At 37.3% G+C, this 51,279-nt stretch overlaps 1 protein-coding gene across 1 annotated transcript; it reads left to right on the top strand.

The window, feature by feature from the left end:
• Positions 1-5,700: 5,700 nt before the first annotated feature.
• LOC136885732 (uncharacterized) lies at positions 5,701-27,080 on the top strand. The gene is made up of 4 exons (XM_067158467.2): positions 5,701-5,927; positions 14,725-14,814; positions 18,831-18,956; positions 23,510-27,080. The coding sequence occupies exons 1-3, from the start codon at positions 5,832-5,834 to the stop codon at positions 18,954-18,956; spliced, it is 312 nt and encodes a 103-aa protein (XP_067014568.2). The 5' UTR covers positions 5,701-5,831; the 3' UTR covers positions 23,510-27,080.
• The last annotated feature ends 24,199 nt before the right edge of the window (positions 27,081-51,279 follow it).

Genomic DNA, 51,279 nt, shown 5'->3' with positions numbered 1-51,279 from the left:
ACCAACGGGGTACGGTACCCAAAGAGAACTCCCAAACCCGCTGTTATTCAACATAGCAGCAGAAGACATCACTCGAATAACGATGGACTCTCCCGAGACCACTCTATTAATGTACGCTGACGATATGGATCTGGGATCGTATTCAAAGACGGGACTTCAAAAGACAATGTTAAAGTTCGAAGCATGGGCATCAGAGAATAAATTTGAAATCAACCAGGAAAAGACAGTCCAGATGGTACCGGTACTCAGAAAAGGTGGCAAGTTAGCCTCAGATAACACTATAACGCTAAAAGATAATCCTTTGGAAACAGTCAAGAAATTCAAATGCTTAGGCATCACATACCGTATCAAACGACCATGACTTCCTTCAATTACCACATCTCAGACGGAACGACAGCAGCAATCAAGGCCATCCACATCACTCAACACAGCGATGGCAGTATTTAAGATCACAATAACTCCGAATGTCACATACGGAATTTAAATAATCTGGGACAACCTGATAATTAGCAACCTGGAGAAGACAGAAAAAGTCAAAGCAAGATTTCTCAAGGAGGCCCTAGGAGTGAGTAAATCAGCTCCTTACAGGCTCGTCTACGTTCTGGCCCCGGAAACATACTTCATAGAAGATCTGTGAATGAACCTACGCGTGCCATCTACCAAACCATTCCAAGCACTACAGGAGAAACTTCGAAGGAAACACGCCGATATAGACTTTGATTTCTACGCCAGTGACGCTGTGATCGATCGAAACGGGACCAAAGAACTACAAGAACAAAGACATGTTATAATAATTTATTTAATGCGCACAATGTGCAAAGAATTGATATACAAAATATTAATCTTCGTTACAAAATTTTACCATTGACTCCGATCGCTGTTTACAACTTAAAACATGGTACCTAGTACAGTGTGCACCACATCTTGAACATACACAGTTCAAACCTGGTTCATGATAATGCTTTATATTACATAGTTTATAATGGAACCCATGAACGGAGATCCTTGTCAGCAAATGTCGCAGTTCATATCCACCTTGAACCCACTCGCGATTTAGCATGGCATCGGTAGAGTAGAAATCTTCCCAGTTGGCAGCCTTCTTCGATCGTAGGTCTCGAAGCAGATGTATATAAGATGTTGTTGCTGGAAGTATCAATTGTAGCCTTAGCTCTTCCACATAAAATCCCTCTGCATAGCTCATACACGAGTCGGGAAGGAGAATATTTGGAGAGACACAGAGCCCGTTTCAAGTAGGTCGCCTTCATCTTCTCGATTTTATCTGTTTCATACTCAAATGTTCCCAAATTTTTTCCAAGCCATATGTTGCTACAGGGCTGATTTTTAGATGAAAGAGTTTTATGGCTGTTTCTAAAGACGAGTTTCTCAGATGCTTAATGTCAGATATTACTTTCATAGATGCATTTAGACGGTCCATGAGATGGAGGGTGAAAACATTACCTTGGGTTTGAAAAATTACACCCAAGTATTTAAAATGCTTTACGGACTTAAGTTCTTGGTCTTCATAAAAGAAGGTTCCATGAGGCCCCCCTCTTCTAAACGTCATGGACACTGTTTTTTCTACATTCAGTTTGAGCTCATTTTTATTTATCCAACCTACTATTTGGTTGAATGATTCCTGGAGTTCCTTCTCTGACGTTGATGTTAAGACCATGTCATCAGCGTACATTAATAGTTTGACGTTTTCCTGGTTTACCAAATCCACTATGTCTGCTGTCGCAATGATGAATAGTAGTGGACTTAATGGGTCTCCCTGTAATACACCGGTTGTTTGTTCCAAAATTATGGATTTGGTAATACCATCATCTACTTCTATTGAATTGTTGAGCAGTAGGTTCCTAATCAGCGGTATAAGGTAGTTCGTACTACCAATGATACTCTCCAATTTTTCTAACCGTATGGTTCTGCTTTCGAATAATCTATAAAGATGGCATGCAATTTACCCCCTGGCTTCTTTAAGGCTTCTTCTATGTCAGTCTGGAGACAGCGGATAGCTAAAGTTGTTGATTTTCCTTTTCTAAATCCAAATTGCGACTCCGGTATGTTATTTTCCATCAGTTTTATAAGACGTTTACCTACTAGTGAAGTTAAAGTAGAGTACATTCTAATGCTATTCCTCTATATGAGTTGGGATCTGCGGTGTCACCTTTGCCTTTATATAGCATTTTAATAATAGATTTTCTCCAGTTGTCTGGTATCCTACCTTGGCGCAAGTATTCATGAATGATGGATTCACCCAAATTTGGGAGAGCAGCTTTAAGATGTTCATTGAAAATGTGATCTGGGCTACATGCCTTGTTATCTTTAGATGCTGTAATAGTTGATACAACCTCATTAATTGAAAATTCGTCAATTTCAGGGATTATTTGAAAAACTGGCACGAAATAATTAGTAGGTCGTGTGTCTCTCTCTTGAAGCACTCCACTCAAGTGCTTTTCCCAAACTTCCATTGGTAAGTTCCTGGAGAACTTCGGTTGTCTAGGCTTCAGGGCGAGGTAAGGATTTAGACTGGCACGTTCTGTAAGTTTCTTTTCTTCTTCCTCTCTATAACGATTTTTGGCTTCTTTTAGTAGTAGTTTGTATGCTCTCCTTTTACTGGCATATATTTCAAGAAATTTTTTTGTTTTCTCTCTTCTGGCTCTATGTAATGCTTCCAGTACATCTCTACGACATGTTATAACCTGATAACCAGATACGCGAGACATGGCTTCCACCACAAAATATGTGCAAAGGCAAAATACCATAACCCGAGTTTCCACACTGTACAATGACGTAGCTTACGTGATCGCTACCACATCCTAAAGTGTAAAAAGAAACAACAACAACAACAACAACAACAACAACAACAACAACAACAACAACAACAACAACAACAACAACAACAACAACAACAACAACAACAACAACAACAACAACAACAACAACAACAACAACAACAACAACAACAACAACAACAACAACAACAACAACAACAACAACAACAACAACAACAAACAGCTCTCTGAATACTCATTCGAGTATTCTAAGATGTGCACTCCGTGCAATTAGACGCCAGAAACCATTGACCAGTAGTCGCTGAATGTTTTGTATTATACCTGCTCTGGTATATTGCTTCTCAATGGACGATCTGTAATTTGTGTTGTAGAAAGGTTGTCAGGCGAGAATGTTGTTGCGGTAATAAATTTGCTGCTCACGTAAGTATTTTCGTAGTGGCGAAGCGTCCTAGTATCCACTGGTACCACTGGTAACAGTTTGAAAATATAAAAGTCGAATATTCTTTAATATTAATATTTTTGTTTCTTCACCTGGACGTGTCGTGAGAATTCTATTGCAGCAGTTTGCCACCGTCAAAGCTGAGCGAGAGGCTGTTACCACTCCATGCAGTGGTTACGCTTTGAATCTCTTCTAACAGCTAGGCGAGTTGTACTGTGCCAAGCAAGGCCCGTTTCCCCTCGACACTGTGATGTATCATAGTACGTTCTCCGGTCATGTTACCACAGTGGAAAGTGGAAACAAACGCTTATAACGTCGGTGCTGACGTGTTTCGTCAGTTCGTTCCGCCGCGCTCAACAGTGCATTGTTATATTATTGTGTTATTGTTTTCTGTTACAATACGATGTGACTTCTCTCGTTAAAGTGTGAATTTATACTTAATTTATGTTAGGTAAGGATAGCCTATACATCTGCACAACGTATTGAACATTAAAATGAGTGCTGTCGCTTCCACCTCAAAAATAAGGGAGTTGGCGGGCCCAGAATGTTCATGTATAATAGAAAGCTTAATGAACACACCATTTTCATTAAGGACTTTTGAAGAAAAGAAAAACATAATTAAAAGAGGTAGACCCACGCCTTCTCTTAAAAATTTGTTGAAGGAATCAAAAAGAACAGTACGATATTTTCATGACTCATGGTACATAAATCAGGACTGGTTATGTGGTTGTGCAAAAATGAATAAACTGTACTGTTGGCCATGTATTCTATTTTCCTCAGAAAATAATGCTTGGAATAAGGATGGTGTGGACAATTTAGATAGTTTCAGAGTTTTAAAGAGACGCCATGAGGTGTCTCAAGCACACATCAACGCTGTTGCCGATATGATTCAGTTCGGAAGGTCCAGAATAGAGTTCTGTTCGAGTACAGCTTACCGAAAGAAAATTGACGAGCATAATAAGCTAGTAAAAAATAACAGATATATTGTCAGCACTTTAATAGATACTGTGTGTTTTCTTTCAAGGCAAGGATTACCTTTCAGAGGTCATGGAGAAACTGAAGAATCCGATAACAGAGGTAATTACAGGGAGTTACTAGCATTAATTGCTAAGAAAGATGACGTATTTCGGCACCACTTAGAAACATCTACAGTTTTCTCTGGACTTTCATCTGATATACAGAACGATGTTATTGAAGCCATAGCTGCTTTTATGACCAGTGAAATAAAAGACGAGGTTAAGAAAGCAAACTTTATTTCTGTTATTTTGGATGAAAGTACAGATGTTTCTAACAGAGCACAACTCTCAACTGTATTTAGATATGTTAGTCCTGAATGCGAAATTCAAGAGAGATTTTTGAGATTCAGTGATGTAAGTGCTGACCGTTCTGCTGTTTCTCTCTCTAAACATCTCTTTGGAGTGTTACAAGAATTTCATTGTGGTGAAAAGTTAGTAGCAGAAACATTTGATGGTGCAGCAGTGATGGCAGGACAGCACAGTCAGTTGCAGAAGTTAGTCAGGGATAAATATGACCAGACTATATTTGTTCACTGCTATGGTCATAGGCTCAGCTTGGTATTACAGCAAACTGTTAACCAAATCAAGGAATGCAAAGCATTTTTTCAGACTTTGTCTGGATTAGCAGGGTTTTTTTTATCATCCCCTAGAAGGGCCGCTGCTCTTGACAAAGTAGTACAGAGACGATTACCAACAGTAGCACCCACCCAATGGATACATGCTGGTAGGCTCGTTGAAGTTGTGTCCTCTCTCTATACAGATCTCCTTGAATTCTTTGGAGAAATGAAAGATAATGCAGACAAATGGGATGGTGGAACGAGAATTCAAGGTAAGGGTTACTATGTTACCCTGCAAGACTTTGATTTCTATTTCCTATTAAATTTATTTGCTGAAGTGCTTCCTCAATCTGATGTTCTATATCAGATCCTTCAGAAGAAAATATGTGATATTGCCTTCTGCTCCAAAGAAATCCAGCAATTTAAAGCATTTTTGCAGACAACCAGAAATAATTTTGAAAATATGTGGTCAAAGTTGCAAGACAATGAAGGGAGAAAAGATTACCCTCAAAAGCGCCAGAGAATTGATTTTATAGGAACTAAGAAAACCTCATATCTCCAATTGTATTTGGAAATAATTGACATCATATCCATGCAACTATCAGATAGATTTTCTGAGATTAACAAGCTAGAGTTCCTTCAGTTAATTGATATTGACCAGTTTAACAATTTCGCGAAGAAATTCCCGAACAGTGCCTATCAGTCATTAGTGAAGACGTATGGACGAAATTTTGACTGCATGAAACTTAAAAGTGAACTGTCTGTCCTCTACACAAAGTCAGACCTTATGAAAAATAATGCATATGACCTCTACCAATATTTGCACACCAGTGGTCTTAAAAAAGCATATCCAGAAACAACGAAATTGATTAACCTCATTCTCACCATCCCGGCAACTAGCGCTTCTACTGAAACAAGCTTCTCGGCCTTAAAAAGGATACATACCTTCCAAAGAAATTCACAAGTACAGGACAGGCTCTCTGCACTTTCTTTGATTGCGATTGAGAAGAAATTTCTGAATAACTTAATGAAGAGGCCAAATTTCTACGATGCTGTGATAGATATTTTCGATGCCACTACATGCCATCGTATCGATCTGAAGTACCTGATAGGGAATCCTGAGGTAAGCCTTGAAGCTCTGTTAGAAATTAATTTTAAACTTTATATTCATGAATGCATGAGTAGCCTGCCATACATTTTTCATGATGTGAAATATTTCCAATTAGTGCTTGATCGAGATTGCTAGTTTTAATTATGTTGATGCTCACTAGTGTTCAATATATTATGTGCCATTTCATCATTTTCAAATGATGTTATTTTACACAAAGGTAATATCATTAATCAAGTCTTTCACTTTTATGAATGGACAACTGTACTGCTCATAAAAATGCTGTGGTGTGAGCGACAGTATACTCTCAGAAGGAGTGTGGTAACACTTTTCAAAACATCACGCGTTGCCACTGGTATTTCGATCATTTTTCAGCAACTGAATAATTTCCAGCTGGAGTTTTGCTATGGATGTCGTGTATTTAAATAATTTTCACATACAGATTTTGGCCCCAATTAAAAAAGTGTAAAATACCCTGTTTGTATTTTTTTTCCCTTAGTCATAGTCTGTAATTCAGACCCATTGTTTAACCCCAGATTTCCACAGAAGAAATCGTTTTATCAGCTTATAATACAATATAACAAGTTACTGTATGCCAGGATTATAGATCACAAATATTATATTTCTGTTCAGTCTCTAAATCCTAACCGCTAGACACATGACATATAGGGTAAATTTAAAACCTGTGAGAACAAAACAATGTTATTCTGGTGTCAGAACTTTTCCCGTTTTAAACTAAAGATGTCGCCGTTCCTCAGAGATAGTGCCGATTTTCACACACACTCGACTATCTATGGTAATGGTCGGGCAGTATTGGTGCAGATGTTAAAACACCCACATATATCTCCAACACCACAATTAGATGCCAGAAACCATTGGGCAGCAGTTGCTGAATGTTGGATGGTGGTGGTGGTGATTACTAACACTAATCAGAGGGAAGAAATGGAAGGGGTAAGACACTTCAAGAAAAGTGAAGGTATAGGGCAATGAAAGACAAAAGCCATGTAGAGAGTGAAAAATGAAAAACTTCTTAGAATTCATAAACCTAAAACATCACGGTCAGAAAAGAACAAGAGTTGACCAAGGGATGCCGGTTAGGACAGATGAAAGTGAGACTCCTAGCACGAGTAAGTGGAAGCAATGTGAGGACTCAGCTAAGGGCACGTGGTAGTCAACCCATGCTCCCAAGTTACGACCACTTGGGGCTCGTTGTAGTTGCCTCTTACAAAAGGCAGGGGATACCATGGGTGTTATTCTACTGCTCCTGCTCATGGGTGGGGGTGAATGCTGGAAGAACAGTGTTTTAGTCCTAGTGTACACAAGTAACAGCTGAAAAATCATGAAATGTGAGACCGCTCCATTGACTTACAGATGTCATGAATTCTGAAAATTATTTTTCAGCAAATCTGTCTATAATGAACCTCTGCAAGCTCAAATGTTTAGTTCACTACAACTGAAAATCTTCTTCCAGGCTGAATTAAGAAAACAACTAACATAAAAGTTGATTATCTTAAATTTTCTATGGAAATAAGAAGTATGTAACTGTAGAAAAAAAATCTGTTGATGACAGACTGTACATTGTTCAATAAGAAAAGAATAATTTTCATGCACTTTATTCATGGCTATTGAGCCCTGAATAAGCCGTTTGTTTTTGGCTGCTTACTGTACACTATTTTAATTAAAATATTCAGTAAATCCTCATCTAGGGCATGTGCCTTCTCTACACTAGATTCTACATTATTCACTGTTTTTAAAGCCCTTAAAACATTCTTTGTACCCTCGTTGCCTTCCATTTTACCCAGCACTCATCAATCCACATGTGCTTAGAAGATAAAAGAGGAAGATACAGGCAGAAACATTCAATGAAAGGTTCTCCTTCCTTGCCCAGTTATCCAAATGTGTTCAGTGTGGTCAATACATTGACAAGGGCAAAATTATGGCACAGAGGACTGAGCAGCAATGCTCTCCTCTGGATCTTCTTAATGGGTGCACTGCCATGCCATTTTTACCACCTGACTAACATAACCTAGATATATGCTAGTTACATAACAATATTAATATATATTTGAGTCATTGGGTACTCCATATTAAAATGTAAATATTGTAAAAATTACAATTTAAATGATGAATCTTCATTATTTTCAGCATAATTGCATCAATTACAATGGAGTTTAAATGTTTAGCTTGACAATCACTTAATGTTATGCGCGAGCGGTGTCTGGATTGGTGTGGAATCTCGTGGGAGCACTCGATTCCACATGACGTCACAACCCTGTAGGGCACTCTACAGTAACAGAGTGGTAAGCCCCGATGTTACACGATTACGAACGAGCAGTAAAACACTAGAAGTTCAAAATACTCTGTTATTTCTTGTTCGAGATGATAACAATAAAGTAGTTCAATTGTGCAGTTAATGTTTACCTATCTGATATTACTGTTAATGCCCTGAGGGGAATAAATTGAAGTTTTATCGTATTCAATTTTTACGTTGTATTCTCCGCCTAACTACTGATTCCTGTCATTTGGCTAGGAAAATTTTCATGGGAGAACACTGGAGAAAGTCTGCCTTAGTCCCAATAAGAGCTTGTCTTTGGTTTTGAGATTAGTAGGGTGGATTTTTCACATTGCCTCCTGGATCTCAATCTCTTCTTAATTTTAGCGAAAGAAGAAAATAGAGGTGTTTTTTTTTTTCAGTAAACAAAGTTTATGCAGAAAATACATCATTTTGGAATGCAATATATTGTATAACTTTCCACTTATAAAGCTTGAGTGCATTGTAGGGGTAAATTTTAAAGACTTGATTTGTGAGATATCCAGGGGCCTCAGAAGGAACATGTATTATGCACCGCAAGAAATAAATTTCATAATAAATCCGTATTGTTGGACTTAGACCTTATTTCTTGATGTGTAATGCAGGATAATGAGATAAGACGGGGATATGCTGTCGGAATTTCACTGAAATTAAGTATGTACTAACTTGAAGATTTAGGTAAATATCTTAGGTCCAATATTATTCTGGTCGAGCGTTGGTGGTAGAGTCCTGGCTCAGTCTACTGGCATTTGAAGCTACTCGAATATGCCAACCTTGTTTCAGTTGACTTACATCATGTTAAACAACTGTGCAAGTACAGACTTCTGGCTTCTCGGCATTTCTGAAAACCATAAAAATAATGAGTGGAATGTAAATCCAATAACTTTATTATTAATAAGCTACACTCGGGTATGAGATAAGCAAGCACTTATGATGCCTAAATTATTTTATTTTCTTAATGAAAGTTTTATTGAGCCCCTAGTCAATACCATATTTTTTTTTACTACAAGTAGTTTTGGCCAATGTAAACTGCTATCTTCAGCTATTCAGCTATTCATCACAAGATAGTTTAACATTTTCACTCCTGTAGATGCTGTAAGGCCTATGTGCAGGACCATATCTGAGTTAAGCTGTTTAAGGTTGCACAATGTAAACGTTATAAGATATTAGCCATTAATAAATTATCCATAAATATACAAGAAGAGGTCCGATACGAAGTCAAACGCAAACTATCTTCTATTCTGAATCAACAACAAACCATTAAATCCAACACAGAACATATACCTAAAGTCCACAAACTAAAGAAAAAAGTCAAACACAATGACTTAATAACAACAAAAGCCGAAAAAGCGAACACTACCGTAATCATGGACAAAAGTGACTATATCAGTAAAGCACAAATGTCTCTTAACAGAGAACAACTTCATAACCTCTAGAAAAGATCCAACTAGTAAACTACAAAGAGACCTAAAAACCATAATTAAGAATATTTTGTTTTTGTTTAATGACCTTGATAAATCCAAAATGATTGTTATGAATCCAAAACTTCACACAGCAAAAGCACTACCCAAGATCCATAAAGCCGACATCCCCATAAAACCCATTATCAATTTCAGAAATAGTCTGACCTATGAGGTACCTCGCTTCATTCATAAATTCCTCAAATCACACTGTTGTTTCCAAGCTAATACATCAGTAAAGATCTCCATAGAATTTTGCAAGAAAATTAAACACTTTGATTTATCCAAACACCACACTCTTCATTCATTTGATATTACCAGCATGTATGCTAATGTGCCCGTTAACAACACCATACAATTGATCACTTATGAATCTTTCCAAATTCAGCAAATTAAGTAAGGCAAAATAGATTAATTTATTCGGATTCTAAAGTTTACATCGAATAACAATTTCTTCACTTTCAGTAATGTCATTTACCAACAGATAGGTCTTCCCATGGGGTCACCAGCTACAGGGATCCTTGCGGATATTTGCATTGATCATTTAGAACATTCTCACATCACTGATAAGATTAATGGCATTCAACACTGGACACGCTTTGCAGATGACACGTTTGTTATTTTAGACTCACATGTTACTCACAGCAACACAGTATTTGCATTTCGTAACTCCAGTGACCCACATATAAATTTCACCATAGAGTCGGAAAACAATAAAGTCCTCAATTACCTAGAGTTAACCATGCGCAACTGCAACAACACTTTATCCTTTAATATATACAGGAAAACCACCCACACCATCAGTACCAACCTACAAACGTCTGTGCACACAGACATACATAACAAAGCAGCTTACAATAGCATGGTACACAGAGCACTAACTGTTCCTTTATCTCACAAGAATTACAAAAAAGAAATTGATACTATTTACAATATTGCTGAACATAATGGTTTCAGCAGAACCTTCATCAGCAGAATCATCAATAGATATAAAAGCAGACCTAAGACTACTCTAGGAAAAGATTCTGTTCCAGAAGAAAAGTTTTCCACTTTCACTTTCAATAATAGTATTTACCAAATTTCTAATATTAAAAAACCCATCAAAATAGCGTTTAGAACCTCCCACACCAACTTCAAACTCATTCTCAATCCACACACTGTCAACAACAACAATAATAACATTAATAATAAATATTTGAACTCTGGAGTTTACAAATTAGAATGCCAATCGTATAATGTAGGTCAACTAAGCTGCAATTTTATCATGAGATACGTCGAACATTGCAATGGTCTCAAATATAATCATTTTTCAGCTATGACTGAACATCATAAAGCATCCAGCCACAAATACACATCAATAGATAAAGATCTTAAGATCTTGCATTATGAGCAAAAAGGTACCTTGCTCAATGTTCTTGAGAGCATTCACATCGATCTAGACCAATTTATGAACCCCTCTCACAATTTAAATGAAATGAACAAAAAAAGAAGATTCTACTTGAAACGTTCAGTCCATATATTTGTCAGAATTTCTATAATAAAAACAAACCCCGCCTCCATCTCTTTAACTCACCACCATTCCCCCTTGCCACCCCGCACCATCTTCCCACCAGCCCTGCACCTCTCTTCCCCCTCTGCTCCTCCCATCCTCGCAAACACAGCTGAGCCAACTCAATCATACGAATGAGACTGTTGACTTTGAGAAGGCCAGACCGATTTGAGAGGACAACAACCTTTTAAGTACCGTAAGTTTAAAGTTTTCTTCACACCCATTTACACTTTTTACTTATCAGCCCAAGTTTCTCACACAACCTCGTTTTTTCCATTACAGATTGGAACTTCATTGTTGGTTTCCACTATGATCACAGACCATGCACCTGTTACTTCTCTAACACAGCTTCTCAATTTTGCCGCTCCCTCCCAACCATTTAAAATAAGGCAAACACACCTAGTCAATGTTGGAAACAATCTTTGAGAACAGGACCGCTAAATTGAGAAGAAATTGAGAATGCTAAAATTTTAAATTCATCGGCATTTTTCCATCACTTATCACATTCATTATAACTGGCACATTGTCTCCTCTCAAACTTGGTTTCTTAAGCTTTTTTGCTCCCTTCCTAGCCATTCATCGTGATGGTGTTTCTACAAAGACAGACTGTCAGCCTGAATTTTCAACACAGTGGTTTTGTCCTGTTTTTGAATTGTCATCAAACTAAAAACCTCACTACAAGCACTTTTTGTTCATTTCTGTCTGTATCATTTATTTTCTTTTCTTCTTAAGCTAGCACACTTTTTGGACTCAATTATGTTTTATACACTATTAACCTCTTTTCACTGAATTTGTCTCAGCGATTTACTTATTGCTCCTTCTAGTGACGTATATATTGTTATTGTTTTTATTCCCGTCATATCTCCTTTTCATTTGTTCCTTCATTATGTTTATACCACATTTCTAGCTTGTATTATGTACATTACTTTAACCCCTCACCCTCATTTCACTGAAGATGGCTCAAACAAGTAAAAACATGTTTTAATTTTATTGCTCCATCTAATAATGAAATTATGTTTTGTATTGAACTAGGAGGATACATTTATTTTTCTTCCCTTTGTAAAGCAATGTAAACGTTGTTTCGAATTTAGCATTAAATTCGTACGAAGTCATAGTTCGTGTTGAAAACTATACATGGCATATAAATGAACAGTCCCTCACCCTGACTACCTAAACAGAGAGTATATTCCAATGCTTTCTTTCTTTTTTTTCTTTGAGTAAACACGGACCTAAGCCAGTCATGGTATTCTTGTGAGGGTGTGTAGTGAAGTACGTTATTGTGTTGCAATAACGTAACGAGTTACAAAAACAGTATACAAAGTGAGTAAATTGAAGACATACTACTGAACGATGATTCTGGTGATGAACTTATTCCTGATTTCAGTGATAGCGAAAGCAATTCCGATGGTGATATACTAGACTCTGGGCAAAGTGGAATTCAGCACATTCAAATAACCGATATGCATCTATCTTATTGCCCACTTGCAATCAAGTTGACTGGCCAGGTAGGATTAAATGTTGACATCGAAAATAGCATCAAAATTATGTCTTTCGTCAATTTATTTGTAAATGACGATTTCCTTGAATATGTATGTTATCGGACAAACCTTTAAATGGAACAAGTTTTTAATGCCGCACTGCGTCCATTCACTAAGTAGGCCTATTCTATTTTTCAGACGTGGAAACCGATATACGTAAATGAGATGAAAACTTTTTATAACTAATGTTTATAACCGGAATAATTAAAAAAACATCTGAAAATGTACTGAACAGAGGGCACTATCTTTGGCTAACTGATTTTTTTGAAAACCATGGCCCGAACCTGGTTCAAAGACATGTTGTCATTCTTGCACTTTAACGACAGCAGCCATTATGAGGGGAATTCTGATAGGCTATACAAAATTAGGCCAAATCTCGCAAGGTTCAGCGACCAGTTTTTGTACAATAATATTTAATGTAAAATAGTGCACTATAGAGATGAGAGGATTTAAAAAGGCTGTGCTGGAGGTTTAAATCAGCCACTGAGGAGCTGGTAGTAAATGTGTTAAGGAAGGACCTAGTGTAATTCAAATTTAATGACTTAATACAAACATTAAATGAAATAAGTTTCATAATGATAGGTCCGTATTGAACTGTGATTACAATAGAGTAAATTAATGTATTATTTGGGTCCACCTTTTCAATACAAAATGTAAATAGTTTAAATTACATAAATGAATAGGGACTAGTTTCGACCTAGTACTAGGTCATCGTCAGCCTAAAGCAAAACTAAAACACAAAACATCGAAGAAATTAAACAATGTAAAGACACGTACGGTCTCGTAAAAGTACATACCATGTGAAATATTGTGCGGCACTATGTTAAAAAATAACTCTCTGAAAGAGATGCATAATAAGTCCAGTGCATATTAAGAAGATGTTATAGAAAGGAATTCTTGAATTGCTGGAATATGCTGTTTCCTTTAAGATGCAGGTATCCAATTGAAGAACCAATGAGCCGAAGTTACGTCGTTTATTTATGAATAAAGTCTAGTGCACCGTATAGCATTAAAAAGTCCAGTGCGCACTAAAAAGATGTTAAAGAAAGAATTCTTGAGTTGCTGGATATGGAGATTAGAATATGCTGGCTCCTTTAAGATAATGGTATCCAATTGAAGAACCACTGAGCCGAAGTCACGTTGTTTATTTACGATTAAAGACCAGTGCACCATGTAGCATTAAAAAGTTGATAGGGATGGAAATTTTTCAGTTGTTGGTCAAGGAATTCAACATATGCTGGCTTCTTAAATTTGCTGCTGTATATTTGTAGAACAACTGAGATGGAGTTACGTCGTTTTTTAAGATATTCATAGACGTAAAAACACATGGATGCTGGAAAGGCTCTTCAGTTTTTGGAACTTGAAAGAAGGTAATTGTTGAGCGTAGAGGCTTAGGAATCCAGAGATGCGCTATATTATGATAAAAAATAGAGATCCATAAAAAGGTCCCGAGTGCTGTATAAAAGTGACAAGTTATAAAATAAAATATAATCTTAAAAAACTATGACCAGAAATTACTCACCCCAGGGAATAACAAGATAAGTAAAAAATCAGTTGTGTACATATGTGTTTTTGCGACCATATTTGTGGTTATAGCTTTTTAAAATTCAGTTCTATTTGATATTTTTAATAAGACATGCAATTTTAATGACACTTTGTCCTTCCTTAAACTGTCTTAATATGAATACCTGAAAATGGCCATTTACATTGGCTGAATCTAGTCCTAGTAAAAAAAAAAGAAAAAAGGCTTTGATTAGGTGGTCAATAACACTTTCATTTAGAAAATAAGTCGTATCCATCAATATGAGCCTAATAATGATATGCATTGCTTATATGCCTAAATGATATCAAGTGTGTGTAGTCTTAACATTTTTTGGAAAGTTTAATGATTGTTTTATAAAGGATTGTATTTTCTTTCCGTTTGGATGTTTCATTCCTTTTCATTTTCTTCTAGCTCAAGACTTGCTTGGAAATTATGGAAGAGCCTCATTTCATTAAATGTGAACCTGAATGGTCAGCAGAAACAGAAGAAATCCTCAACTCGGTGAGTGACACCTCAGTTCCATACTAAAGTTGACTTCCTCTAGTTCGGCCAGCTCGAGACTGGACCCTAGGCAATAAATACCAATATTCAGCTTAAGTGAAATACAGTAGGCCTACATAAATAAAGAACTAGTTATAAGGCAAGTAGTATCAATGTGTCTTTACCAAGTTTGCTCACCCGAAATGAGTTGATGTTGTCTCTATGATATCTCCATACACTATTGAAGTTTCACTTCCGATGAGAGACAAACACTCATGGTGGAAAATTAAATGCAGAAAAACATACTATAGAAACTACGAATTTAATTTGTAAAGGTACACTAACACTTCTTATAACAATCACAGATTTTCATAAACAAAATGTAACTATCAACCACCTGATGTAACTGGAAAGTAGAGAGACAGGTGGTGATGTATTCCTGTCTGAGCAGGGTGCGAAAAAATGAATGGAAGAATGACTCAAGGACAGGTGCCGGCTGAACTAACTGAAGCTGAACTAGATGGAGTCTACTGTATTAACTTAGCAGACAGTGCCATAGCTGGAAACTAATTTTTAGTGTGGTTACACATGATGTCTGTTGAACACACTTCAAATATGGTCATACGAAGCATCTCCTCTCACCAACTTAATTCAGTATCTCTTCATTCGTGATTTGATCTATTCATCTCATGTACAGCATTCTTCTGTAATACCACATTTCAAAAGCTTCTATTCTTTTTCTTTCTGAACTGGCTATTGTCTGTGTTTCATTTACATACAATGCCACGCTCCAGACAAAAGTCTTCAGGAATATCTTTCTAATTTCTGTGACAATGTTCAAAGTGAGCAAATTTTTTGTCTTAAGAAAGCTCTTCCTTGCTTGTGCTAGTCTGCATTTTACGTCCTCCTTACTTCTTCCATCGTTAGTTATTTTATTACCCAAGTGACAATATTCATCTACTTCCTTAGGACTTCATTTCCTAATCTAATATTTCCTGCATCATCTGACTTTGTTTGACTGCACTCCATTACTTTTGTTTTGGTCTTATTTATTTTCATCTTGTACTCATTACCCAAATCTCTGTTCATACCATTCAGCAATTTCCCCAAATCTTCTGCAGTCTCAGATAAAATAACAATATCGTTAGCAAATCTCAGCGTTTTGATTTCTTCTCCTTGAATTGTGATTCCCATTCCAATCAGTACAAAATGTTATATCGTCATTCAGTCAGCTGTGCTCATAGGAATGATTTTTCAATGTCTGGTACATTTGAAAGTACTTGTTGGGATGATTCGTAGGTTCTTTGGATATTATGTCTACCACCCTTCACTTTCCTGTCTGAACATTTGGCACAATTTTTATTTTCTTGTCCCCTTGGGCACTGGTACTATGTGGCTTCCCATTGATATGAAAAATGACCATCAGAATCACTAGTCATTTAACTAATTAACTTTGGTATGCATGTTGCCATGTTGCTGCAGAACATAAACATTATTCCATACAGATGTATTTCTAAAGATAACACTTCTAAAACAAAACTGTTATTAGATGTCTGAAATATACAGTACAAAAGAATAGTTATGCTGTATACAAGGTGAAACATCTGTCAATTTCCCACAGATTTATGAGAAGTTTCATCTTAAAGTTAGATCAGGTCAGATCCGACATTGGACCTGGATTGCATATTAATAGTGTTGGACTAAGTTGGACAGGCGACCACAAGGGTCAAGGAAACTATGAAGCCACATTCTGAGATGGGAAAGTGTAACACTAACTTTAATTGCAGTTCCCTCAATTTTTTTTTTTTCTTAGGTACATATAGCATGTAATCTATTTTATTTAGAACTGTTATATTTTCCATGCTCATTAACAACTAAATTATGGCACTGTAACTCCACTATTTTCAATGTAGCTTCTTTCTACATCTCCAGACTTTTTTCCTATAATCTAGGGTCATCATTAATATTGATTTAGTCCAGTTTAATGTCTAGGCATCTACTTTTCCAAGCAGCGTGCTCAACAGGAAGTCACCTTTAAAAAAAAATATTGTTATATATTTGTACAGAGGGGTGTATTAACTATTGCCTATCTGCCATTTGGAGGTGAAATCAGAGCTCAGAGAATGCAGTAAAATTAATGTAACACAGGACCATAGGCGCAAAGATCCACAGGGTTGATGCCCCGAACAGATAGCTTTTTCGTAAAACACGGGACCATGACACAGTGGTGTTTGTTTTGCCTATATGAGATCTATCAAGGAAAATGAAAACCTATAACCTGTTTCCAGTCATTGACCAGGTCAGGGATGTTATGAATGCAGCCCCATCTTGCGGCGAGGATAGGAATTGTGCCGGCTGCTGAAGCCTGTCCACTCCTCTGGGGCAATGATTAATGACTGACAGATGAAATGGAATGATACTCGAGAGTGTTGCTGGAATGAAAGATGGCAGGGAAAACCGGAGTACCCGGAGTAAAACCTGCCCTGCCTCCGCTTTGTCCAGCACAATTATCACAATGAGTGAGCAGGATTTGAACCACGGAACCCAGTGCTGAGAGACCGATACGCTGCTGCCTGAGCCATGGAGGCTTCAATATATGAAGTCTATCAATATCTGTAATAATAAACCTGAAAAAACTGTATTAGTAACATGAAAAATTGTGAAATTGTTGGTACTGACTAAGTGCCTCTGCAGTTTGAGTCACGAAGATATCAGTTTGCATTCAGGAGATACTGAATTTGAACCCCACAGTCGGCAGCCCTGAAATGGTTTTCTTTGGTTTCCCATTTTCACACCAGGCAAATGCTGGGGTATACCTTAATTAAAGCCACTGTTGCTTCCTTCTCATTCCTAGTCCTTTCCTCTCTCATTTTCACCATAAGACTTATCTGTGTCCGTGCAACGTAAGCAGATTGTAAAAAAAAAAAAAAGGAAATTGTTGACAGCATAGTGTAAATTTCTGAAATGACTCAATGTCTTATTTTAATTTGTAAATGGCGAGGGAGGTTGAAACACTCAGAAGAATGGCCAACTCCAATCAGACAAATCTTTCCTTGTCATACAGAACGTTGGCTAATGTGGAAATCTCTCAATATATTGTGCTCAGGTGTTACAAGATGCAAATGTAACATATTGAAGTGGGGTTTTTGTGTATGAGATTGTGGTTCTCCACAGACAGCACCTCACTTTCTTCAATGCATACTGTGTCTAACTTCATGTACTGTGGAAGACCTCATGCAAGCAACACCCGAGTCCCTGAAAGTGGCTAATTATTGGTCAGCAACCATATCAGTTTGTTCCTCTGCCATGTTCTGTGGTCTTCTTAGTCCCTTCTATTATGGTTCGTAATTTCTAAAGACAGCCTTCACATTAAGGAACCAATGTAGCATCTACTTTTCCAAGCACCATACTGGACAGGAAGTCACCTATATAGTTCATATCTATCACATTGTGACTTTTTTTTTAAATGTTGTTATATATTTGTCTTTTGGTGGTTCAGTTTGTATTTATTAGTGCTTCTGATACAATTAATAAATGGTGATTCAAGCTTATTGCAGATTGGAACAAGATAAAAGAATGAGTCAAAAGAAATCAAACAGGCCCAAGACATCCTAGGCAGATCTTAAATGAGCTGAGACAGCTGACATTCTGTCTGGAGGTAGATATTCTCAAAAACACTCAGAAAGATGCAATTAACTTGATGAAAGTTGGGAATAGTGTTGTTTGATGATAGTCACAATGGGAGAGCCTAGGCAAAAGCAAGTCTTTCTAAACCTAAATATTGTACATTCACTTATTTCTAACACCCATCCAACACCCATACTACATATTCTATACCCGACAGACTTGCGACTGCAGCTCCAACACAGACCCCAGCCATCCTATTTTCTGTGTTGTCTCAGAAAGACGTTGTGAGTGGAGGGTTCAGCGAAACAGTGTGACTGGATTTCCCTTTGCCAATAAAGTCGTACAAATTATAGTTGTGTTGCTAATATTTTTAACCAGCTTATGTGTCATAATTTCTTTTCTAATTTCAGGAGAGGGATGATTATTTTCCATGCAATAGCCTCAGGAGGGTCAAGACAGGAACAGAGTCTTCATGTGATCCTGAGTTAAATGCTAAAGAAGAAAACAGGGACTTATTCACTGAATATGAAAATTAGGTAATTATTTCTTTGAGTCAATAGACACAGAACTTAAGAGAATGTAAAAGGAGTCCAGTGAAGTGTGATGTTATTCTGTTTCTCAAAAGACATGGCCATCTTCATCTCAAATGTTCAGTTTAGTTCAAGGCCATCCTATGATTCATGTCCCTCCATATGCAAAGCTGTACGATTATTGCAGCTTTTGCCATACTTCAATCTTTGGGATGTCCTTGCTCACAAATTCTTGGAGTTAAACATTTGTTTGTTTTACCTTAACTGTTTAATGTTCATGCTTCACTCCAGATGATTAGCAAGGACAAACATAAAATAAAAGATTGTTCATTTTTTTTAATACATAAGTGATTCCTAGCAATTTGTCGCTTTGTAAACAGTGTTTCTCAGTCTGGCAATTTTCATATTGTACCTGGCAAGCTGAGAAGTTTACTCTCTGGAGAGCTGTCCGTGTGAGCTCAAGTTGTCAAGATCAGTTTTGGCTTGGTTCAGTGGTAGTTTCTGACATAAGTCAGCCTCATGTCAGTAGATCTATTGACAGATGAAAGAACTCCTGCAGGGAAGAATTCCAGCACCTCACAAAATAATAAAAGCAGTTGGTGGGATGAAATTCATACCTGCGGTGTACAGTTAGCGAGCCTGACTTTTACCCGAAGGCCCCGGGTTCAACTCCCGGCCAGGTCAAGAATATTTACCTGGTCTGAGGGCTGGTTTGAGCTCCACTCAGCCTGCGTGATTACAGTGTCTGATGATAAGATGGCAACCCCGGTCTAGAGAACCAAAAATAATGGCCAAGAAGTTTCGTCATGCTCACGACATGACACCTCATAATCTGCAGGCCCTTCGGCTAAGCAACAGTTGCTTGGTAGGCCATGGCCTTTTAGGACTGTTGCACCATGTGGTTTGGTTTGTTTTTAAGATGTAAAAAAAGCTATATTATCCCTTAAATGCACAGCATTGCATATGTGCAAAGGAGAATTTACTTATCTGTTATATGTGCTTTACAATTTTGCAAGTGCGCATTTACTTCCACCTTGAAGATGAAATCACTAGGAGTCGCTATTATATTTTAAAAAATGAACAATCTTTTGTTTTATGATTGTTTTTGCTAATCAGCTGGAGTGAAGTGTAAACTTTAAACTGTTAAGGTTGTAAGCACACAGGAGCTGATACCTAAATTAAAAAAATAAATATGTATTCTAATAGTCTTGATATAGTTTTAAATTGTGTTATATATAAATGTTATGAGTTTAGGATTTCATGTTCTTATGTTCACTTGTGATGCAGTTGTAAGGCAGTGGTTTAATTATGGATGTCTTATATATGTGTCTTCATGTTTATTTAGTATCATTCAGTTTCAATGATGAAAAAGGAAATTCCATCATCATCTTCATTTCCCGTTTCCAGCTCCCTGGGTCGGGTTGTGAATCAAGGACCTTCATTGCTGCCTGTCTCTCCACCACTCTTCTCCTTTTTTAAGTACATCTTCTGGTTTTCTTCCCGTCTTCTCCATGCACTCTCACACTGAATCTGTCCACCTCTTTCAGGGTCTTCCTCGCAGTCTCTTTCCTGTTAACTTCTCTGAAAAACCTTTTTTCTTGGCACTATCTCTTCTCTCATTCACATTATATTCCCATACTACTTTAGCTTTGTTGTTTCTGTCCTGTCTTGAAGTTTCAAGATTCCTGTCCTTTTCCTTGTCTCTTCATTTCTAATTCTATCCTTTCTGGTCTTGCCCTTGATACCTCTTAGGAATTTCATCTCCGCTGCCTGTATTCTACTCTCCTCTCGTTTTGTTGTCCACAATCCAACTGCATAGGTTAGTATGTGTTCATAATAGGTTAAATATAATACTTTCTTACATTTCTTCAGGACATCCTGGTTCCACAAAATACCCCTTAAACTCTGGTAGATGCTGTTTGCTTGTTGTATTCTTTACCCAATTTCCTCGGTTGTCTTTCCATCTTCTGTGATCATTTTTGAAATGCTATTTATTCAGGGCGTCGACCTAAGAAAATCTTTTGCCCCTACTTTGCACCATATGTTATGAACCTGCGTTCATTTGGAAACTGCGGAAGTGTAAAGTGTTGAATGTGAGGAAAGGAATATTAAGGACGACACAAACTCCCAGTCCCCAGGCCAGGGATATGAATCATGTACAAAAAAAAAATCCCTGACCCGGCTGGGAATTGAACCCGGGGCTGAGGGGTGACAGGCGGACACGTTGTTCCCTATACCGCTAGGCCAGACTTCTGTGATCACACTTCCCAAGTACTTGAAACTTTTCACCACTTCCAGAATTTTACCATTCAGTTTTATCTTTCCTCTTCCTTCCTTCCTTCCCCTTGTAATCACTATTGTTTTACTTTTCTCTGTGCTTACTTTCATCCCAAATTTTTCTATTTCTTGATTCCGTACATCTACTTGTTTTTGCACTTCCATTTCATCATCACCCCTTATCACTATGTCATCTGCAAACAACATGGCTTTTGTTGCCTGTTGCCAATCTCTGTTTCATGTTCTTATACATTTCATCCATGACTATGATGAATAGTATGGGGGATAGTACACTTCCCTGTCGGAGACCAGTTTCAGCTTTAAATCATTTTGTTCTACATATACTAGTCATCACACTACCACCACAATTTTTGTACATAGCTTTTATAATTTGCACTTCCACTCTGTTAACTTGTTTTTTCCTTAATGTGGCCCATGCCAACTGTCTGGGCACACTGTCATAAGCTTTTTCAATGTCAATAAATGTCATCACTATGTCTTTTCCAAACTCCCATCTTTTCTCCATCATATGTCTTAATGTAAAGATCATGTCAAACGTTGATCTGTCTTTCCTAAAACCATACTGTTCTCCTTCCACTTCTCCTTCTAGCTTTCTTCTTAGTCCTCCTTCCAATACTCCTTCAAAAATCTTAGCTACATGGGCAATAACGGTGATCCCTCTGTAGTTATTGCGTTCCTTTTTATCACCTTTTTTAAATATCAAGATAATTAAACCCTTTCCCCACTCTTCTGGGATCTCTTTCTTCCTTCAGATTATTTTAAATAATCTGTACAGCCACTGTTGCCCTATTGGTCCTGTTGCTTTGATCATTTCCATAGTTACCCCATCCACTCCTGCTGCTTTACTGTTCTTCACCTTTTGTATGGCTTCCTCTATTTCTCAAATCGATATCTCTTTTTCTTAATCTTCTACTTTCCCCATTGTTTCTTCTTGTTCCTTAACGTCTACCTATTCACTGTATTTAATATTTAGCAATTCTGAGAAGTATTCTATTCTTCCCATCTTTTTGGTATGTCTTCTCTTTACGTCAATATCTGCCCTATTTCAGTTTTTAAAAATTTTGTATCTTCCCTATTTTGTAACTATTCTTCACCAAACCATACAATCTCTTTTTACTCCCCTTTATATCTTCTTGTAAAGTTTCTGTGAAACTTTCCCAGCTCTTCCGTTTCCCTTCTTGTACTATTTTATTACATACCTTCTTGGTTTCTTTATATTTCTGTCAATTCTCTGTACTAGCTCTGTACTATTGCTGCCTATCCATTTCCTCCAAACCATTTGTTTCTCTTTAACTGCTTCCTTTACCCTGGTGTTACACCAAGGAGTCTCCTTTTCCTTTTTCCTCGCTGATAGTCTTCCACAGGTGTTTACTGAACACTTTACAAATCCATTTCTGAAATATGTCCATTCCTCTTCCACACTATTCAAGTCATCTTCGGGAATTTCTTCAGATCCTCTTGAAACTTTTTCCTTATTTCTTTCTCTTTTAACTTCATCCCTTCATTTTTCTTTCCCTTTTTCCTATTAGCTTCATTATTTTACCAAGTTTTAATTTGGCTACCACCACTTTATGGTCTCCTTTGAAATCTGCTCATGGCATTGCTGTCACATCTTCCAGTTGTCTACATTTCTCCTTCTCCATCAGAATAAGATCAATCATTGTCTTTGTCTTTCTATCTCCCCTACAATATCTAGTTATTTTTTTGTGAGTTCTTTATTCTAAACCTCGTATTGCCTACAATTAATCCATTCCTTCTACAAAAATCTATTACCAAATCTCCTTCATCTTGGTTTCCATAACTATAGGGGCCAATTATCTCTTCTTTTCCCTGTCTGTCTGTTGCAACATGTGCATTCATGTCTCCCATTATTATAACGTCTTTGTCTTCAATACAACTTTCCAGTTCTTCTAGAAACTCTTCTAAACATTCATCTGCATTCCCCAATTGGGGTGCATAAACCTGTATAAAATCCTTGATTCCACTCTCTAGTCCATCCTGTCACTGATCTGGTAAATTTCGTCCACATATTGCGCTAGGTCGTCTCTCAGTATAACACCAACATCATTTGTTGCCATCTTGCCTCCACTCCAATATAATCTGTACCCTTTCTTCAATTCTTTTTGACCTTTCCCCTTCCTTTTTGTCTCACTTATTTCTATCATTGCTGTGTCTTTCTTCTCTGTATACTCTATCAGTTCTTCTACCTTGCCATTCAAAGTTATGACACTGTTGATACCGATTCTTGTGATGTCTTGTAGCCCACTTCTCACAGTTCCCCCAGAGCACCAGGAACTGTGCGTCACTTCAGGGTGATGCCCTAGCATTTTCCGAGGCCTCGATTCAGAATACAGGAAAGAAAGAGGAAAATAATGTATTGCCATGGTGCCATTGGCCATTGTAAGAAGATCTGAAGTGAGATGTATAGGTTATATGAAATTAAGATGTTAAAGAGATATATTTTCAACAGTAAAAGGTAACAGAATTACAACTTCAAAGAAAACATTGAAATTTGTAGGATTTCATAAATGTATAAATGAGTAGTAAAATTAAGAAATTAGACTTTACCCTAAAAAAAAGGCAACAAGAAGGATATTAAAGCTAAATTAACAGATTGAGAAATTAGCAGTGCAGGAGAGGAATTAAATAGTGAAGTTGAGAAGAGAAACATAGAAGTATTCAATATGTTAGTGTATGTTTTTCTTAGTTATTCATTAAGTCAATAAAAGTAAACTTCCACCTGTTTGATACTATATATTTTCTTTAAGCAAATTAATTATTTGTACAACATTTGTAGATCCATTTTCAACAAATTAAATCAAATGACAATGCTCACTTCAGAAAAGAAGAGCAGCTGAAGAGAACCGTTTAAAAAAAATTAAGATGCAACAGCAAATTGAAAAAGTCCTTTTCGAAAACATTTTTAACAATGAATGACTAAGAAAAACATACATACCACACATGTCCTGTATACTAACAAATGTTTAAAATTGTTTAAGTGAATAGCAAACTGTTGTAAATTAGGTTATAACATAATTAGATACACCTTCCCTTCCCATTTCACCCCCCTCACTCACCTCTCCTTGTATAAAAGTTTTTTCAAGCATAACAAATGTACTATTTTATGATGTTTTCTTGAGAATAAGAAAATTCTATGTGATTTCACGTAAACAATGTTATGTAGCTCAAGATGTTCCTAAGAAATGAAACTACTTGTACAAATAATTTGCTTACAGCAAATATATAGTATCAAACAGGTGGAAATTTACTTTTATTGATTTAATGTAAATAAGATTTGATTTGCAAAATTAAGCTGATTTATTGCAAAAGAAAGCCAAGTAGTGAACTTTTAAGAAAATTGTGGTGTGAAGGGGAAAACAATTTATTTGCAAAATGTTATGATGTATAGACAATAAATAGCTTCAGAATGATCGGAAATATGTTCCACAGGATAGATTACCTTGTCAGACTTTCAAAAAGTCCAATATCACCATTATCTAAGTGTGCAAAGGGTAATCGGGAGTTTCTCAAAATTTAGGTGGCTCAGCATGGCTAGGTGATATTGGTTTTACTGAATCCCCAGGGATGGAAAATGATTTTGAAATTCGTTGTCTTGAAAGTGCGTAAATTAATTTACAAATTACAAATGAAATATTAGCAATAAAATTTCAAATGCATTATAAGTAGATATTTTGTTTCGACAATATCTTTCATGCAGTACTTATTCTACATCACAACTTGTTGCTCTGAACCCGATAGAGCCTTGTTCAAACTTTCTTCTATCTAGGTAGATAATCACATGTTCAGCTGTTTTGAGCATTATAGTTGATATACCGTAGAGAATTTCTTTTCACCACAAACCTACTACGTTGTTGTAGCAGGGGGAGAGGTGATATTCTCACATGGCACGACACAGGTGGCAGACACGACAGGGTCCTAGCCGGCTTGCCGGCAGACTTGAGCAGAATAAAATAGCTCTTGTTGACCAATGGGTGGGAGAAGCAGACGAAGACTACATCCATGGTATCTCCGAACTGTCATGAAAGGCAAGCAAGTGATGCTGAATTTTGAACCATGAGATTACCTGTGATTAGTACCACTAGGTGAGGAATACCATGGGTCTGTGGGTGGATCACTATGGGTTTACAGTACCCATATATAGTATCCGCCACTATGGCAGAGGCTCCCCTCTGTCCAGGTTTGGTTGGTACATACCAAGCAGATAAAGGGAGGCTCTCATCGCTGGGGAGTTTCAGCATCTGGTTATTGACATCATGGGTCTGCATTTCAAGGAAAACCATGGGTGGGGGCATTGCCTGTGATTAATACCACTATATGAGCGACATCGTGGGTCTGCATTGCCTGTGAATAGTACCCACTAGGTGAGGAACACCAGGATAGTACGGGTCCCTGTGATTAGGATCACTATATTAGGAACACCATGGGTTTGCGTTGCTTATGAGTGCACCATTATGTGAGAAACACCATAGGTCTACATTACCTGTGAGTAGTACCACAAGGGGCCGATGACCTCGATGTTAGGCCCCTTTAAACAACGAGCATCATCATCATCATCATCATCAGTAGTACCACAATGTGTGGAACACCTTGAGTCTGCGTTACTTGTGATTAATACCGCTACATGATAAATACCATGGTACTACTTTACTAGCAATAAGTTCCATTATGAGGGGCTGTTGACCTGGATTTTGGATCACTATAGAGATCAAGCACCAACGATTCAGGATTGTGCTTTTGAAGCAGTCCCTTGATCAGTATATACCATTTTTTAAATTAGTTTTTTTGAAGAGTGGGCATTGTGGGTCAGATCCAATGATTGTTATAAGTTCATAATCATTGTTCATTGTCAGTGGATTGATTTTGGAATTATTTTTAAGTTTTAATATTGTGAGTTGAATCTGCTGATTATTTTACATTCATTCTTCTTCATCAAGTTTTGAATTCTGGTCAGTGAATAAATTTTGGAATTTTAAGTTGTCATTACATTTCGTCTCATTTTGTACCATTAGGGCTAATGACCTAGATTTTTATGTTGCTGTATGTAATTTCTGCTGCATTTACAAACTTCACTAAAATATCTTCTCTTTAGATTCTTAAAAAAGAAATTATTGAGGAAGCAGACATCAGTGGAAGAAATCTTTCGGATGAGTATCATTTCAGGTTTTTTCCATTTTCTGATCTCTCATTGAATATCATCAGCAGGTGATCAGCCCCAGCGGACTCTGCAGCTACTTGACAGCACTATTGGGTCTTCTTCCTTCCTCTTTCCTACCAGTCATTCACAAAATCAAGCTATCTCACATCTCTATGTAGTCCTTCACTGTACCTTTTCCTTGATCAACCTAGTTATTTCTTCCATAGAGTACAGGATTAAGTAGCTTCACAAGTTATATGTGAGAGTGATTTCCGACACATACCCTTCCCATACAATGCATTTATTCTCATGTTTTTTAAGACATAAATTTTCAGGATCACTATATGATATTATAATACATAATTTTAGGGAAGTTAAGTTGTGTGATAGTTATAATATTTAAAGTTTATAATTTTCATGTTCTGTATTGATGACAATATAATTATTGTAGATAAATGAGGTCATCTACCTAATCATTACAATATAAAATTAGTACCTCAATTTATTTTCATCTTGGTACCAATCTTGGCCTATTGATATCAGCCCTTCATCAGCCATGAGATCTCAAAGCAGTTAAAAACTAATTGGCCATCCCTATAACAAAATAGATAGCATAATACATGAAAATTGTTCTGATCCAATATTCAGTATTCATTAAAATAATTCACTGTGTTGAAGATATAACACCACACTAGAAAATTCTTATGATCTGTTGGTATACTTCAATAAATATTCATAACATTATCAACTGAGATCTAATTTAACATCAGGCTATTCTATCTTAATTCTTCACCAATTGCTTTTAATTTTATACAAGTGTTCAACAAATTATTGATATATCTTCAAGCTATATAAGCCAGGAGCAGTTTGACGTATACCTGTATGGACTAAGCTAGTGATGTTTTAGATGTACGTCTGCATGCCATCTTTTGGTTGTCAATGTGAACTTTTAGCACGGCTTGCAGCACAGGGTATCATTCTATGTAGGGGAGTATTTCTACCACAATGTGGCATTGTGTTGGCGTAAAATGTATTTGTTTCATCAACGTCGAGCGTTGTAAACAACAAGGTGATGTCCTTGCATGGCCTGTATTTATCTAATGCAGCTCTCGAATGCATGTTAGGTGAAAGTAGTGATGTAGATAATGCGAGTGATAATGATTTGCTCAGCAGGAAATTACATTTGATGAACATAATGATGGTAATAAAAGTTAATGCTCACCCGAGTGGTTATGGACACCCGTTGATTCAAATTTTATTCCAACAAGAAGGTAATTAGGCATTTTTTACTATGCATGCCACATTTTTGTATGTAGATACAACATCTGCATGATTTGAGCGGCGTATCCACTTGTTTTGAACAAAATCAGGCACGTCGTTTAGAAGTTATAGTAATGCTTGTGACAGCATGTAAAATTGTGTAATTTTTCTAAAATTTCTTTTTGCTGTAGGGTAAAACTTAGCCAACTTTTATTACCGGCTTGAAGGATTAAGGAAGGTCTTGATATTGTGCCTTCTGAGAATATTGTCAATCCTATCCTTGACAGATTTTATGTATGGAGAAAAAAAACAGACTCGGAGAATGAGAATCACATGACTTTCTATCTTTTGGCTTAGGATGTAGCATTTTGTTGATCTGTTTCCTTGAGTAGTCAGTGCTCAGGAATGTTCTGGTTAGGAACTCAACTTCGCCATTCAAATTATCCTTCTCACAAAACTTCCTTGCTTGGCTGATAAGGATGTTCAGAAAAGCATGCTTTTGGCAAGGATATATGATGAGCAGATCATGGCTACCCTTCATAGTTAACTCTTCAACATACTTCTCCTTGAATATGGGGACACTGGAATGAACTACAGTTATTATTATTATTATTATTATTATTATTATTATTATTATTATTATTATTATTATTATTATTATTATTATTATTATTATTATTATTATTATTTATTTTCCTTAAATTGTACATGTGCAATTTAGGGGTGGTAGATGGAGAAAGGGCAAACCCCACATACACAGAAGTGCCTCCATCTCCACATGTGTACATAAACTTTACTGAATATTGACATACAAACTTATGTAGACAATTTTAAATTTACATATTTACACTACAAACACTGCACCCTTAGAATAATAATTATTTTGATTTATCCTGAAAATATTAGAGTAAGAACACCCAGCCATTTATACTCTCACTCAGACCCCTGTATACACACTCATTCACAACCACTCCCACACGCGCACGCATACACATTCGCCCACATACACCTGTACTTGCACCCATCCTTCTTGCAATTCTAATTTATACAAGTTATATACATCGCATATGAGTTTCTATTTACATATACATTTTCTTTACCTCTCGGAGGAAGTGAGGAAGAGGAAGTAGCTTTACCTCAGATGGTATAAGGTTCCAGGTTCGAGCAGCCCTTGAGTAAAACCCATTTAAATATGAGGTTGTTCTAGCGAAGGGAGGGACAAGAGTAACTCGTTGGCCTCTTTTAACAGAGCGGTAATTGAGCTGCAGGCGGTGGAAAGGGGAGAGGTGTGTGTTATCTGTCAGGGATTTCCTAAGGAAGGCTACATCTATTTGTGTACATAACGAGTGGTGGCAATGACCTGGCTGTGTTTAAGGGGATGTGTTCTGCTCGTCACTGGATACCTTCTAGTTTCCTCATATTTTCCGTTGTAGTTGGATGCCAGGAAGAAAGGCCATATAATAGTATGGGCCACACAAGGGAAATGTAAGTTGTTCGTAGGGCTTTACTTCTTCCTCCCGAGAGACATCTACGGACGAAACCTAGCGCCCGGTATGCCTTACACCTCACTTCCTCCACGTGTTTATTCCATTTCAGATTGTCCGTAATGTGAATACCGAACAGTCTGATGGAGTTAGAAGTCGGCAGTTGGATTCCATATAGAGTAGGTTGGTTCTGGAGTGGTTGTTTAGCTCTGCTTAGTCTTATATATTTACACTTCTTAATATTTATATGCATTCTATTTACCTCATACCACAGAGCCATACTATCCAAATCCGATTGGAATTGTACAATATCATCATTGTTTTTCATGGCTCTGTAAATGACTGTGTCATCGGCATACTGCGCCATGGTCGAATTTACACAATCCGGTAAGTCGAGAGCATAAATCGTGTACAGGAGGGGCCCTATCACACTGCCCTGAATTACTCCAGAAGTAATTGTGGTTTGGTCTGATTTGGCTCCTCCGTACACAACACATTGCGTTCGACCCACCAAAAATGACCTCAACCATGACAGCAGTTTACCCTGAATGCCGTAGTTGCTAAGTTTTAACAGAAGTCTTTGATGTGACACCTGGTCAAAAGCTTTGCTCCAGTCCAGAGTCACACAGTCTATTTGTGAGACATCAGTCTGCTCCAAAGAGAACTGCCAGTCATCAATGACTTTTGTTAGAAGTGTTGTGCAGGATTTTCCGGGAATGAAGCCGTGCTGGTTTGAGTTCAGCAGGTTTCCCTCCTTGAGAAAATCCAACATATATTTAGCAACTAGACGTTCCATACATTTACAGACCCCTGATGTTATAGAAACTGGGCGGTAATCATCTACATTTTCCTTATCTCCATCTTTGAAAACTGGCACAACGTTGGCTTCTTTCCACTCCAAAGGTACAGACCTGGTATTAATGGAATAGCTGAAGAGAGCGCAAAGCGAGGGCGCCAAGGCGAATGCACAATTCTTGAGAATTCTTGCTGGCACTCGGTCCGGCCCGGTCGCGGCATGAGGTCTTGTTTTCAGAAGGCTCTCCTTTACTTCATTCGTTGAGAAATACAGGTTGGTTAGAGGGAAGAGAGGGGTAGATGTTGTCTCCTTGAATATAGCATGTTCTCTTCCTCAGTAGGTACGGAGAAGTTACTTTTAAATTTCCTGTTGAAGGTGTCTGCAATTTCTTGTGGTGTGGAGACTGCCGTACCGTTATGATTAAGTACAGATGGAGCTCTTTTGCAACCTTTACTTCTGAGAAGAGCCCAGAGTTCCTTGGAGTTGGTGTTGAGACTGTGGCTGTAAGAATCGTAGGAATCTCTGATAGATTGTTTAGCCTTGTTCCTGGCCAGCTTGTATTTCTCCCACTCATAATCGGTTGGATTTCTTTTCCATTTCTGGTACAGGCGGTCCCTTCTTCGAATTTCTAGCACTATCTCCTTGGTAATCCATGGAGATTTCCGTCTGCTGGTTATGTTTACTGTTGGTGTGGTTTCTTCTATGCATTGAAAGAAAATTTTCTTCCAGTCGTTCCATCTCTTGTTTATGTCAGTACTGCCGGTGAAATCCGAGGTGAGAACGGGGAGGCGGTTGGATAGTAAAGTGGATAGATCGTTCCAGTTTGTTCGGGAAAAATTATAAACTGTTCTGGTATGGAGTTTGGGGGATGGTTTTATATGGGTCAGTGTTGCGAGAATTGCCTGATGGTCACAGAATCCAGGAATAGTATTAAGAGATTGGACGGACTGTGGTATATTACTTAGGAAGAGATCAAGGGTTGAGCGTGTTGTTTGCGTAATACGAGTGGCTTCGAACATTAATTGATGAAGGAATAAATCATAGAAAGCGGAAAGGAATTTATTGGTGAGGGGGTTATTTGGAACAGGTGCAGCATTTCTGGACCACGTAATTTCTAAGTTGAAATCACCGACAATATAAATGGCTGATATAAAGAAAGTCTAAAGTCTCCACCTTATCAATACATTAGTTTATTTACTCTAAATTAGTAAATTGGTCAATACCAGTTTCAATGGTAAAAAATATACATAATTTGTTTAAAAAGTACTTGTTGTTAGAGACTTTTTGGATCATACTATACTTGTATTACAAAATGTGGAATAAGATTTTTCACTCATACATATTAGTAATAATGAGTCCATTACAGAGTCTTAAAAGTATTTTGTTGTAGAGGTATATCACAACTTATTGGTTATCGTGATGTCAATAAGACGTAATTTCACTTGTATTGATATTTGGGGTATTCCACTTTTTTTAAAAGTCCATTGGAGTAAACATAGGAAAAGCTTAATTAAAGGGTTAATTAAAAATATATCCTTCATTACTAAAAGTACTAGTATGTGATACCTTATTAAAATGGATCCTTCATTTCTAAAGTATTGATACGTGATACCTCATATGTTTGTTTTATCATGTATAAAATGGGATTTACATTTCTAAACAGTAGTACTGTGAGTTGTTACCATCTGTAATACATATGTAATATTACGATCTGACATAGCAGCCAACTGAAAATGTTTAAAGTATAATCTAATGGAATGGGACCAATTCCTCTTTTTACTGTTTGTTTTTCACTTTCAACTGGTGGAATGCATAACATATGCGTGTTGTGTTAGATTTATATTATTGTTGAATTTGTTGCAATTTGTAAACTGCTGCTTTTGGTGAAGTATCTTAGTCTATGGATGTCATTAGGAAATTGTTAATGTGTCGTTGCTGGTTGAATGTTGATTGTTGCAAAATGAAGCTCGTTCGAGGTGCGGTGCGTCTTGATGGAATTTAAATTTGCACTTTATGGTAATGGCATGAAGGCTTCTGTGTGTTGTAGATTAATTATCTGCAAGCAGAAATAGTAGGTTTGTAAGTTGGTGTATAATAAAGGTGTAGAAGGTAAGATATATGTTGTGTTACTTACGTTGAATGTTGAGACTGTATGCTTTGCGTGGCTGCCTGTCGAGATCAGTTGCGTGTTATCCTGGGACTATAGTTAGTGGCGGCGGAGGGGAGGTTTGGAGGGATGGGTGGAGCGTTTGTGACAGAAGCGGTGTTAGAGAAGGGGAGATCTTTGAGCGGTTCATTTGTATGTGTAGGTTGTTGTTTGTTGATTCTTTTTAAATAATGATCTTTTAGGAGGGGAATGACTGTGTTAAAAAGAACATTATTTTTGTCAGTATTTTCATTTAAGTTGAAGTTTGGGTTTGTGTATTGGTCTAGGTTTATGTAAAATTCTTCTAGTATACTGAGCAAGGGGCTTTTTGGGTTGGTGTTGAGAATTTGCATGTCATTATTGATACTTGTAAATTTATGTTCTTGATCGTTAATGTGTTGTCCCGTTGCTGAAAAGTGTCTATGCTTGACAGCATTTACGTGTTCATTGTATCGTATTGAAAAACTTCTCCCGGTAAGTCCTACATAGCTGGCTCTGCAGTCATTACATTTCAGGCAGTAGACTCCTGAATGGTTGTATTTATTTATGTTGTTGACTGATTTGGAGTTTTATAGTATGTTGGTATTGTTACGTATGGTTTTGTAGGCTATTTTTAAGCCTTGTTTTTTAAAGATGTTCGTTATAGAGTGTATATGGTTGTTGTTGTAGGTGAAAGTTGCATAATCTTTTTTGTCTTTGATGGTTCTAGTTAATTTAGTTTTTGATTGGTTTTTTAGTTTGCTGATGATCTGGTTTATCATTTCTCTTTTATATCCATTCTGTTTAGCTATTTCGTGAATTAGGTTCAATTCTTTGTTTAGATCTTTTTTCGTGAGTGGAATGTTGTATGCTCTGTATATCATGCTATAGTATGCGGCTTTCTTGTGAGTATGTGGGTGGGTAGAATCTATTTTTATTATGTTCGATGTGTGGGTAGGTTTCCTGTATATGCTGTATGTTAAATGGTTGTTGTGTCTGGTTATGGATATATCTAAGTAGTGTATAGTGTTGTTGTTTTCGGTTTCCGTTGTGAATTTTATGTGAAGATCTATTTCATTTAGTTGTTCTAGGATTATATTTTCATTGGTATGCCTGTTGTCTATTATAATAAATACATCGTCAAAAAATCTGCACCTAAAAATAATGTTATTCAATTTTTGGATTTCTTGATGTTCGAGGTGGTCTATATATATTTCAGCTATTATACCTGATATTGGTGATCCCATGGGTAATCCTTTTTGGTGGTATATGGTATCATGGAATTTAAAGTAATTGTTGTTGATGGCAAAGTGTAATAGTTTTATAAATTCATCTATTTCTAACTTGCTCAGTTTGCTATGGTTATTGAGATTGGATTCGATGATTGTTATGGCTTTTTGTGTAGATATGTTAGGATACATGTTTGTTATTGATGTATTATGTATTGATAAGGTGGAGACTTTAGACTTTCTTTATATCAGAGTACCAATCAATACGGAAATGAAGCTGATAGACTATGAATATAACCATGTACGGGAACCGTTCTTTATTTTTCTGAATTCAGACACTGAGACTTTTGCGCAGGTTCTATGTCAACACTTGATTTAATTGAAATAGTCACCAAATGTAACCTTTCATATGTGATGTTTTTATAAATTTCCTTTTTGTGTGTCAACTGAAGATGATCCCCAAGGGATTGAAACCGGTAATGACCAATTTACTAGTTTAGAGTAAATAAACTAATGTATTGATAAGGTGGAGACTTTAGACTTTCTTTATATCAGAGTACCAATCAATACGGAAATGAAGCTGATAGACTATGAATATAAATGGCATCGTAATTTTGTTGTACATGTTGCACATGATTGAGAGAGAGGATTAATTCATCGTTCATTTCCGGCGACGACTTAGGGGCGCGATAAATTGATCCAATAAGGAATTTGCGTTTGTTGCACGACACTTCCACCCACAGTGCTTCGGCTGCTGTCTCCAGGTGATGAACTCGAGTTGGATTACATTCTGGCTTGGCTGCAATTAGAACTCCCCCTGCAGAGCGGTGGGATCGGTCATTACGGAACAATATCACCGAGTCAGGGAACACTTCTGAGTCATTAATTTTGCTGGACAACCACGTCTCATTGACACATACGATGGTCGGGTCAAGGCTTTCAAGCGATGCGTAGATATTTTGTAACCGTCCAGGTCGCATAATACTGCGCGCATTGAAGGCAAAAAGTGATATATTTTTATTTACATATGTACATTTGGAATTATTTACTAAGTCACTGGGCGTATCACTGGTAACTGTAAAGAACGAGTCTGATAATAGCGGCATTTCACACTTCCAGCATAACCATGTACGGGAACCGTTCTTTATTTTTCTGAATTCAGACACTGAGACTTTTGCGCAGGTTCTATGGCCTTTTAGCAAGCAATTATTACAGTGAACAAATAATTGGTTCCTCCTACCACTATTTCTGCAAATTGTGCACTGTTGTGGACCCGGGTTTAGTTCGATGTCCCCACTTAGGGCAAGTGCCAAGCACAGTAGTGGCTGATTATCTACAGGCAGTCTGACAACACCGCTCCCGTCCCAACGCCGAGGTTGACCTATGGCTGCCATCCCCAGACTTTCAGCACTGCACCACGTCAAACCGATAAGAGTACATTTTTCACTCACCAGTAGTTTTTCCAATAGAATTATGTTTTCCAGGTATCCAGGAGGGTTATCTGAAGCGATTGTATCACTTTTGGAGTATTGCACTGCACTCTTAACCACCAAAAATATAATAATACTGCGCATAACAGTCAGCGTCACTTCTGCACACGCCGCCGTCTCTATCTTGAGTCTAGTTACTATGGTGTGACAGTTGCCACTAAAATCTTTGTTATTGTTCTGAAGACGATCCTGGTTGCAGGTTCGAATTATGTCAGCATATGATAAGTATTACATGACCTAACATTCCAAAAATGATATATTATGAAACCATTTTCTTCAGTTTTGATTTAGTTAATATATAAGATAGAGGTTCTTCAGTGTGGAATTTACATATTTCACAATTTTATGGCCTCTGTATTGACTAAGCTCATGGAAATAAGTACACCAGGTTGTTGATGTGTCCACCCTGTCAAAATTTATTACAATCAATCATTGATTGTACATTCTTTGAGAAATGGCCTTTCTCAATGGTTACAATTAAAACATTAAATGCTATACATCTTAATCTTAATATTAAATTTTTTATGATATTCACTAAAAGTTGCCGTGTTTGTTCTTGTCTTAATGGTGAAAACTGACTTTAAAAGTTTTTTAAAATAGCACTTTTATTATATGAATGAAGTAAAATCTTGGAATTCGCTAAAAACTGTGGTCTTCATTGCTTTGAGTTGTTAAAAATACTTGTAGTCCAGCTACAATGATAAAACCATCTTCTCCTTCAAATTTTCAGCTATCTGTATCTTATACCATATTTAAAAAGTATGTTGTCTCTTTTTATCTGCATCAGTAGAGCAACCTCATCCTATGATTGATTGATTCATTCATTCATTCATTCATTTATTTATTTATTTATTTATTTATTTATTTATTTATTTATTTATTTATTTATTACCAACAGAGATGTTTCTCAAATTACAGGTGGCTTAGTCACTATACATTAATTATTAAAAATAACAAATATCAGAAAGAACTTAACATCTAAAAATAAAAAAAATATACAACATTATTAAGAAGTAAAGCAGCAAACGGAATTTACAGCACAATAATACTTCTTATAGTTTGAAGTGGACTTACGACCTAAAATACTTAAATTCTTAAAATGAATGAAATAAAGTAGAAATACAGAAACATAAAATAGATTAAGAATTTGTATTGAACCCATGACCTTTGTGCCCTAAGAACATTATACATAAATCGACAATCATTTAAAAGTTGGATTCTTGATAGCATGGATTTGACACGTGACGAGGGGGTGATTACCTTCGGTCCCACGCTCTGGGGTACGTGACGTCAGCCACACGTGTCGACGGCGGAAGAATCTCAAGTCATTTTGTGAACTATTTCAAAGCGCGTGTACATGGCGTGATCCAAGCCAAGTCAAAAAAATATAGTGCCTATCAAAGGAGGTCAATTATCTCACAAATCGAATCCGTATACATTTTAAATGTCCATGAACACTACCGCCAGAAATGTAGCAAGCATGTAGTCACTTTCAAAACTCTTGAAATTACAGTTTAGGTAAGTCAGTAAATTTATAGAAATTTTCTTGGCGGCAAAGGGAGATATCCGAAGAGAGGGGGTAACTGCTATAAATATGAAGGGACGCCATGACGAAGTCTCCTTCTCCGGCATTTGTGATACAAAGCGGACGAAAAATTGTTGAGCTGCTCTGCGAAATCAAACCAACGAAAGTAGACTGAGTTCAACGGCAGATTTTAGCCATTATGGCTAGGTCTTGACTCCATGAGGAGATAGTTTTCTTGAGTGAAATAATTGTACCAGATAGGACGGTCAAGGTACTGAATAAATTGTAATGTGATTAAGTAATTCGTGTGCGGAAATAATTATAGTCCATCGTGTGCGCTCAGCAAACAAGTGAAGGGTATTTCTTTTTTTAATGCTTTATTCCAGGAAACCTGAAGAAATATAAAAATGGTTTGTAAAGCCATGAATGTAAAAATGGCCAAATAAAATGCCAGGGTCGCAGGTGAGCCCTATGACGAACAATGGTGTGACTACATGAGGTAGGTGACTTTCCATCTTACTACCTCTTATATCTTGTCTCATGATCTCTAAAAGTGTATTTGAATGGGGATATACTACGCAGTGGTCACCCCTACTAAGTTTTGTAAATGTGAGAATACGACTAAAAGAGTCATTTATTTTATTTTCCACGTGGATAAATTCTTGAAGTCTTGCGAGTGCCGTATAATGTTGTAAAAAGTTATTGAATAGGGTTTCGAAGTGATATCACGTCCAATGTAGATCGTCATCCGTGTGAGTGTACTGCCTATATTTTGTGATGCCAAATTAAGATGTTCAGTCGACGTAAAATTTTTCTGTCTGCAATTTGACGTTAATAATGTAGGACTCCATGGTTACTCATTTTCAATCGAGTGGAAGCGCGCTGTTGGGTGAGAATCTAGGGTGATGAATTTGGTCATGGAGAGAAACGTTTTTCTAGGCCCATTTTAATCTGTGTCTGACTGACAATAAAAGATCTAGTAGAATGTTTCAGTCATTTTCTCGTAAAATCAAGTTATTAAATACGATATCCTTTATGCGAAGTTATTCATGATTAATGCATTGTGCGATATTAGACGTCGAGATTTCTAGTGAGGATTTTATTCCAGTTCTTTGTCGATGATAATTGTGGAGCTGGGAAACAGAGGTTAGTTTTGTTGATATGAGATTTGTGAATCAGGTTGGACCTGTCATTGAAGCCGGGACACGGAAGCCCGAGGAATGTTTTATATGAGTTGAGATGAGATGTGCGAATCAGGTTAGAGTCCTGTCATTGAAGCCGGGACACGATAGCCCGAGGAATATTTTATAATGTTGGGAATGGAAAGAAATTCATAGAAATCCATAGCGGTATTAATTGGCGACGCGTATAATTAGTGTGGGCATCTTGAAGCATAATCTGTGCATTTTGTTGGATAGAATATCGTATTTGTTTAATTATGTCGGCAGAGTTTAAAAGATGAGCATTTTGAGAAGCCAGTCAACTGGAATAAACCAGGTGTTTCATGTTACTGCCAAGCGAACTTGGGGACGAGAGGCCTCAGCTGTGATAACGGGACAGGCGTGGAATTGAGATTGTACTGTATTCTTGGCCGGGGAAAACGTTAAAATGCTGGATTTAGTTGAAATTCATAGCCGGTAATGATCTGAGTATTGTGAAATACTGTAAAATTTGTTTAATTGGGGACGTAATGAACATTTGAAATCACGAACTTTGAGTATAAGGAACAGAGTAACCAAATTCAGGGTTGTCCAAAATATAGAGCGATGGTTGTGATGATCGGTTTGTCTGTGAGGGGTGTGCAAAATTCATAAATGGTATGACGAGAGATGACATCGTAATTATATGGCGAGTTGTTTCATTTGTACGTAGATTATTAGGATATCCAAGTGTTAATAACGGTTAGGACTAGATTAGATTTTAAAAGTGTTAGATCAGGAGACAAGATATATAACTGGACATGAATTATGTAACAATTCTTTTCCAGCCAGATAAACATCACAAGATTGAATTTACATCACAGCTGCGTAGGAATTTGTGCAGAAACCAGAGTCCGCGGAGATAAAATTTGTTGTTCGTTAACATTTCGTCAAATCATTTAAATTTATTAAATTATTAAATCCAGTGAAACCGCATTTGAAATAACTTTAATCAAGCGAATAACTTGGAGATGCATTCTGGAAATTTTAGTTTGTTTTTTTCTGGGGGAATATTTAAATATAAAGTAACGATTAAGGGGACATATCCGAAGGAAATGGATTTTACTGCCACAAAGTTTGTGAGCATTGCTATTGTTGTAATTATTGAACTTTGATTGATTGAGCAGTGAATGTGCTGGGGATAGTAAAGTGGAAACTTTGGTCATCAACCGATGTAACTTAATTGTGTTTAGCCTTCAGCCTAGAAACTTGGATGGTCAGGGGGTCATCAACCTCAGTGACTTAGATTAGGGCCATATGCCATTGTAGCATCATTTCCTTGCGGTCATCATGCACAATGACTTTAAAGTAACTTAGAAGATTAGATGTCGGTCCATGACATAGACGTAGGTCACATCGATTCAATTAAGGGTCCATGCCGTAGAACCACTGTGTGGCACACACCAATTGGACTGCCTTAATTATACCCAGAGTCCAGAGTTCGTGGTACGAGGGCTGGACCATAACGAATCACTATGATGGTATATGTGGTCTCACATGGAAGCCGAATTTAAGGATTTCCAGACTTTCCTTTCTTAAATGATTAATAATTGAGACAATGGTTTCTAGTAAGAATGCCCGTCAGGCAGTTACGTTAAAGTCTCACACCAGTGTTCTGACCTTTATGTAAATGATTGTGGTGTCCAGTGGACACAATTGACTTCTATGACACTGTTGACATATCAGATTGCTTCAGAATTTTCCTGAATAAATAGGAATCTTTTAAATAGACCTTTCATTCCAGTAGATAGATTAGAATTACTGAACCCTACCTTTACCTCAGCAAGTGACGAAGAACCCGATACGACCCAAGAGACAGATCTCATGAACTTTGCTGATAGGTAAGAAAGGTAGGTATCCCTCAATATGGACCAAAGGGTTCAGTATCTACAAAAGAAATAACTATAATCTTAAACTGACACCAGTTAAAGCAACTGACATATAAAGAGAAAATCATGGAAAGTAAGGCATGAAATATATATGTTTGGTAACAGATGAGTTCTGGCAATCAGCATGAACAGCACATTAAATCTTAAGTACAAATCGATGCTAGTAATGACAATTTGCTTGCAGTTTTCCCTACATTTTGTTAATTTAGATTTAAATTAAATAAATTTAAATTAAATAAAGCACTAAAATGAAACACAAACTAACCAAGAAATAAGTATAAATATAGTACATATATACACCTATAGGGTATACCTTCAGAAATAGTGCTTTAACTGAACTCAAAAGTGCCCAGCATGGTGCGATCATTACTTTAACTGTGTGCTTTCTTCAATAATTGTAACTAACAGCAAAGTCTAAATCAAGATCTGGAAATTTATGAAGTGTGATGTTATATGTAGTGCACATTCTGAACAGTGATGAGCTTCTACAAAATACTGTTTTAGAAATTGGAAGAAGCAAGAGATGTCTGTATTTTAAACTTCCTTTCAGGGTATTGAATGAGAATTGTTGTAGAAAGTAGCTGTTATCTACCACATTATTGATAACTCTATGGAGGTATTTTTGATAATTTATTACACGTCTATTCAATAATAAAGCGAAGTTAAATTCTTTCAGGAGATCTTTATAGTGAATTATGCTGCTACGGACAAACCTGTTATATTTTTTAAAGTAAAGATAACGTAACAAACGTTTTTGAACTTTCTCCACATGGTTTTGATAAAATTTATTTAAGGGATAATAAATTATTGATAGATACTCAAGTTTGGACCTAACAAGTGTATTGAACAAAAGTTTGAGGGCTTGGATTATTATTCAGGTTTCTGGTGCATTGAATTCTGAAGCCCAGTTTTTTAGGCATCATTAATTTTGTCATAAATGTGTGGGTTAAACAACAAATTGTTCATGATGCATACTCCTATATCATTAATTTAAATAACCTGCATCAGTAATTCATTGTTGATAGAGTACTTTAGGGGATTTGCCATGTGTAATTTTTAAGAAGCAACATTTCTTTATATTGAAATATAAATTATTTTCTATACTCCATTCATATAATGGATGTAAGTCACTTTGTAGTTTCTCTATGTCTCCATCACATTTTATTTCTTTATAAAGCTTTGGGAGATCGTTGATATAAATGTTAAACAGCAATGGGCCCAAGTTTCTACCCTCTGGAACACCAGAATTTACAGAAAGAATATCTAAATTACAATTGTGATATACTACGTACTGTTTTCTGTCGCTAAGGTAGGATGAAATCAGTTTTAGTAATGGCGAAATCATTCCATATTCAGAGAGCTTTTTCAATAAAATGTCATGATCAATTTTGATGTAGATGTTGATTCCCATAGGGAACCTAAAATATTTGTCCATTGCACTAGCCTTGCGTCTTGGGTGGTGTGCTAAGTCCCAACTGACGAGCCTAACTTAGCACACGAGGGCGAAACGCAGGCAACCAAGAATGAGTTAGCTGGAAAATTTATAATATCCAATAACGGACCATTATATTGGTATTATGATCAATTTTGTCAAAGGCTTTTGAAATATCCAAGTAAATTACATCAATATTTTCTTGCCTATGTAGCACATTAAAAGAATACTGCATAAAATTAATGAGATTGCTTATTGCCGATCTACCGGGCATAAAGTCATGCTGATATTTACTTATTGCCCTCGTTACATGAGCAAAAATGCGACAATATAAAATCTGTTGTAGAATTTTGCACGGAGCGCATAGAATCCTGACAGGTCAATAATTCTCAATCATCTTATTGTCACCAGATTTAAAAATAGGACAAACTCTCGATATTTTTGAGGCTTTGGGAAATGTGTTCTTAAGTATCAAATTATACACTCACGGAAGAGGAATGAGTAACACTTCAGAACATGCGTTTTGGATGTAGGGAGGTATCCCACCAGGGCCACATGATTTTTTGGACTTTAATTTCATAATAGCTGCCTTATATTCACTTGTGGTTATAAATTCTACTCCTAGGGAGTTGTTTACCTGTAATCACGGTGTATCCAGAATAGCATAAGAAGGTGGAGAAGAAGAGTATACAGATATAAAGAATGTTCCAAACCATTGGAAATACTTTGACTATTATCTTACATAATATTATTAGGCTTCATACTCTATAAGAGTAGATCTTTTTGAGTTCACTTATTTTTAATAAAATTCCAGAATGGTTTAGCATCTTTGGTGATGTTTTGAATTTCAGAGAAATAAAAATTGTATGCTTTGTTGATTAAGGTTTTAACTTATTTCCTGAGTTGTTTATATACACACCGAGCAAGTTGGCCATGTGGTTAGGAGCACGCAGCTGTGAGCTCACATCCAGTAGATAGTGGGTTCAGACTTCACTGTCGGCAGCCCTGAAGATGGTTTTCCGTGGTCTCCCATTTCCAGACCAGACAAATGCTGGGGCTGTACCTTAATTAAGGCCATGGTAGCTTCCTTCCCATTCCTAGGTCTTTCCTGTCCCATCGTCGCCTTAAGACCTATCTTTGTCGGTACGACGTAAAACAACTAGCAAGTTTATATACATGTTTACCATGATCAGAATATGTTGGACATCTCCTATGCAATTCTTTCAAGTTAATATTATGGATTATTTGCAAAGTAAACCAAACTGGATATTTAGTTCTCAAATAAAATGGTTCTTTGGGGACCATGGCTTCAAATAGAGAATTTACTTTTACATAAAAATGTTCTATTGCTTCATCTACATCTTCAATTTTTCCCAACTCAGACCAGTCCATTTCTCGAAACATGTTATATGTACCAAGATAATATGCTTTCTGAAAATCATATGCTATAGTATGAATTTGTTTTATTCAATCACATTCATCTTTTGGTTCTAGAGAATTGTTAGTCCAGGGTGGTGTGCATCTTCTGGGACTAATGGCTATTGCTCTCTGCTCACAGTTACACCACTTACATTAGTTAAAAGGAGCAAGAGTTCTGTCATTAACATTCAAAACATTATTGAGAGATTTCAGTTGATACACAGACATAAAATTAGCTAGGGACTTGTGTGCAATTCCATCAATTGACATATCATAATCTGAAGTAACTATTAATGGAAGGTTGAAATAGTGTACAAGTATGATGTATGTATGTTGGGTAGTCAGCCTGAAGGCTGGTTGGATCCTCATCAGGTCCACCATTAGCTGTCATAGATGGCTTAGGTGTCACCAAAGTGGCATACTGGGGAAATGAGGAGCGAGGTAGTTTCCCGTTGCTTTCCTCACTGAGCCACAAGTTGCTATTGCATATCAGTCTACCAAGCCCACTCAAATGCATGCACCAACCGATCCTATGAGCGACATTTTCACACCTTTCATAGCAGGGACTGGCTACAACAACTATGATATCCTGGCATGAAAGTTCTTCTTTAGTCTCAAATAAATTATAAAATGTTAAGTATGTTTCTAGATCACTGGCAGGTAGAAAGTATACAGACAAAAAGTAATATGTATGATTATAAAACACTATTTTAACGTATACTGCCTCAATATCCTTAAATTTTAAATCTAGTTGGTGTGACATAATCTCCTGATTGACAGCAATAAGTACCCCTCCACCCCTCTTGGTACCCAATCTATCTCTATGATATATACTATATCTATTTTCTAAGAGTTCCCCATTGCTGACATCACTACTTAATCATGTCTTGGATATTAACAACACACCAAGTTCTGAATTAGTAGTATTTACGTAAAATTCATTTAGTTTGGTATTGAGTCCTCTCACATTCTGATAATAAATAGAAATTATATTAGAATCCATTATGAGTTTGAAAGGTAAGTCATTTTAGTTTAAATTGCTGACATCTTCAAGTGTTTTTAGGTTATACACATACTGGTCCTCTTCCTTTTTCGAAGCTTTATGTTGCCTGAAGAATCAACCCACAAATATGCATAGTTGTTCTCATTCTTCATTCTGCGCCTATGCACAAGAATCTTCTTACAATAAGGAGTTAAGTTCTGGTTAATGTAGATTATTCCATTACTTGGAAAACCAAGCTAGGATGCGTTCAGATTCCTCTCCACTTTACATCTTTGAATAAAGTTTCCTTCATCTGTTCTCAGCACAAACTTCATAATGATTCTTACTGAAGACTGATGGGTTTGTTTCTCTAATCTGTGGCAGGTGTCGATCATTTTGTTGTTCACTTCAATAGCGAATGCTCAAACTAACACCATCACTAATTCCAGCGTGTCTTCAGTTTTCATTTCAGCAACTCCATGAATTTTGATGGAATTCCTCCTACCATACATACATACATACATACATACATTATCATTATAGACTGTCATGCCTTTCAGCGTACAGTCTGCAAGCCTCTGAGAATGTACTCAATGTCGCCACAATCCTCGATTTGCAACTAGTGTTGTGGCCTCATTTAGTTCTATACCTCTTATCTGTATATCGTTAGAAACCGAGTCTAACCATCGTCATCTTGGTCTCCCTCTACTTCTCTTACCCTCCATAGCAGAGCCCATTATTCTCCTAGGTAACCTATCCTCCTCCATTTGCCTCACATGGCCCCACCACCGAAGCCGGTTTATGCGTACAGCTTCATCCATCCAGTTCATTCCTAAATTAGCCTTTATCTCCTCATTCCGAGTACCCTCCTGCCATTGTTCCCACCTGTTTGTATACCAACAATCATTCTTGCTACTTTCATGTCTGTTACTTCTAACTTATGGATAAGATATCCTGAGTCCACCCAGCTTTCGCTCCCGTAAAGCAAAGTTGGTCTGAAAACAGACCGATATACAGATAGTTTCATCTGGGAGCTGACTTCCTTCTTACAGAATACTGTTGATCGCAACTGCGAGCTCACTGCATTCAATCAATCAATCAATCAATCAATCAATACTCATCTGCATTTAGGGCAGTCGCCCAGGTGGCAGATTCCCTATCTGTTGCTTTCCTAGCCTTTTCCTAAATGATTTCAAAGAAATTGGAAATTTATTGAACATTTCCCTTGGTAAGTTATTCCAATCCCTAACTCCCCTTCCTATAAATGAACATTTGCCCCAGTTTGTCCTCTTGAATTCCAACTTTATCTTCATATTGTGATCTTTCCTACTTTTATAGATGCCATTCAAACCTATTCGTCTACTAATGTCATTCCACGCCATCTCTCCGCTGACAGCTCGGAACATACCACTTAGTCGAGCAGCTCTTCTTCTTTCTCTCAATTCTTCCCAACCCAAACATTGCAACATTTTTGTAACGCTACTCTTTTGTCGGAAATCACCCAGAACAAATCGAGCTGCTTTTCTTTGGATTTTTTCCAGTTCTTGAATCAGGTAATCCTGGTGAGGGTCCCATACACTGGAACCATACTCTAGTTGGGGTCTTACCAGAGACTTATATGCACTCTCCTTTACATCCTTACTACAACTCCTAAACACCCTCATAACCATGTGCAGAGATTGGTACCCTTTATTTACAATCCCATTTATGTGATTACCCCAGTGAAGATCTTTCCTTATATTAACACCTAGATACTTACAATGATCCCCAAAAGGAACTTTCACCCCATCAACGCAGTAATTAAAACTGAGAGGACGTTTCCTATTTGTAAAACTCACAACCTGACTTTTAGCCCCGTTTATCAACATACCATTGCCTGCTGTCCATCTCACAATATTTTCGAGGTCACGTTGCAGTTGCTCACAATCTTGTAACTTATTTATCACTCTATAGAGAATAACATCATCCGCAGAAGCCTTACCTCCGATCCCACACCTTTACTCATATCATTTATATATATAAGAAAACATAAAGGTCCGATAACACTGCCATGAGGAACTCCCCTCTCAACTATTACAGGGTCAGACAAAGCTTCACCTACTCTAACTCTCTGAGATCTATTTTCTAGAAATATAGCAACCCATTCAGTCACTCTTTTGTCTAGTCCAATTGCACTCATTTTTGCCAGTAGTCTCCCATGATCCACCCTATCAAATGCTTTAGACATGTCAATCGCGATACAGTCCATTTGACCTCCAGAATCCAAGATATCTGCTATATTTTGCTGGAATCCTACAAGTTGAGCTTCAGTGGAATAACCTTTTCTAAAACCGAATTTCCTTCTATCGAACCAGTTATTAATTTCACAAACATGTCTAATATAATCAGAAAGAATGCCTTCCCAAAGCTTACATACAATGCATGTCAAACTTACTGGCCTGTAATTTTCAGCTTTATGTCTATCACCCTTTCCTTTATACACAGGGGCTACTATAGCAACTCTCCATTCATCTGGTATAGCTCCTTCAGCCAAACAATAATCAAATAAGTACTTCAGATATGGTACTATATCCCAACCCATTGTCTTTAGTATATCCCCAGAAATCTGATCAATTCCAGCCGCTTTTCTAGTTTTCAACTTTTGTATCTTATTGTAAATGTCATTGTTATCATACGTAAATTTTATTACTTCTTTGGCCTTAGTCTCTTCCTCTATCTCGACATTATCCTTGTAACCAACAATCTTTACATACTGCTGACTGAATACTTCTGCCTTTTGAAGATCCTCACATACACACTCCCCTTGTTCATTAATTATTCCTGGAATGTCCTTCTTGGAACCTGTTTCTGCCTTAAAATACCTATACATACCCTTCCATTTTTCACTAAAATTTGTATGACTGCCAATTATGCTTGCCATCATGTTATCCTTAGCTGCCTTCTTTGCTAGATTCAATTTTCTAGTAAGTTCCTTAAATTTCTCCTTACTTCCACAGCCATTTCTAACTCTATTTCTTTCCAGTCTGCACTTCCTTCTTAGTCTCTTTATTTCTCTATTATAATAAGGTGGGTCTTTACCATTCCTTACCACCCTTAAAGGTACAACATGTTTTCGCATTCCTCAACAATTTCTTTAAACCCATCCCAGAGTCTGTTTACATTTTTATTTACCATTTTCCACCGATCATAGTTACTTTTTAGAAACTGAATCATACCTGCTTTATCAGCCATATGGTACTGCCTAACAGTCCTACTTTTAAGACTTTCCTTTCTATCACATTTATTTTTAACTACCACAAAAACAGCTTCATGATCACTAATACCATCTATTACTTCAGTTTCCCTATAGAGCTCATCTGGTTTTATCAGCACCACATCCAAAATATTTTTCCCTCTGGTTGGTTCCATCACTTTCTGAATCAGCTGTCCTTCCCATATTAACTTATTTGCCATTTGTTGGTCATGCTTCCTGTCGTTCGCATTTCCTTCCCAATTGACATCTGGCAAATTCAGATCTCCCGCTACAATCACATTTCTTTCCATGTCGTTTCCCACATAGCTGACTATCCTATCAAATAATTCCGAATCCGCATCAGTGCTACCCTTTCCCGATCTGTACACTCCAAATATATCAAGTTGCCTATTATCTTTAGAAATGAGCCTTACACCTAGAATTTCATGTGTCTCATCTTTAACTTTTTCGTAGCTTACAAATTCTTCTTTCACCAGAATGAAAACTCCCCCTCCCACCTTTCCTATCCTATCTCTATGATACACACTCCAGTGCCGTGAGAAAATTTCTGCATCCATTATATCATTTCTCAGCCATGATTCAACTCCTATTACAATATCTGGTAAATATATATCTATTAAATTACTTAATTCTATTCCTTTCTTTACAATACTTCTACAGTTCAACACTAACAATTTTATGTCATCCCTACTTGATTTCCAGTTCCCTGTTCCCTTATCACCGCTCCCTAGTCCATCCCGTTTCCCTGAATGTACCTCCCTATTACCCTTCCAAACAAATTTCCTAACTTATACGTACCACTGCGGTTTAAATGAAGGCCATCCGAGCGCAGATCCCTTTCTCCTACCCACCCATTAGGATCTAGAAATTTCACTCCCAGTTTCCCACATACCCACTCCATAGTCTCATTTAAATTCCCAATCACCCTCCAGTCAGTATCCCTCCTACACAGTATTCCACTAATAACAATCTCCGCTTTCTTAAACTTCACCCGTGCTGCATTTACCAGATCCCACACATCTCCAACTATGTTGGTACTTATATCAGCTTGCCTTACGTTGTTGGTACCAACGTGAAACACTACCACCTTCTCCTTCCCCCCCTCCCTCTCTTCTACTTTCCTCAACATCTGCCTCAACCTAATTCCTGGATAACATTCTACCCTGGTTCCCTTTCCTCCACACACTTTCCCCACGTGTCTAACGATGGAATCCCCCATGACCAGAGCCTCAACCCTACCCACCTCATTTGATCCCCTCCCCTCCTGGTCAGCCCTATCTTTCCTGATAGCTGCAGAAGCTACTTCCTCCTCCCTTTTCTCCTTCCCATGACCCTGTTCCACCTGTCTTTTCCTATCCTCTACTCTACATTTCCCTTTCCTACCTTTTCCCTTCCTCCTACTTCCACGCATCTCAGCAACAGTTCCCTGTCCCTCATCTTCCCTCTGTTGTTCTACCTGGAGTGACTCGTACCGATTTCGCACAGACACCTGTCCTGAATTCTGATCCTGAATAGAGCCCTTGGCCTGCAATCTCCTTCCCCTTAGAACATTAGACCACCTGTCTTCTACAACTCCTCCCTTTCCTTCCCCTCCCTCTTGTACACCTACTGTAACCTGTACATTGTTTGACGGAGTCCTATCTTCCTTCCCGTCTTCTGTGAGAATCCTAATTATCTCCCTCTAACTTTCCAACTCCTCCCTCATACCCCTCAATGCCTCACCACACCCACAATAAGTACACTCGCGCTCCTTAGCCATTCTTTACGGGGGAAAAATTTTAAATTAAGAAAATCAAATAACTTATTTGCAAAAAAATAAATGAACGGAGGGATATATTGTCTGGGATAGTACACAACAATAAGGTAATTAATATACGACTACACTACAATACTACTTAGTCGTGCTCTATTATTTTAAAATTTTTTTTTTTTTATCCTACAACCCCTAACAGGATAAAAGCTGCTGTTAATTACTGAATATCGAAAGTAATACACAAGAACTACACAATTCCATACTGCAATTAAGCCTATCCTAATTTCAACAATATTTTAGTAAGTGTTTCTACGGATACCTCTACCACACCAGTATTACACAAATATTTTACAATAATAAAATAAGCACACTAAATTCTAATATGATATTACTCGTATACTACTGTACAGTACACTACAGTAATTTTTAAACTACTTTCAGACGTATCCTGATTACGATACCGGTACCGTACCGTGTGTCACTACTAAGCGCAACAGAAATGAAATTTGCAAGAACTACTGTACTCAAAGATTACCAACGAAGCTAAATGCTTAGACAAATTATTATTAGTATTACGGTCTAATAGATATACACGAAAGATACGGCACTATCTAAATGTACTGTATCTATACTACAATGTATCTACACTACACTACACTACACTGCGTTTGGTTAAATGCTTAAGTATCAAGGGGATTGCCGTACACGAAGAAAAACACGAATATAACTGGCAAGATACTATCTAATATATTATACCTTATCTTCACTACAATTCTACTGAAATGTGGTTATGTGGTTATGTGATTATTACAGCTGGTGGATTACTATTACTTTCCCTACTCCACGGGACGGAGAAAAAAAAAGTGTCCTTAATTAGGCCTACTGAAAAATACGAGGTTGTCTACAATAATTTCTCAAATATTCCTATCAAAACTACTGCTACTACTACTACTCCAGGGACTTGAACTGCAATTACTGGGATATATGAACTTTATTATTATTAGCTAACCGCTCATAAATACTGAAAGATCGAGGGAGCGAAATATAAATTACGGATACTAACTACCTACTCAGAAGTACAAATGAATGGAATACAAGGTCAGCTGATTTTTATTTATATTTACTTGACTACACTACATTAACTTTACGACACCTTGATTCAATCTCACTTACTATATTACCATCCTGGGAGAACACACAACCTAAATACTTGAAATTATCGACCTGTTCTAGCTTTGTATCACCAATCTGACATTCCATTCTGTTGAATTTCTTACCTACTGACATCAATTTAGTCTTCGAGAGGCTAATTTTCATATCATACTCATTGCACCTATTTTCAAGTTCCAAGATATTAGACTGCAGGCTTTCAGCACAGTCTGCCATTAAGACCAAGTCGTCAGCATAGGCCAAGCTGCTTACTACATTTCCACCTAACTGAATCCTTCCCTGCCATTTTATACCTTTCTGCAGATGATCTATGTAAACTACGAACAGCAAAGGTGAAAGATTACAGCCTTGTCTAACTCCTGTAAGTACCCTGAACCAAGAACTCATTCTACCATCAATTCTCACTGAAGCCCAATTGTCAACATAAATGCGTTTGATTGATTTTAATAATCTATCTTTAATTCCATAGTCCCCCAGTATGGCGAACATCGTTTCCCTCGGTACCCTGTCATATGCTTTCTCTAGATCCATGAAACATAAACACAACTGCCTATTCCTCTCGTAGCATTTTTCAATTACCTGGCGCATACTGAAAATCTGATCCTGACAGCTTCTCTATGGCCTGAAACCACACTGGTTTTCATCCAACTTCCTCTCAACGACTGATTGCACCCTCCCTTCCAAGATGCCAGTGAATACTTTGCCTGGTTTACTAATCAATGAGATACCTCGATAGTTGTTGCAATCCTTCCTGTTCCCTTGCTTATAGATAGGTGCAATTACTGCTTTTGTCCAATCTGAAGGTACCTTACCAACACTCCATGCTAATTTTACTACTCTGTGAAGCCATTTCATCCCTGCCTTCCCACTATACTTCACCATTTCAGGTCTAATTTCATCTCTTCCTGCTGCCTTATGACAATGGAGTTTATTTACTATCCTTTCCACTTCCTCAAGCATAATTTCACCAACATCATTTTCCTCCTCCCCATGAGCTTGGCCGTTTGCAACACCACCATGATGATTTCCTTTTACATTGAGAAGATGTTCAAAATATTCCCTCCACCTCTCCAGTGATTCCGTGGGATCTATTATGAGTTCACCTGAATTACTCAAAACACTGTTCATTTCCTTTTTCAGTAGTATAACAGGAGAGTTCTGCCGCCGCCTCCTCCTCCGGGCTCCCAGGGGCCCCTCCGCCTCCCGCGGGAAATTTGAATTTTGGCGCGAGATTTGAATTTGTAAACAAAGCCACATGCTTTTTGACAGCTGTCATCGACAACAACGCATCGCTAACCTCACTGCTGCCATCTTGACGGGCCTAAACCTCAGTGGTACCAACTTAACCTAACTAGCGCGAGGTAAACAAATCCACGTGTTTTTTGACAGCCACGTGCTTTTTGACAGACAACAACGCATTGCTAACCTCACTGCTGCCATCTTGACGGGCCTAAACCTCAGTAGTACCAACTTAACCTCACAAGCGCGAGATTTGAATTTGTAAACAAATCCACTTGTTTTTGACAGCCACGTGCTTCTTGACAGACAACAACGTATCGCTAACCTCAGTGCAGCCATCTTGACAGACCTAAACCTTAGTGGTACCAACTTAACCTCACTAGCGCGAGATAAACAAATCCACGTGTTTTTTGACAGCCACGTGCTTTTTTGACAGCTGTCATCCACCATCTTTAAACTACAGAGCACCGTGCTGCCCTCTTTATCGCAGTAGCTGCAAATTTGTCACCTGTCATCGGCAGTGCTGCCATCTTGGCGGGCCTAAACCTTAGTGCTTCCAACTTAACCTCACTAGCGCGAGATAAACAAATCCACGTGCTTTTTTGACAGCTGTCATCTGCCATCTTTAATC

Source organism: Anabrus simplex, chromosome 14 (assembly GCF_040414725.1).
Source record: "Anabrus simplex isolate iqAnaSimp1 chromosome 14, ASM4041472v1, whole genome shotgun sequence".
Taxonomy (NCBI): domain Eukaryota; kingdom Metazoa; phylum Arthropoda; class Insecta; order Orthoptera; family Tettigoniidae; genus Anabrus; species Anabrus simplex.
This window is presented reverse-complemented; position numbering and strand designations above follow the sequence as displayed.

Bases quoted from the DNA above. Each gene is read 5' to 3' on its own strand.
- LOC136885732 (XM_067158467.2), top strand. From the start codon at position 5,832: ATGAAGAGGCCAAATTTCTACGATGCTGTGATAGATATTTTCGATGCC. The intron at 5,928-14,724 runs GTAAGCCTTGAA...ATTTTCTTCTAG, and splicing joins ACCTGATAGGGAATCCTGAG to CTCAAGACTTGCTTGGAAAT. The intron at 14,815-18,830 runs GTGAGTGACACC...TTCTAATTTCAG, and splicing joins CAGAAGAAATCCTCAACTCG to GAGAGGGATGATTATTTTCC.